Source organism: Uloborus diversus, chromosome 2, assembly GCF_026930045.1.
Source record: "Uloborus diversus isolate 005 chromosome 2, Udiv.v.3.1, whole genome shotgun sequence".
Lineage (NCBI taxonomy): Eukaryota > Metazoa > Arthropoda > Arachnida > Araneae > Uloboridae > Uloborus > Uloborus diversus.
This window is the reverse complement of record NC_072732.1, coordinates 48,488,329-48,560,417: the sequence shown is the minus strand read 5'-3', so window position 1 is coordinate 48,560,417 and position 72,089 is coordinate 48,488,329. Positions and strand designations below refer to the sequence as shown.

Here is a 72,089-nt window from a genome sequence, read left to right as displayed (position 1 = left end):
TACTGATGGAAATTTATTCTGGTAAAAATCAAATAGTTAGAAAATAATATACATTGGAAATGTAAGAAAGGAACCTACTTTTTTTAAGCATATATTGTGTTCAAACTCTAAAGAAAAACGAGCTGATGTGTGCATCACATGACTTCCTTTTACTCCAATTTAAAGATAATAGTGCCTCGGAGTGCGCAAAGAAACACTTTAAATATTTTCACCCCAAGTTTGTTGCGAACCGAAGCAAATTAAATGTTTTATACAGATAACTTTAATGTGATACAATGGTTAACTATCTAAACATGGCCAAATTGAAACCAGATTTTAAAAGAAAAAAGAACGCCAAATTTGTCGCCAAGTTGGTGACAAAACTTGGCAATATATCGCCAAGCTTTCAGTCGTCAAGTATTTGCCAAATTATAGCACCGCTTGAGTTTAAATTGAAATTAACAATGATTTTACCCCAAAAAGGTGTAAAAAACCTCCTTTGGTACATTCGAATGCAACCAAAAGAGAAAGTGTACAACTAGACCCCACTTGGAGTCTATGTACCAAATTTCAGCTTTCTAGGACCTAGCGTTCTTGAGTTATGCGAGATACATATACACATACACACATACGCACATACATACGTACATACGGTTGTCACGAGAAAACGCATTGTAATTAACTCGGGGATCGTTAAAATGGACTCTTCAGGTGTCTATACGTTCTTAGGCGTGTATCCACGTGTGGTCGGGTTGAAAAAAAAATCAATATTCATTCGGGGGCAAGCAAAATGGAAATTAAGGCCGATTTTTGAGTGAAAATTTTTTCGCGAATACAATACTTCCTTTTTTGTAAAAGGAAGTAAAAATGTTTGAATTTCAATTTGAATCAAAGAAAAAAATATTGTAAGTTAGGAAACGTGTGACAGAGTGAAATAGTTAAGATAAATTACATTTTTCAAAGTGGACAAATTGGAAATTTACTACAGTATATAACGAGAAAACAATGTATTCTTTAATGGGAATTTTATTGAACCTTATTTTGCATTTTAATAGTAAATTGGGGTCTCAAATAAAATTGAAAAATTATCACACTTTGAAATGTTTTCTGATCGATTATTAACGATATTTTTTTTTTTTTTTTTTGAACAACGGAATTGATAAGTGAATAAAATAAACGAGCACATGACTTCCTTTTACTAAAGTTTTATGCCATTTCTTATTATTGGCAGTTTTAATATGATTCAGTAATTTACTCTCTAAATATCAACAATATTGGCCAAATGAAAACCAGATTTTAAAAAAAAAATCGCCAAATTTGTCGCCAAGTTGGCGACAAAACTCGGTGACCAAAAAGACTGGCGATATATCGCCAAGTGTTCGCCAAATTATAACACCACTTGAGTTTGCATCGAAATTAACAATGGTTTCCCCCCAAAAAGGAGCAAAAGACCCCCTTTGGAGAATCCGAATGCAACCAAAAAGGAAAGTGCACAACTAGACTCCACTAGGAGTCTACGTACCAAATTTCAACTTTCTAGGACATTCCGTTCTTGAGTTATGCGACATACATACACACATACGCGCATACATACGTAAATATAGACGTCACGAGAAAACTCGTTGTAATTAACTCGGTTATCATCGAAATGGATATTTCGGGTGTCTGTACGTTCCTAGGCACAAATCCACGTGTGGTCGGGTTGAAAAAAAAACTCAACACTCATTTGGGGGTGAGCAAAATGGAAATTAAGGCCGATTTCTGGCTGAAATTTTTTTCGCGAATACAATACTTCCTTTTTTTGTAAAAGGAAGTAAAAAAGGAATAAATAAACAAATGAGTGATTAAACAAATAAGTAAATAAATTATTGAAGGATAAACAAATATGTGGAAGAAAAAAATGAATGACTGTGTGTGAATGAATTTATTAAGTGGACAAATAAGTAATTGAATAAATCAATGAATATGTAAACGAATGAATAAAAATTAGTTCACTTTGCCCAGTATGCAGTTTCTACATATTTAAAATCAAAACATGCCTAATATTAAATAAACAAATTCTACGCTGAACATCCGTAGGTTTCGATTAATATTTGAATTGTCAATGACAAGAACTTTAATATTCCTAAGTAACAAAAATTGTTCCTTGTGTACCTCAAAATAACACGAAATTAGTATCAATTTTTTTAAAATGTATTATCATGTATTTCTACCTTTAGGCATAACTATTTTCTGACCGGAATCAACAACGTACATGATAACATAGTTAATATATTTTCAGATAGGGGGCGCCACAAACAGAAGTGCTTTTCCCTTTGCCACGCAGTCTCTCATATGATTAAACCTTTTTTGGAAGACTGAAAATATTTCAATTTGCATTTGAAGCAAAATCATTCTTTCTCCTTGCCCAGAAACCCTTTAAGTGCCAAGTTACGCGCAGGTGTTAAGTTCGGCTCGGTTGCGTCTCGGGTTCGAATCACCCGTGACCGTCATGGTTTGAGGTCCCGTTCGACTTCTGGTGTCGAGCCTTCCCCCTTCGTGCGCGTGCCCTGCCACATGTTACGACGCGTTGTTCCGCCTGCTTTGCGCGTACTATCACTTTTAGAGAAGAGGAGTCGCGCGTCTTTGTGAATTTTTGATGCGTGTCATAGAACACAATATGTTCTGCCGCCATTTTTCCTGATTTCTTTATTTATGCTTTGCTGCCTCTTGTTTATTGAGAGACGTCATTACCTGAGATCAATGACTAAATTTGGCAGGAAAACGAAATGATCGGGAAGCGATTGGTGATTCCAAACGCGTAGTCTTCGTATGGGTTCCGATTTTTGATTAGTATTCACTGATTTGGTCAATTGATAATTTTAGGATATACATATTATTAAAGAAACAATTTCTAACCAACAACACTGTCGGTGATCTGTGATAAAATCTTTGAAATTTTTTAGTGATGCCATACTTTAAAAAAAACATAAAAATACCGACAGAATGGTGTTGTATTAGGTTTTGGCCTCTTATGCCAAAGGCGCAGATTCGAACCTGAGTTTATTCAGTGGATTTTCGATATGCAGATAATCTTTAGTGAGTCGTTGTATGGTTATGCGGCATGAAAAAGATCCCTCAAGTACTCGTTTGGCTTTGATTACTCTAGGCAAAATTAAATTCAAAGCGCAGTTTCGCATCGGAAAAAGCCCAGGTGCCTCCATCCGGTGAGGAAACTGAGCGTCAAAACTCTCGTAGTAATGGCATCTGCCGATAGTGATGCCACATCTTTTTTATCATGCACATTATTACTATTTTCGGTTATTATTATTTTTTTGTTTACTACTACTATTATTATTATTTATTGTTTGCACTATTTAAATCTTTCACTGAAAAGAGGAAACTTGTTATAAAAGAAGTGTACTAAAACCAAATAAATGTATGCTCTACTTTTTGTGATGATGATGTTTTTACTATTATTATTATTATCATTATTATTATCATCATCATTATTACTATTATTATTATTATTATTATCATCATCATTATTACTATTATTATTATTATTACTATTACTATTATTATTATTATTATTACCATTGTTATTATAATATTAATAATAATAATAATTATTATTATTATTACCATTATTATTATTATTACCACTATTATTATTATTATTATTATTATTATTGTTACCACTATTATTATTATTATTATTATTATTATCAAATGGTATTTTACCTATTCTTACTACTTCGTTTTCTAACCGTTTTTATTTTTTGTGTTATCTAGTTTGAAAAATGTTATTTATATGCACTAATTAGCAGTAACCTGCAACTATTTTAATGCCACATTTTTGGGTTTATTGATTACTCAGCTAAAAAACCAAAAGTTGGTATGAAATAATTCCTATAAATTTGCTTTAAGGATTCAATGTTTTTGCTTAAAAGTATACAAATACAACGGGCACTTATTTCTTTGTATAAGTTAATTTGAAAATTATAAATATTCAACAGTTTTTTTTTTTTTTTTTGTAATTATTATAAACAATTTAAAAAATCATTAAAAAATGTCGTCTTTTAGAGCATCATCATCATCAAAACATCAATGATTTTTGGTCAATGTATCAATAATATCGATGTTCTGCTCCTATAGCAGATGCTTTCTTGAATTTCTCAACTTAACGTGCAATTAAAGTGACGTAAAATGATACAAATCCAATAATTACCTAAGCCTCAACCATTTCGCTTAAGTTTACGTAATTTATTTCCAAAACTATAATTTTAGGAATTTTCCAGCCATAGTCCAAAGAATTCTATTCAATAACTACATCTTCGTCTGCTCTTTCAAAATTTCTATCATCGGAACGGATCTCTTCCGAAACAAATACGACACTGGTGACAAGATATGACAACACCAAGTCAGAAAACAAACGAGGAATGGCAGGTCTCTCTGGGTGGTCTCCCACCCGATCAGTGCAGTGACCGAAATCACACGAGACTTGAGAAAATGATGGCTTACCAATAGGCGGGTTCGTTGTGGGTGTACCTAAAATCGCAAGGTTTCGGCCGATACTTTGAAGAGATGACCGCCGTTAATGGATGATCTCATCAAGGGTGCGTACAAAAAGTGAACCAATCTCGCTAACTTAGTGGTTTAGTGGGAAAGCAACTCGTGGTTAGATCTAGAGAGATAGCAAATATTTTTTTTTCTTGGCGTGAAAATACTCTTAGACATTTTCTTCAGAGTGGTGAAATATATGAAACAGTGATTAAGTCTATAAAAAACTGACCTTCTGAGTAGAAAATAGAAGATGGCGGGAAAGAAGAGATTATGTACTCAGTGGAACCTCAGAAATCCGGATTGATTGGACTGCAGCCTGTTCGGATGTCTTTTCCTTCATAAGCTCACTTCTTTTGCATTGAAAAAGACGTTCCTTGTAACGCCAAAACGCGTGTCTGCAGCAATGTGCAATTAAACAATGTAATTTCTTATTTTAATTTTTATTATTAGCTCAGCTGTGATCTGAAAGTCTTTGTTTTAAGTTAAAATTAAGGCAATTTTACCATGATAATGCATGAGTGCTTAATACGTTATCTGCACTATAAAATCAGGGATATATCGTTGAAAGTACAGTAGAATCTCGCTTGTCCGGCACTCGTTTAGCTGAATCAAATTTTTAACCTTAAAAAAAAATACGTTCACATAATAATTTTAAATTGTGACAGCAAGAACTTAACTAAAAGTACACTTAACATTCGTTTTTTTCTTCGATGGATAACTGATAAAACGTTTCCGTGCTTTGGATCAATTCTTCGGACAACAATGGACCAATTCTTTGTTAAGAAATGACGTGAAAAATTATTTTGGTATTCTTTAAAGTCTTGTGAACAATTTTATCTGGTGTTGTTACAAAACACGACTTTTTAATCGCAATGAACGTTAAGCAAGCAATTCGCTCGGAATATTACACACACTACCCGCATTTTAGATTATCCCAATTGCGTTTAGTCCTAGTTCGTCCGTAAAAACGAGGCTGTATTGCAATAAAATGTATAGAAAAAAAACTTTTTTGTAAATTCAAAATTTAAAAGCTCTACCAAAATTGTTTTCCAATTTCAATCAAATTGAAAATCAATTTTGGCAGAGCTCTTACAGAAGTTTTCCCAATGAAACATATGGAGTCTTTCGCAGAGCCGAATTTAGCTCCACGCCGCCCCTAGGCAGATCTGAAATCATCTGCCTCCCCCCCCCCCTCTCAAAAGAAAAAAAAAAAAAAGATGCAAAATTTCCGTGTTTAAAAAGAACGCAAAAAAAAAGTGTTCCTGAAATTTAAACTGTCAAGCTTATGACGAAATGATGCCATTTTATATTCAGGGGTGCCCTGATGGGAGGTCGCTGTGACCTCCCAAAAAATTCCTTATTTGGAAAATTTGGAGACAAAACTGCAACATTGAGATTCTTTTTTATTTTTTAAAATTTTTAAAACTGCTTTTTGATTATGCTTAACGTTCCTTCCGATTAGGTGTTATGAATGTATGATATTCGTGCATGCTCGTATTTTATCATTCGACAAATTGAGAACTGTTTTCATCTATGAATCAACGATTTAAATAATTTCCTCTGGGTTATTACGTTCACTCACTTTACGTTTCTTACCACTCCTCATTGCTTGAGGATATTTCACTTGTAAGTTATTACTGGATTACATTCCTAAAAGTCCGCAGATTCTGCTTTTGAAAGCGGCCCCATTTGAAAAATATGTACACTTTTTTAAAACTTTTTGAAGACTCCTTTTTGCTTATCGGTTTTTAACCAAGCATGTTTTCTTCATTTAAAATCGTTCACTCTTTTTCGCTCGTCAATCATTTTCATTTATCTCCCAGACTTAATGCTATTAACAGAAAAGTTTTTAAATATTAATAATGTAGAAGAGAAAATGCACGTCAATCACCCAAGAAACCATTATTGAATAAACTTTACTATGCCACTAAAAATCATAGTCAAACTCCAATCTTGTTGGTGCTTCTGGTCAAACACAATGACACTTGCTTTTCTTCAATCGACGTCGCTTTTCGTCTTCACACTTATTGTTTTACACACATCTGTTATCATGCTTAAAAAATATTTCATTTTCATAAACTGAGTGAAAGAAAACATTATTAAATTACAAAAAAAGGATATCACGATGGAAAATAAAGGAATGCTAGCTTCAAGAGAAATAATTTAAAAAAAAAAAAAAGAAAAAAAAAAAAAACGTGGTTAAAGCAACATTTGCCGCCCCTGAAATTTTTTCCGCCCTAGACTATCGGGAAATTGGGCCCTGTCTTTCTGGAGGGAGACATTTAAAGCAGTCAAAATTTCAAGTTGATAAAAAGATGTTCACCACAAAAATTTTTAGTCGCATCAAAAAATATTTAGGTATGCCGCACAAGGCCTACATTTTACAATTTTCAACAAAAAAATAATAATTTCTACATATTTTTTTTAGTTAGGGATTTAAAAAAAAATAATAATAAGTTGACTAATGTTAAAAATAAAGTTGTACATTATTGCTAAAAAAAAAAAAAAACTTTTGCTCCTATTCAAGCATAAGGATTTTTTTAATTAAAGTTACATTTTTCAGTATGAACAAATTAATTACATTGAGATTAATAAAAAATGCTTCTGATGCTGCTGCTGCTAGTTCTTATGTAAAATAACCTTTTGACTACAAACATAATTACCGCTTTCCCCCCATCACGTACCAGTTTTTGGTAATAGCGCCCCTACTCGTTTTTTTTCCCCCGGTTTTCGAGAATTTCATTGGTATTGTTTTTATTTGAAAGGGAACAAAGCATAAAACAAGCCGTTAATTCCTCTGAAGGGTTAGAGAGATTAGTTTAGAAACATAAACATTTGTAGCAAGGAGAAATAGGGGGCGGGGGTGGGAGATTTCCAAATATAATATTTTTAAAATCTTTAAAATCAATCTTTTTTTACACAATTTTTTTCGATTATTTTTCGATGTAAATCCAAAGTATCGGCGCTTACAAAAAGCCCCGTATCCGAAAATAAGTTCAATCTTCAACATAGAAACTTACATTCACTGATGTAATTTAGATTGAAAATGAAATTAAATGAGCTTATAATATAGCATTAATATGTATTTATGTTTCTGGATCTTGCGTTGGGTTTCCATATTCAATTCTTTTAATAATATGTTTCTAAGAAGTATAAGTAAAAAAAAAACCACACACACACACACAGGTTTGTTAGACAATAACATAAGATGTGGGTGAAAAGTGTATAATGTTTATATCAGAGTGATTCCATGTCAACTGACCTGTTTTCAAACTGTCCCCACTTGATCATCCCCGAAAGGGATGAAATTTTATAGAGGCGTAGAGAGATGTCTTTGAAACTGAAATCTAAGATCTCCAAAATATAGTGTTCCAAAATGGCGGATCAGCTTTGTGAGAAGAATTGCCATGTTGTGGTCAAGATTACAGAAAATTTTATTACACTGGAAGCATGAAATTTTGGGAGCTTAAAGTACATTTGGCTGTTGATTCGTTCTGGTATTTATGTGAGTTTGAGCTCATAAAATTTTGAGTAGCACGCATATAAACTCGTGAAAAAAAAAACGCTCTTTTTATACTGAAATCATCCTTTTTGAGACAGTTTAATTAAGTAATATGATTAAATCTCATGATCTTCTGACATGAGTCTAAAACTACACCACTTAGAGCATAATTACAGCTCTTGCTCAAAGTTGTTGACTCAGGCGTTATAGAGTAATTGACCTAAAACTGTGATTATCAAATTTGAGACCGCATAGTTTAAAAAGTTGATTAGTTGCCATGGGTTTCTAACCTCGACCTTAAATTGCACGACTCGGACTATAACTACAGCTGTGTTTAAAAGTTGTTGACCCGTCGCGATCAAAGTTATTGTCCTCTATAAACTTGGCCATTTTTAAAAATCATCGACTTTGAGACCGTATAACTATTAAAGCCAAGAGAAACGAAAGCTATTTTATAGTTTTCGTAGTACTATATTGTGGTGAGTAGTTAATCATATACTTATATCCGAGGGTTACTCACGGCTTTAGCAGATATCCGGGTCCAAACAAGGCAAAGTTTAAAAAATTGCATTTTCAATTTACCTTTGCCCTCAAAGCCATGATAATCACCAAAATATTTATACTAGAATGTACCTAGTATCAAGTATCCTTATTTAAAAGAACTGGCTTTGTTTACTCACTGCTTTTGAAGCAAAGCAATTATATATTTAGCTCTCTTTTTTCACGACCTTAAACTTTGACCCCGACTCAAGGACAAAGAAATCAGTTTTTTTTTAAAAGAAACTTCACTGTTTCTTATCATAGTACCACTAACACATCCTGAAATTTTAACGAAAATTGAAGCTATCAACTATCAAATGTGTCCAGCTTTAAAAAAAAATGACTCTTAAAAAGCGTAAAATTAATGAGGTACGGATTATACGCTGGCGCAGATTATCTGTACCCTTTTCTCTCAAAACCAACGCATTGAACCCAGGGGCGGATTGGCCCGCCGGATCATCAGCCCGCGGGCCGATGCGCCCTCAAATGCCCTCTGTGCACCTTCGGGTTTTTTTTTTTTTTTTTTTTCGCCCTCAAGTGTGTGCGACTTTGTTTTTTGTCCTTTTTTTTTTTTTTTCGCCCTCAAACCTTAGCACCTTTGATTTTTCGTGCCCTCGAACTTGTCCATCTTCTGTTTTTCTTTCCTTTTGTCTTTTTCTTTTCTTTTCTTTTTTTTTTTTGTTCTCTCCCGTCTCGAACTTTTATTTTTTTTTTAATTTTATTTTATATGTGCCTTTGAACTTGATTGCTTTCGTTTTTTTTTCCCTTATTTATTTGTTCCTTCATTTTATTGTGCCCTCGATCCTGGGCACTTTTTTTTTTTTTCGTTTTGCGCATTTGTGTGAACCTGAGAATCTTCGTTCTTCTTCTTTTTGGTTTTTCTTATGTGCGCTCTCGAGCCTGTGCGCTCGAGGGCGCAAAGCATCCCCCTAAAATATTTTAGAAAATAAATCTATTTTTCTATAGCTTATTGTTATTTGTAGTGTTTATTGATCACCTGTTATAAATATTTAAGTTAGGCATTGATGTTTTAATTTGAGAATGTTGTCCATTGATGGAAACTCGATGGTCCACCTATAGCAACCAATAGCCATGAATGGACCACATGCTAAAATATTTATTTTTAATTTTCATTCTTTATTGTGTATGTTTTATCATGAAAGTGAATATTATTTTTAAAAGAGAAATATACTGAGAAATTGTTAATATAATTAACGTGATATTTGAGTTGGATTTCCTTTCTAAAAAATCAAAAACTGTTATGTAGTTCATTGACGGCAACCTCCCCCTATATAAAAGGCTACTTCTGTTATGTAAGGATGACCGGGGTAAACTTCAAAACTACTGGACCGATTTTAACCATTTTTTCACCACAGATAGCTACATTATCAGGAAGCAACATAAGCTATAATTTATTTCTAAAAAACTTAGTCAAAAAAATTTATGATGGCAAACAGTAAATTTCATGTAATTTTCCTATTAAATGATTAAATATAAAACCCATTGTTACAAAAATTCGTTGCCTTACAACAGCAATATTAATAGTAATTATAATGAAAATTTTGACTCAAGGCTTCTCTGGAGCAAGCATGACATTTATTGCTTTCTTAGGATTTTTATCCTCATCTATATACATAAATGGCTAGTTCTAAGGCCCCTATATATACGAGCCGACGCATCAGCTTAAGATCAGCCTTTTTGGATCGGAGCGCGTGTTTGAGTGGTTGTCTTTTCTGGCGAGTTATCGCGTTGGTGATTGTTCACTGTAAGCAATTATTAGCGGCACGTGAATTGTTTTTAAAATAAAATATTATTTTCTGCAAATTTGGCGTAATCCGAAACTTTGCTGTGGTAACCCAGGCAGTGCATCAATGAAAAATCCGATACAAAATGGCTAAACTTAAGCTGATGCGTCGGCCTGTCTATATAGCGGCTCTATCTACTTCTGTATATAAGGATGTCCGGAGTAGTCTTCAAAACTACTGGACCGATTTCAACATTTTTTCACCATAGATAGCTACATTCTCGGGAAGAAACATAGGCTATAATTTATTCCTACAAAACTTAGTTTTAAAAAGTTATTATGGAAAACAGCAAATTCCATGTGATTTCACCATTAAATGGTTAAATATAAAACCCATTGCTACAAAAATTCGTTGCTTTACAACAGTAATATTATGAGTAATCATATTAAAAATTTTGAATCACGGCTTCTCCGGAGCAAACATAAGTTTAAAGTTATTTAAATATTTGGAAACTCTACTTTTTGCACTCTTTGGGAAACATAGTAGAGACTTTTGTGTGTATATGTGTGTGTGTACTATTTAATTAAATAAAAAAAAAAAAACGCACGTTTTTTTTAATGATCTTTGTTTTTGTTAGTTCATATTTTGGAAATTCTTCCAATTTCTATATGCTCAAATGTCGTGCTTTCGTTCCTAACTGAATACTATTTCGTTCTTTATATTTATTGCTATTTGACTTTTATTGGTAAGGAAGAAGCTCGATTTTTGATCACGTCAAAGTGGGGTGTTTGGAGTTCTTTCCGTTAAAACAGAAAACGAATGAAAGTTGCGATTGTTTCTCACAAATATTTCTGACCCAGACAACGACGGGTATTTTTGCTAGCATTCTAACTAACGCATTACGTAATACTTCCGCTGAGTGTTAGCACTAAATTCAAACACTATTTCAAAAAAAAATGTTTTTTTTTTCATTTTCTCTGTTTTTTATGGTTAAAGGGACGCATCTAAATAATGGACGAAATTCATAAAAGTTTCCGAGGGTTTCAATTGATTAACGTGCTAACATTTCTGCTGCATGCCAGAACCATTTTCAAATTTTCTTTGGAAACACTTTTTTTTTTTTTTGAAAAAAGTCTATTTTTAATGTTCTTTAACTCTTTAAGGTCAAAGAGGTATGGCTAGATATTAAAGAAAATTTGTGAAAATTTTTAAGCGTTTTAACAGATCCATATAGCAACTTTTCCGCGCTATCCAAAAACAGATTTTGAAAAAACGGTTTTCGGCCCACCCTAGTGAGCACCCCTGCAACTGGATATGAAAACTTGGGAAAACACATGAGTCAATAGGGAAGTTTTCGATTTTTCAATTTTATTTTTATATGATAGAGTAACATGTATGAACATCATAGGTGATAAAATTTTTGCGATACGATAAGTAGTTTTTTTTTAATTAATTTTTAAAGTTCAAGCTCTTGTGACGTCAAATGGCATAGGAAGTGACGTCATCCCCTCTTCCGATAGGGGAGAAGCGAAGGTCACGCATTCGACTTCGAAGAAGAAACGTAAAAGGCTTTCTCCTCGCGTTTCTGGAACATTAAACCTCTCATCCTCTCGAAAATATTCGAATATCTCATTGGTGTTACTTGAGGAAGATTATTTAGATTGTGCTTCAACGAATCCGGCCTCCATAGTGTGTTCAAAAGGATTATTGAATTTCTAAAAAATAAAAATATCAGCGCGATCAAAAAGTTCCTAGCGAAAACAAGGGATCTTCGGGGGAAGGCTGCCCATTCGCGCCCTGTGACGTAGGCTCGTGACGTTTCAGAAGCGCGCACTTTTGCGCATGGATTTTTAAAAATTCATTAAAAATCAACCACGGTGTTTTAAAATTCGGCGATGGTGAATTTTTTAGTTTTGAGGGTCAATTAACAATATCCAATAGCCAAAATATGAACTTTTAATAGGTTGCAACTTCCCTATTCTCACAGATAAACATAAAACACGTTACTTCATTTTTTATTTTACATCAAGTTGTGGATCTTATTCTTGAATTTTTGAAAGGAATGAGCTGAAAAATCTACATCCAGAGTGTAAATGTGATCCACTCTCCAAACACTGAAAAAAAAATAGGGATTTTAATTGGAAGTGCTTGGGAAATTTATCTGGGACTTCAAATTAGCACTTTTCCTGATATTCCCCCATAATGCATAAACATACATCAATAGATTGTCGTCATTAGATGACAGCACAACCTATTATATTTCTGCTGCTTTATTTATTTATTTATTTATTTATTTATTTATTTATTTTAATGCACATGATTTTATTTATTTATTTATTTATTTTGAAATTTGCCATTCGAACGTGAGACACTTGCCGACATGATTTTAAAGCAAGAAAAAGAGCTCCAGTGTCATCTATTAGATAAAAGTAAAATAATTTTTGGATGATAGTAGTTGCCCAATCACTTAATTTTAATGTAATACAAAAAACCGTGGGGTGCTGTCGATTTACATTTTTGAACGGACAACAAATGGAAGAAATTCAAGACAACTGATACGAAGCCCCCCACGCTTTTTTGTATTACATTAAAATTAAGTGATTGGTCAATTACTATCATCCAAAGATTATTTTTTACTTTTTAGTTAATTTTGCTACGAAAGCGTGTTTTTTTAGTTTTTTAAACTGTTATTTTACTTTCTTCTTTTTTAGTTTAACTTGTTTTACGAAAAAATATTCATTTCAACATTGTTCAAAATCTTTTATATTCATGAAATTTGCCCAAAAAAAGCAACTAAAGGTCTCGGGTGGCATTCGAAACTTGGTCTCTTGAACTCCAAAAAGAGCAACTGTACCCCTTAAAGTGTAATAGCCGAGCTCTAAAAACATTCAACTTCGCTGATAAATTGCCCGTAGAGTAACTTTCTAATCCAGCTAATCCATCTCAGTCATCGATGTATGTGTGCGGAAATCATATCTACATTGCTTTGAAAATTTGAGATGCATTTCAATAGAAGTTTTGTTCAACAATGGTCTAATCAGCAATGAATTTCCAATTGAAGGCTCACCTAAATTTTGGTATGAAATTAGTTAAAAACAATTATATTTCATGTTCTAATTACCTTGGAACATTGGAACAAATTTTGTCTGATGTAGAAAAATTAAAGGTTTTTGTAGATATTTTTAAATAATTTTTGCGAGCATTTTTTAATGTTTTTTTTTTTCCTTTTTCGCATTGTTGGATTTATGCCAAAATTGATTAAAATTGGAGGAAACTAACAATTAAAAGAGTTAATTAATTAATTTGATTATAGAATATTGCATTGTCATCGGGTCTGAGGTCGCGTGCCAAATTTCAAAAGAATCCGATCGCGGGAAGTGAGCGAAATTTGAGCTGCAAGATTCCGTCACAAGATACATACATACATACATACAGGTGAAACTAATAAAAGCGGGTTAAAAAAATTTAGGGATTTTAATTGGAAGTGCTTGGGAAATATATCTGCGACTTTAAATTAGCACTTTTCCTGATATTCCCCCATAATGCATAAAAATACATCAATAGATTGTCGTCATTAGATGACAGCACAACCTATTATATTTCTGCTGTTTTTTTTTCAATGTAGTTATTTATTTTTTTAATGCACAGGAGTTTTATTTATTTATTTTGAAATTTTCCATTCGAACGTGAGACGCTTGCTGACATGATTTTAAAGCAATAAAAAGAGCTCCAGCTGCAATGCCATCTCTTAGATAAAAGTAGAGCCACAAAATTTTGTCATGGATTGTATGTACGACGAAGTTTACTATGTGAAAAAAAAAGATTTTCGGTATTTTAATTGGAAGTGCTCGGAAAATTCATCTGGGACTTTTACTTTAGAATGTCGTCGTGAGATGGCAGCACTACCTATTATTTGGAGCTTGAAATCTTGAAATCGAATCTTTTCAAAGATTGGGGATTTCATTCTAATTATTTAATTGAAATTTTATTCATCTCTTAGAAGAAATTAGTTTCAAGGTTTCATTCAAAAAACTCCATTTTTTTCATTCAAATTAATTTTTGACAACCAGCACCTTACATGTTTTGCATCTTTTCAAAAAACTATTTATAGAAACTAACAATAAATCTCTTTTATCAGCTATTTTATAGCTTTAGTCAAAGCCAAAAAGAAAATAAAAGTAAAATAAATGTTTGAATAAATTCACGAAATAAGTTGCTAGTTGCCTTGTCCAAAACTTTTTCTGAAGAGGTGGGTGGGGGTGGGAGGCGTATATGTTACGAACATATTTTGCAGGTATATTAGATAAAGGGGTGTGCACAGAAATTTTGGGATCCGTCACAAATGAATTTTATGGGCCGCCCTCCATATTGTTTAACCCTATACTTCACCTTTTATTTAAAAAAACATTGGGCTCCCTTTAGACTCGTTGGGCCCGGACCAACGGTGTCCTAGTCGAGAAAGCATTTTCTTGTTACGAATCGCCAAAAAGGTTAGTCAGTTATCCAATACCACAACAAACCCTACATTTAAATCGGGCAAAGAAAATGACTTCCAATTGGAGCAAATGGCTGTCAACAATATTTAGTACTGAGAAAAAATGGAACTTGGATGGACCCGATGAATAAAAATTTTACTGGCATATGATTTAAGACAAGAATTTTTTTTTTTTTTTTTTTTTTGTAGACAGCTAATGTGAAGGATAAAGTAATGAATTTTATATGATTTGGAATTCAATAGACAAGCATTTTTGGCATGAACTCCGATGACTATCAGCAAATATTAGAGGGCCATTTTATTTTGATGCAGGATTAGCTGGGATTACCACTCTGCGTATTTCAGAGAGAAAGCACCTACTCATGTGCCTAACACAACAAATATGTAGTATCAATGTCATGAACTGCCTATCGCTTAGTCCAGACAAAAATTCAATGAAAAATGTGTGGGAACATCTAGCAAGAAAATTATATGAAAATGGAAACTAATATCTTTCGACCAAAGACCTTAAAGGAGCAATAGACCAAGCATGAAATCAAAATTAGACCCTCCCCCCCCCATAGGTAATGCAAAACTTGATACTTGTGATGGAAAAACATGTGTTTGAAGTAATTAAGGGAAATAGAATCACTAGGTTATATTAACTATGTAACAGTGTTTCTCAATCTTAAATATATAATGAAATCAAAAAGCAAAATGCGCTCGTACAGGAGAACAAGGGAGGCAAACGCCTCTCACTTCCAAAAGTAAAGGATTGGTGCTCCCCCCCCCCCCCCAACTTCTCAGGGTAAAAAATTAGCGATTGATAGAAAAGTGTTTTTTTACCGAGTGGATTGATTTTTTTCACAGAAATAAAGACTAAAACGCACAAATACATGGACTTTTCTTATGTTAGTTGATAGGAATGCAACTTTAAATTGGAAGTTTACTGTTTCCATCCAACCTGATTTTTGAGACCACGTTCCATACTATTAGAGGTATTTTAATCAGTAAAGTAACACTAACATCTAAAATATAGCCTATTTTTACAAAAAAAAAAAATCAGCTTCAGGGGTGCCGCCCCCTAACACTCATCACTTCTCACTCCCCAATTTTTGGCGCACCACTTGACTATGCTAAAAAGTGTCAAAATTATGGGATACCCTATTTTCTGTTTTTCTAAATAAATTGAACAAGTGTTCATTTCAATAAACAATTCTTACTTTGTACTTAGGGCAAAAACAGAAAAATGTTTCAAAGAATATATCCAATATCAAGGGATCGGGGGTAGCTAGGTTTTCTATAAAACTAGATTGTCCCAATCAAATAAAAGAATAGCAAAGATTTTTATCAAGTAAAACATACTACCAGGTTGGCAAAATTGGGCTGCTATATTTGCAATTTATTGCTTTTTTTTTCTTTTTTAAGTTTATCAGAAAATGAAAACAAAATTGAAGGAGAATATTATCTTAAAATTAATTATTTTGTAAATTTGATAAAAAAAAACTGACTTTACTGACTAAATTCTGCAAAAACTGACTTATACTGACTAATTTTTAAAATACTGACTTTAATTGACCAGTTTTATACTTTGCAATATGCAAATGTGCTTACCCTATTTTTTATCTATAACATGAAACAGTTGATTAATCCAGAAAAATAGTTAAAATCTCAAAAGAACATATTGCAGAAATTATAATACAATATATTCATCGCAAGAACCAAAATGGAGAATAGCAAATTTGCTGCGCCTTGTATGCTCAGTCCATCACTTTCAAAAGTAAAGGTGCCTTGCCCCTCAGTTTTCAAAATGATCGATTAAAAATGGTTTTTTTATTCAGTAGCGGCAATTTCTTCCCCCTCACTTTTAATGATTGATTTATTGATTATATTTTCCAATTTAAAAACTAAAACTAGAAATTATTTTAAAAAAAGCAGAAATGTCAAAATTTTCAGAACATAATTATTTGTTTTACTTTGTATATCTGTTTACGAAACATTATTTAGCAAAAGCGATAACTTTTTAGTTTATGTATTCACTGCTTAGATTTTAGTAAATCAATTGTTTTGCTTAAACACACCATAACTGATTAACAAAATTATTACCAAGTGTTTGGTAACGCCTCAAAACACTTTGGGACAAACAATCCACCACGTCTTAGTGTTTCTTTGGGAAAAGTTATTGTTTACAAAATTCATCAAATCTTAAGAAAAACTTGAAATAAGCTGGTAGACTTGCATCAATTTCCACTTATCTGCTTCAATATTCTCAAAACCAGCAGTAACAAAATGTTTTCTTCTTTTTTTTTTTTTTTTTTTTCATTTTTTGCTGCCACTGAAAGACCCATGGCTTTTAGTTGTCTCAATTCCAAGCAAATGGACTTGTATCATATTTCATTATAATGGAACTTGGATTGGAAGGGGAAAATCTACAATGTCTATCCATCCCAATTTTTGAGGTCATATTCGACATTTTTGGGAGGTCATGGAATCAGCAATACAAAAGTGATGACCAGCAACAGGCTCTGGGCCCAGCTAGACTGGTCCTAGTCAATTTACAATCCCCAGTGAAGATCAATGGCCCTCTTAAAACTATCTATTCCTTTGCTCATTACTACCTTTTCCTGTAAGCTGTTCCAAGGTTCCACTACCCTGCTAAAATAATAATTTTTCATAATATCCATGTTAGCGCCTGAGATTTAAATAGCTTAAAACAATGACCCCTTGTCCTATTTTCAGTGCTAAACTTCAGCTCCGTAACATCTTTCATTTTAATAAATTTAAACAACTGAATCATGTCCCCTCGGTCTCTTCTTTGCTCAAGACTGTACATTTTTAGCCTTCTAAGCCTGGAATCATAGTCTAAATGAGAAAGTCCGTTTATTGGCCTTGTAGCCCGCCTTTGAAACCTTTCCAATGCATTAACATCTTTCTTAAGATAAGGAGACCAAAACTGAACAGCATACTCCAAATGAGGTTTTACCAAACTTCTATATAAGGGCAGAAGAACTTCTTTAGATTTGTTTGAAATAGATCTATTGATAAACCCAAGCATTTTATTAACTTTGTTACTAGCTATGCTGCAGTGTTGGCTAAACTTTAAATCCCGACTTATTAAGACGCCCAGATTAGTAACTTTTTCTGCCTGACTAATGACTGAACCTTCAAATAATAACTTGTACTTATTTCCATGCCCTAAATGTAGCACTTGACATTTCCCAACATTAACAGCCATACCCTATTTGTCAGCCTACTCCGTAATATGATCTAGATCCTCTTGCAGCTGATTTGCTTGTTCTTCAGTTTCTACACACACTGCCCATAACTTTGACATCATCAGCAAAACAATTCATGTTCCCAGAAATATTTTTATGAATATCGTTCATAAAAACAATGAACAAAACAGACCCTAACACTGATCCTTGAGGAACCCCGCTTAAAACCTCACTCCAATTAGAATAATTTCCCCTTACAACTGCCCTTTGTTTCTTTCCGGTCAGCCAGTTTTTTACTCAAATGAAAGTTTTCCCTCCTATTCCTATATCAGCTAATTTGCTAAGTAGAACAACATGCGGTACCTTATCGAAAGTTTTTTGAAAATCAATGTACACAACATCCACAGGCTTCTTATTGTCCAAAGCCATGGTAACTTTGTCATAGAAATGTAATAAATTAGTTGCACAAGATTTACCTTTCCTGAAACCATACTGAAAACTAGTCAATTGATTATTAGTCTCTAAAAAATTTACTATCTTAATTTTTATCAATGTTTCAAAAATTTTGCAAACCACCGTAGACTCACAGATCTATAGTTTCCCGCACTCCTTTTAGACCCTTTCTTGAAGAGCAGTGTAATGTTAGATAGTTTCCAGTCCTCTGGCGCTGTCCCCGAGTTATAAGAAGCATTGAAAATATTTACAATTACATCTGCTAATTCCTCTGCACATTCAACTAAAATTTTTGGATAAATATTATCTGGTCCCAGAGCCTTAGTCTCTTTAATTTTTTTCAAACGAAGTAAAATGTCATCCCTTGAAAATACAAAGTCCTCAAGCTGCACTATAGCTTGTGTCTTGTTAGTGTCAACTGTTGAGATACAGTTATCGTTAAAAACCCTCAAAAAGGTTATTAAGAACATTAGCAATATCACTATCTTTCTGAATTAAAATTCCGTGCTCATCAACCAGTGGCCTAATATGATTATTTCGAACTTTCCCTGAATTAGCATATGCAAAAAACCTCTTGGGATTCCTGTTTATGTTATCTACCAGTCTTTGCTCGAACTCTCTTTTCTAAATCCGTACCAAATACTTAAATTTACGCCTTGCCTTACAATATGGGAGACTATCTGCACTGTGACCAGTTTCTCTAAACCTATGAAAAGCGGCTTGCTTGTAATTTAGAGTGTCTTTAGTTTCCCTGGAGAACCACATTGGCCAAATTTTAGTGTTGACACCCTTTCTCCTTAAAGGAAACATGATCCCCAACCATTTTCGCTAGATTTTCCTTAAGCTGTGCCCACTGAAGATTCACATCGCTACTGTCCAATCCGGAAGCAAAAACTGCTTTGAAAGTAATGTTAAAAACCTTTAAAAAAAATTAAAAAAAATTTACAGAAAAAAAAAGAGCTTCAGAGTCCCCCTCCCCCTTTCTTTTGACCCCACACTTTTTGGGTGCAACAGCTACTTTATGTGCACAGTTATGCATCCAATAATTTCTCTTGTTGCGCAGAGGATAATATTTTTCCAGGCTTTGCGCACTAAAATTTTTTTTTCATTATTCCTTTTTTGAATGGTTTATCACGATCAGATCACCACACAAAGAGATGTTGTTTAAGTTAAATAAAAGAAAACTTTTGTTTTTAGGATGATTTATTCAAATACATATTTACATAATTTAACCAAGCAAATCATTTGCTGATAATTTATCTCATTACTAACAAACCATTCATTTCTTTTATTGCAGAGAGAACATTTATGAAGGAACTGCTATTTACAAATCAATATTATGAGAGAAATATGTTTCAATGTTTAAAAGTACAATTGAGAGGGAAAACATTTAACTTGGAATACTTTGACCTCTATTCTATTTAAAAAAAACATCTAACTTAAATTAATTCAATATACAAATAAAAGTAAATTAAAATACTTTGTGGCTAAAACGTCACAACAATATCAATGACATAAAATGTAATGTGATGCAATTCTTGATTCTGTCCCTGATATTTACAAATATTTATGCTCATGCCATTTTAAATGTCATGTAACACACACAAACACAAAATAAATAAAAAATAAAATAATAACAATAACAATAAAAATCATAATACAAGTTTTATGAATGAGAAACATAATCCACTTTCACAATAAAAGTTCGTATTTCCATAGGGCTCAAAACTACTCGTAAATGATCCTCTTCGCCATCACTTGTAATAATGGTACCTCCTTCAGTTTCTAAAACTAAAAGAATCTTATTAATTGTTAGAAAATTTATCATTAGTGTGGATAGAAATGTTCAGAAACTAACATTTCTTAATATAAGCACAATAAACCAATTTTATTTCGAAATTGAAAAGAAAAAAAAATATTCATTAACAAAAACAGTACAATTATTAAGGGAAATGGAGCAATAAGGGTTAATTTTGCACAACTTCAAATTTTGTAATATATTTAGTTCAAACTAGATGGCGCAGTGCTGCACTCTCCCAGCATAGTTATGGAATAAGATTCCTGCTCTTTTATTTTTCAGAAAAAAAAGTTGTTAATATTGTACGCAGCTAATTCAATAATCCTGTTTAGCGGCAAGTTTTGAAGTTGCTGAAATTGGTCTTCCTACATTATTATGTTTTTACTTTTTTTTATTACTATCATTCAAACTGGTGCTAGAGACAGACTAGTATAAACTTCTGAACTAAATTTGAAGTTTGCAAATGTGAAAATTTCAGATTTGAACCTAATTTAAGGAACAAAAATTTTGATTAGGAATCCTGAACACATGCAAGGTTAGTTGTTAACACAAGACAGCTGAAACAAAATGCTATTCATTATTTTTGTACTTCTAATGAGGACAATTTCTTTCATTAGTATAAAGTCTGAGGTTTTCCCAGCCAGTATCAATATTCATATAGCATTGTAGTCTGTGGTTCCTCCAGGGTGTTTCTATCTGACATTTTGGTAGACAGGTGCGCTTTTACAGAACACAATACTTTGTTTTTTGAAGTTGTGCTCTGAAAAATCTTGAGATATGTCAGACAAAACATCAGTCAGGTGCATCCTGGATGAACCACAGCCTACAAGTCACAGAAGTAAACGCATTGAGCATTTTTAATTTTTTTATACACTATAAACATCTCCATATATATGTAGCTGCTAATATTTTCACTAAAAATTCCTTTTTACACTACAATTAGCATTATAAGGAGAAAATTTGAAGCAGATTTAAATTACCATTATTTGCTTCACTAACAGTAGCATCAGGTTGATCAGATTCATAGTCACGTTCTGTTTCGTCTGACTGAATTGGCCACTCCATTCTATCTACCTCATACAAATATTTATTTGCTGCAAGAGTAGTTTCTTGGTAATAAATTATTCTAAAAGGTCTAAACATATTCTGAAAGAAAAAAAGAAAGTTTGTTACATTAAAGGTTAAAGTTCTATTAAAGTAAACGTAGTAACAATATATAGGCAGTAGTTTCACATGAGTAGATCCTTGTCGTGAGCAAGCTGTTGATCAAAACTCTTTTAACTACTCATAACTTCAATGTTATATACAATATTTTTCATTTATTATACACATGATATTGTATTTATTTCAGCAACTGTAAACATCTAAAAACAAATGTGCAATGAGGTAAGAACCAAAAATATCAGTGATAAGGTAGAGTACCATTTTTGCTTATTTAGGCTATATTGCTTTAATACCCCCCCCCCCAAAAAAAAGCTATAGCATTTCATGCTACAATCTCTGTGTAGAGATTGCGCTTTGAAACAGTTCAGCATACTGCTCCTTGGGATTCATCCCAAGGCACAAAAGTTAAATGCTTTTAAAATAATTTGGATATACAGTTGGACATCCATGCATCCAAGTAGCAAATTCATGGAGAAAAATTGATGTATAGAAATTGCCCACGATACATAGAAGCAGTTTTAATTTTAATTCAAAAGCATTCTAACGAAATCAAATATTTTTATATGAAATTCTCTTTTCTAACTTATATGCGAACCATATTATATGAAAGTTAATAATTATAAAATGTGAACTAAAGAGAAAAATGTATTGAGAACTAGAAACTTAAGCTAAACATTTTTTAGGGGACAGGTTACAACCGAAATTTGGAAAGCACTTACAGAAACTTATAAATTCCTGAACGAAACAACCACATGTTTGTCCATTCCCAATCCTACTTAACTTGCAGGGTCAGTGGTGCACACAGAAATTTTTAATGAGGGAGGGGGGAGCACCTATACATCAAAAAGCAACACTGGCAAAGGTGAGATGAAGCACCAGACGGGATCTTTTGCACATATTCCGCAGGATTGCTTAACACAGTGTAAACCAGTTTAAGTTTCTTATTGTTTTCTTTTTTAAAATGTTGTTTCAATTGTAAATCTAAGTTTAACCTTCTAAGTTACAAGTTAGGATATATGAAATATGTTCAAGGATGTAATACTTTCTTCCATAGGGTGGTAACCTAAAATGTTTTTCGTATTGAAGAGCTCGTACTTTAAGGTTTAAGAAGAATAAAAATTATTCCCTTTTTGGCTTCTTTTGGCACTGAACATGACTAAGCACTTTTCCATTACTTCATTAAATCATGTAAGTCTTCTTATCACTTTTTAAATCTCAACAAGGTATAAATAGACACCCATCAGGAAAGTAAAATAGGAAGATATCTTAATTCTCGGGACATTAGCTATTTTAAAGAACTCATGCAACAGATAGGATTTTATGTAACACAAAAATGTTGATACAGAGGAAATATTCATGAATATCAAATAACAAAATATGTGATACAGGTATGTCAGTCGGAGTTTCCATTAACCACATAGACTCATTTGTTGTTCTTCATTACATCACTTCCATGTTATTTATGCTTATGTAGGTTTCTGGTAATCAGGCCCGGCTCCTGGGGTAGGCGACCGAGGCAGCAGCCTAGGGCGGATTTTAGGGGCAGTAAATTTCAAAATTGAAACATTTTTTTAAGCATGAATATCTATTTTGGCGCAATAAGATTCACTGCTTCAATGTTAAAAAAATAATTTAGAATGTGTACCAGTGCTTGGATACGCGATACATAGTTCAGAATTTAACTAGAAATTCAATTTCATTTTAGAGGTGGCAAGTTGCGTGATTTAAAAGTCTTTTGAAAATATCAATATCTGTTTCAGTGCCATAAGATTCACTACTTTAATGTTAAAAAAGATGATTTAAAGCACTTCGATATGCAAATCCCAGTTTGGAATTGAACAAGAAACTCACTTTAATTTTAATAACTTCACTATAATTTTTATTTTATGAATATATTATTATTTTATACATTATTATTATTATTATTATTATTCAATGGGGGAGGGGAGTGGCACTTGTCAATATCGCCTAGGGCGGCAGAACTACTAGAGCCGGCCCTGCTGGTAATACAAGTAGGAAAAGTAATGCATCTTGCTAAATGTACATAATATTTGCCATACTAGATAAAAAGAAAATTTCATTTAAGCACTACAAAATACAAATAAATAAAGTGACTACCAGCAACAGGCACTAGGATCAACTAGTTTTAGTCGAATTTAATCAAACCCTGATGAATATCAAGAACCCTCTTCAAAAAATTTCAGCCAGATGCTTTCAGTACACCATTCCAAATACCCACAATCCCGTTGAAGAAGTAATTTTTCCTAATAACAAGGTTAGCTTGGCGTTTGAAAAGCTTAAACATTGACACCTGGTTTTGTTGTCTTTGTTACAAAAATTAATACAAAAACAAAAAGCAAATACTATTCAATTGATTTATAAAACAGAAACAAAATACCGCAAGAGAAACTGTAACTGGTTCAGCCATACGGTTTCCATCTGATTTCTCATAGAAGTGTTCCAATCGTAAAAGTATCCTATGGTCATCTAATCTTTCGAGGGTCAATACATGAATGTTCTGAGGCAGTCGTCTTCTCAAACCACGAAACTAATGACAAAAAAGTTATAAATTTCATAAGCAAAGAAACATTTTTACACATTGTAGCATAAAATACCGAACATCAATCCTGAATTAAAACAAGTTGTTATAGTAATTTTGTACTGCTGAAGACCTGTACCTCAGAGCCAGAACATAGGACACATAATCACAACTTTAGAGGAGAGAGAAAAACATTTTGTGTGGTGTATGCAAAAGATTGGACGCTTGCACTTTTAAAATAAATGGTAAATGATTATTTATATATATATATATATATATATATATATATATATTAGAATTGCATTCAAGTGGCTCGATGTGGAATAGGATTGATTCTACATATAAAAAATGCATTAATAAACAAAAAATCTCAATTTTGGACCTACGCCAGTCTGGTTCTGAGGTTCAGAACTGTGCACTACCTTTTTTCAACTTCCCAAAAAAATTTTCAATAAGTTATTTGGCAGAGAGGGAAAAAATCCACTGCAAAATATTAGCTTAATCAAAAATGCTAAGGGACTGTTCAGAAAAAGGAAATTAAAAGAGGCATGTTGTTTTGAAGCAAGGAGTGCATTTTTAAGTATAGAGGATCAATCAGTACAGCATTTAAGCCCTGCACTCTTAAAGAAGGAAACAAAATCGAATACATAAAGATTATATCAAAAAATTATAAATATCAGCACAAGAAGCCAAATCAGGAGAAATTGGAACAAAGTGTTTTTAGTGGGAAAATCACTAAAACTAAATCTAGTAATGTATTACAAAGTAAATTTTCCTTTAATGCCTTTATAGAATTAGAATAAATGAAACTAAAATACACTGGCCTCAAAAAGTTAAAGTACAACCGGTTTTTTCAGTCTAATTTACAAATGAATAAATGTAGAAACAAAAAATTTGCAGGATGTGTGCATTAAATGGTATTTTACTGAAAGCGTTATAGAAATTTGTATAAGTGTATTGCAAAAAACGATTTATAACAACAAAAAAAAAGCAATCTTTGCGGAAAAATTCATTCTTGAAAAAAAAAAGGAACATTACAGTGTTAGGTAGTAAAATGCCATAGAAACAATACAAAAATGGGTTCTAATAAGGAAAGTGTTCCCCCTAACTTGAAATCATTGGTGGCATCGATTTTCCATGCTGTTTATTAAGTTGTCGGATACCGGAATAGGATGCGAAGACCAGACACAGGGTAAGGACTGTTCCAGCTCATGTAATGACATTGGAGGAGGATTATAAGTATTAACCTGTCTGCCAAGATTGTCCCAAAGATGTTCTATTGGATTCAGGTCTGGAGATCGAGCTGGCCATTCCATTCATTTCAAACCGGGATCCTTGAGATACTCCTCAACAATCCGAGCTCGGTGAGGTCATACATTATAATCCATCAGAATGAAGTCATTACCAATAGCACCAGCATGTGGGCGGACATATGGATTAAGGATCTCATCCCGATATCTCAGACCAGTCAGAGTTCTTCCATGGATCACATGCAGGTCAGTGTGATCACCGAGCGAGATCTCTGCCCAAACTATGATGATTCCACCATCTCTATAACTGTGCCTTTCAACAGTGTTGGATTGATGGTATCTAGTGCGCTGTACCCTCCAGATCAGTAGACACCCTGAATCACTCTACAATGTAAATCTGGACTCATTTGTGAACAGCACATAAGCTCATTGCTGCTAGGTCCAGGAAACATGTTCTTTTGCCCAGCATGAGCGGATCCTTCGCTGTGGTCCATTGAGGGGAACACACACAACTGGTTGTCTTGCATAGAGACCTGCATTGTGAAGACGATTTCGCACCATAATAGCAGAGATTCTTCTTCCCGATGCTACAAAGTGGTCTGCAACGAGCTACGGCACAGTAGTGATTCTTCTCCTTCAGGGTCGAAAGAACTAGAAAACGATCTTCTGCAGGTTAGAGGTGCGACATGGATGGCAAAACATCGATGTTAGAAATTAAAACATCGATGGTATTGATACAGCGACCAAAAAACATCGATGCTTCCAAACATCGATGTTTTAAAACATCGATCTTTTTATCAATGTATAACATACATTTTTGAATATACTACACTAATTTAAGCAATACAAAAGAATACGTATCGACGAATATATTGAAAATTCTGAACCTCAAATCATGAATATAATTTATTAAGGATAATTTCGCAACATCTTAGTATTATAGTAGGGCAAAAACTGATAATAAGACAAGCACCGATTAATACAACTAGTTATAGTAATAAGGAAATATTTTCAAACTAAATGAAACTAAAAGTAAATTTACATCAAAAAAGAATCTAAGAAAAATGTATCATAGCACTTACCGTCAGTTTAATGATGAGAAAAGGCTGTGCTAATTATTTTAAAAATACAAAATTAATTCTAACAATTATTTTTAAGAGCAAGAAATATGTGTTGTACTGATAATTAATAATTAAACACAAATTGTAAGTAATAGAGGGACGACTTGTTGGGGGAAGTCGATAAGTAACCCCGAATATTGGTGTTGACAGTTGGAGAAAAAGAAATTTGTTTACATTGTCCTCTAGAAGCGCATTTCTCTTTTTGCAGACTATCCCACCAGTCAGAGATACATCTCTTTCCGATGGAACAGAAATTGCCATCACTATCAAATACTTTAAAGCAACTTTTACCAGTTCTCTCTTACCAGTTATAATTCTCACCCTAGTAACGTGCAGGATATCCCTTTAGTTTAAGAACTGGAGCCTTGAAATAGACTGCAAGCTCTGGCACCAGACTACCAGTGTTAGGTTCTTCCAATAGCTTTGACCTTTTCCTCACTCTCTAGTTAATCTTTTGCTATCTTGTAGTTATCTTCCTAAAAATCATCCTCTACACAAAAAAATTGATCTTATAAAATGGGAGCAAAAAATGATTTTTTTTTTTTTTTTGGCAACTCCATAAGTAAACTTAATTACCTAGTGAGAATATTGGAGCAAATTTTATGATAATTTTCAATTAAAATGCAAAAGCATCAACATCGAAACCATAACATCGATAGTCCAAAAACATCGAAAGAAAAACAGTGATGTTAAAAACATCTATGTTTTAACAAAAACATTGATGTTTCCAAAACATTGATATCGAGGTTGCACCCCTACTGCAGGTGTTGTAGCTCGTGGTCGGCCTGGAAAAGGTCTTCTGGACACAGAATCTTCGGATTGGTATTGATTCCAAAGTTGCTGAACAACACTATGAGACACATCAAGGCGTCTAGCAGAATCAGCCTGCGACAATCGCATTTCAATCCAACTGCCCTCCATATTAACAAATCGGATAAACGGAGTCTTTGAGACATTATTGAAACTCTATTGACTATTGTCACCAAAGCTGCCAAGAATAGTTGAAAACCAACACAACTTACACACAAAAGGACAAATGCTCGATATTTGCATATTTTTTTCTCACCCGAAAAGCTATGTTTTTTTCTATAAAATAAAAGTGGTAGCAATCACTTTTTCATAAATGGTTTTAAAGATCGTCATAATCATTCATGCAAGCTTTGCATTTTATTGTTGCTGCTAATTTTTTTCATCGTGAGCTTCGAAAAACATGTTGTCCCTTAACTTTTTTAGGCCAGTGTATAATTCTTGAATGTTTCTTTAAACTATTGCAACACCATAACATTACAATTAATCCCATAATTGTTTAAATTAATATATGCAAAAAAAAAAGTTTTATACTTACTTCATTCAAAGAATGTCTGGACAAACTTGAAAAATTCATTCTTGCAAAAGAAATTACAGGATTATAAAAACGCAACTTTGCAAGACGCTTATTGAGAGCCGTCATTTTTTCAATGGATCCAACAGTTAAATAGTGTGAACCTCTTACTACCAAGCCTCGGCCGTCATAACCAGGTTCATTTAATGCTTCACTTACACCAAAACCATCATCAAAAAGAAGTCTTCTATGCACCTGACAGTATGATAAAAAGAGTCAAAAAATAATCTCTATTGAAGAGACATATTCATGTTTTGCCAGTTAAGTTGTCAAAATTTTCATTTAAGTTTCTCCAATATATTGCTATGAGAGATAAACATTAAGGTGCACAATTTTAAATGCATAAACTTCTTACCATAAGTTCAATAGAACCATCCACAACACTGCTGCCACCTTGGGCCCTATCAGGTAAAATAGATAGTTGCAAGTCTTTATATTCATCCTACAAAACATTTCTAAATTAAACACAATGTTCATATACATATTTATTGTATGTTGCTAGCTTTAAAAAGCATTGGTCCTTTTTTGTTACCCAGATCAAGATAAAAAAGGTTACATAATAAAAAATCAAAGAGAAAAACTCCAAAATGAACATACCCGAATATAAATCCAGGATGTTACTGGATAATAGTTACCAGCTATTCTTTCAGTAATATTCCAAGGAAAATTTTCTTGGTGATTTCGTCTAAAATATCAGAAAAAAGACTTTTTAGAAAAGTAAAAAAGTAAAGTTGAAAACAGGTCAAATTTACAAAAACATATCAAGCACATGTTTCAGGGTTGCAAGAAACCCTTTTTTCAATGCAAAAACATGTGAGTTGATTTGTATCTGCCGAACATTCTAGTCTTTTTTATTTTGCACCCGTGAACAAATTCTTAAACATAGAAAAACAATAAACAGAAAGGCAAAATTTAGAATATTACTAAATGCTACTTACATTCTTTTCATAGTTTCTCTACTGTTTGTATCTGTGTAAAATATTCCATTGTTTTCCATTCTTGTGTCAAAACGGGTAATGATTTCTCTTCCAATATGATCTCTAAAATTGAATAAATAATGAAATTAAACAAACAATTTTTATTACCTTTTTAACAGTGCTTCCACAGCCCTCAAAGCAGTGGTTCTCAAACTTTTGGGAGTTAAGGAGATGTTTTGGATCGCCCTTTTTTATACTACAGAGAAGCTATGAAATATTGCAAAAGTTTTATAATTACTAAGTCTATAATTATTTGTCAAGTAAATCATTATTAAACTACTTTCATGCTCAAAATTGGTTCATTCGGAGTAAAGACAAGATTCTGTGAATGGCATAGTTTTTAATACAAAAACAAAATTAAAAAATATAAAATTTAACTCAAATTGTTTCAAAACTTGACATTTGAGGTAGAATTTTCAAAAACAAGCATGTTGGGAGAGTATGTACAAGAAAAATCATTTTGATACAGTTTGGTGTAATTTGTGCAGTAGTGAAAGAACTAAAATTACAATCAAACATTCAATTTATATGCAAACATTAAAAAAATAATATCAACAATTTGTAAAACAATAAATGTGCAAATTAGAAAAAGTTTTGGCAATTTGAAAAAAAAAAAGTTTTTGCAAATTGAACTGCATTGGAAGATAATTTCAGTTAAACGAAAAAGATTGCATTAAATTCATTCAATTTTATAAGTTTTACTTTTAATCATGTTACGAAATTAAGTAGGTACTGTTACACAAACATTTTTGAGACACAAATTAATGGTTAAATAGAAAAATAATTAATACAATAAATACGCAAATGATAGATAAAAGCTTTTTCTTTTATTAATAAAAAAATCTTGAGAGTTCAATAATTTTTTCATTACAAATCTGTTAAAATGCAACTTTCTGAAAACTTACTGCACTGGAATTGGTCCAATAACCCAATCAAATTCTATGTGACTTTGTCCTTTGTAAAGCCGAATAATCTGACTTATCCATGGGGCATAATACTGATGAACTTCCTCTACAAGAGGGCCCTGGAAAAAAGTCATGCATTAAGAAATCTCAAAAAATTCATTCAAATTGAACACCGCTAACTATGAATGATGCAAACTTGGGAAAAAAACATTTAGTAAAAAACAAAACAATTTTTGAAAGCTTTTTATTAGTATTAGGGGTAAGGTACTTAGATGAGCTTCTTTTACCTTTACCATAAATTTTGAATTTAAACTTTAGATTTTTAACTATAGTAATGCTTACTCCTAAAAGTTTTTCACACTATTACAAAGCAACTTTGAACTGTACCTTTTAGTATATCTTAAATTCTAAATACATGAATGAAAAGATTGGGCTATGAATAATTAGTTTATTTCATTCTTCTTTTGCACGGAAATCTTGATGAATAAAATGAATATGAAACGTGAAGAAGTAAGATTTCTAGTAAGAACATTATTGATAAGAAAGATTAATCTTCACAGAAGAGCCATCCACAATAATGACAATTGACATGAGAAATTTTTTTGAGCGAATAAACAGAAACCATGGTCCTGAAGCTGGAAATGTAAGTGAAAAGTCAAAAGAATTGGAAGACACTATATGGTTCACTTTATGGTGGTAAAGGGGAAACAAATCTTATGAGGCTGAATTTACTTCAAGGAACAAACGTTTTGAGGAAATCACAAAATCATCATCCAATAGAATTAATTAAGCACAAAATTTTTTTTAGAGATTAAACTATGCAGTTATTTCAATTGTTTTTTTAAACAGTTATACTAAATATTCATTTAATTTTCCTGAACAATTTTTAAACCCTTTCAATTCCCAAGCTAATCTTGAAATTAGGAAAAATTTTACTTCAGCAGAGCAGTTGGCATTTAGAATAGTTTGGAATAGGGTGATTAGTCTTTAACAAGGCTCTTGATATACATAGAGGATTGATTAATGCACTAGGACCAGCCTAGCTGGGCCGAGAGTCTGTTGCTGATTGTCACTTATGTTATTTGATTAAATTCATATCATCTTTTTGTATTTTCACAACTCTGAGTTTTGTTGGATAGGTAAAAGGCTAAATACATTCCCAACTCTTTTGCTTAGATCTTGGAACTCATTCCATTTTCCTCTGCTTTTTTCCTCTGCATTCTTACATGCTCCAAATGATGCAATTTTCAATTATTATAAAAGAGAAGAATCGATTTGTTACAGGAAATATGTAATATTTTCTCTTGGCCATTGTATTTTCAATAGCAACCACATCATTGTCCAAACATGGTAAGCATGATATGCTTTTTGGTTCAAGCTAAAATAATGCTATTTATTTCATTATGTTTAGTGATGTTCTACATTCAATAAAAAGACTCTTGTTGAGTTAAAAATGAGTTTAGACTTATTTCAAAAATCAGTTTCAAACTGAGTTACCATATCACCTAGCATTATCTGGCATGTCGGATAATTCAAGATTTATTTTGCAACAGAATAAATGTAATTTTCCCAATTCAGTTCCAAGCAAAAAGCAAACCACTGCAAGGGAAAATAATAATAAATCCCGAAAGTAACCTTCTTTCAAAGAAAAGTATTGCATATAATATGTGCTTGTTATTTATTGTAGGTCATTATTAATGGATTTAATTATATGCCAATATAATTAATTCAGCAGCAATCATCATTACGGTGATTTGTTCATATTTTTTTAAATAAGTTATTTTAGGTTCGTTTTAGAGAGGTAAGTTTAATTTTTATTTACTGAATAGCTATGGTAAATTCTTTAGCGCTGGTTTAGGATGGCAACTTACTGTTTAAATGTTTGCTTACTTAGCTTGAATTTAATTTTTATAAAATTATTTATTACTGTATTACTCGGCATTATCCAGCATGCTGGAAAAAAGCGAGGTTCACCAGCATTCAGGGAAATTCAAATTTTCTGGCATGTTTTAGCAGTTTTTAGCACATTTTCTGGCAGTTTATTTTGCAACAAAACAAAAGTAAATTTCCCCATTCAATTCCAATCAAAAAGCAAACCACTGTAAGGAAAAAAATAAATAAATCCCAAAAGTAACCTTCTTTCAAAAAAAAAATGTATTGCTTATAATATGTGCAGGTTATTTATGGTAGGTCATTATGAATGGATTTAATTATATGCAAATAAAGTAATCAATTCAGAAGCAATCATCATCACTGCAATTTGTTTAATTTTTTCTTAATAAATTATTTTAAGTTCCTTTTAGAGAGGTAAATTTATTTTTTTAGTAATTGAATAGCAATGGTAAATTCTTTAGCGGGCAATAAATTACTGCTTAAATACTTGCTTACTTAGTTTTAATTTTTATAAAATTATTCGTTATTAATTAATATTTTTCTTATTAAAATAACAAATAACATTGTTAGTAAATATTTTTACGAAATTAAAATGTTTATTAATACTAATAAGATATGTATAGAACCTATATTCATTTTTAATCTGAACATATATCTTTTATAGTATTTTTTCCCTAACCTTCTGGCATGCTGGGAAGGACCAGGCAAGTGTTATTGAAAACCTAGTGACCCCCAAATTTTGTTGCATGCCAGATAATGCGAGGTAATACAGTAACCATACAGTAGTAGAACTTTTCCAATTATTGTTGCATATTTACTGCTGCTAAAAACCATCACATATCCATTAATTTTTTTAAATACAAATCTGGTTTAATATAGCAGCATAGATGAATAATATTAATATAACAAGGGCAAAAGAAATATTTGATAATGTCTAACATCTGACTGGAAGATTTAGTTCTATTAATTTTTGTTTCTAAGTGCTAACACATATCATTAGTCTTACAATTAGCTCCAGTTTATCAGTCTCAAAAAAGAAAAAAAAAATTATTTTTAGAAGAAAGAAATATCAGCATTGCTTCTTTTAATAATTCTTCAGTTAAATTACTTTCACAAACATCTGCAAAAAATAAATCAATTGTATCTTAAAAAAAAGTGTAATAAAACATACCTTAAACACTCTATATGTAATATTTTCAGCCAAAGGATATGCATAATCATGTTGTGGATTAAAGGCATATGCCCCAGAAGCTCTCTGAATTCTGTAGCCAGGCATTCCTTCATAATAATAAAATGACTGCTTAATTGAAATTCTGGTATCAGTTTCTAAAACAATTATTTCCTTTAACAGTCCAGAATAGCCGTCGATGATAATTTTAAGCTCCTGAGGGGGAAAAAAGACATTTCTTTTATGAACAAAACATGTTGATGCAAACCAAGTGTACTAAAACACATTGTTTATACTATTCTAATAATTGCTTAGTTTAAAAATGTTTTTTTAAACACTTCTATTAAAAAAGGAATTTTTTATTCCTTTGTATGATTTTCTAGCAAACTGTTTGTTTTTATTTAATTGTTGAACTTGAATTTTAACAACACTCCCTATTAATATAACCTAGTTTATATTAATAGAGTTACAAGTTTTCAGGAAATACTGCTTTGAACTTACAAGCAAAAATGCTACTAGACTTTTAGTTTTTCTGCATTTAAAGTTAAATTACAGAGGCCAGGAGATTAGAATTTGAAAACAAACTTGATTCTATCTAGGCATTTTCTCCTAACCATTGTTTTAATAAATGCCCTTTGTCAAGCATTTTGACCAAATCAAGAAAACGATTAGCAAATAAAGCACTAAGCATAGAACTTAGGTCATCATATTCTATATTTTTTATCTGAAACTTTTTCAATAAATGAAAAATATTCATACAGCCATACATTTTTATCAAACATTATCTAGCAACTTATTGAACATATTAACTATAGTACCTGGACGACTGAGCCTCGCTCGGCTTTAAAAGAATTATTTTTTGTCAAATTGTGTTTTTTTAAGGTTCAATACTTTTCCAAATATACTTGAAAGCTTCACGTTAACGAAATATTATGTACTCGACCTTCTTATAACACTAAAGTACCAAACAAAGAAGATTCTGAATATAATTAAATCAACATTTTGCTTTAAACTATCTGTTACGTTTGTTTCTACTATACTCTACTTGTCAGTAATTAAAATATTTTGACCTTAGTTTTGCTATGGTGAAATCGGTTTTTAACCGAATACTTCCTTTCATACTATGATGCATTTCACGATTTTATCCCAATCGAGATTTTCTTTTTGAATAAGTACTTTTAGTTTTTACGCCAGAAAATGCTACATACAGCATGATATCCATCAAAACTGATGATCCACAAACCATTCCAACAAATGATAACAACTGTCTTAACAAAACATAAACAATCTTAAGACATACGTTTCTTCGAAATAAAATTTAGATGCGTGATTTAAAAAACATGTTAAACTATTTGAAGTGTAAAAAGAAAATAAATAAATAAAATAGGACGATCAAGCAATAGTTTCACTTAAAAAAAGAAAAAAGTCTTACGTCGACTTACATAATGCTTTTGAATTTGTTTTCAGTCAAGAGTGTTTGAAATTAGCCAAAGTGGCCAATATCAGCCAAGCCTGGCAACCCTAAGCAAGTATAAAATTTTAAAGCAAGAAGAGACAAATTTTCATTGTTATGGTTGCAAATTGTCTGCCTGATGCGTCAACTCACAGTTTACTTCAAGGCTTAACTCAATTTGACTTTATATTAAAAAACTGCTTTTTGTAAAAAAAATCGTGTTTTTACAGAAAAAACACTGATGTAGATGAACTTAGAATGCAAAACTACAATTAAATCCAAAATTTCATCCAAATCGTTAGAGCCGTTTCCGAGATAAGAAATATATATATACCCACAAGAATTGCTCGTTTAAAGATATAAGATGATAGAACACCTGATAGCTATTACACATTATTTTCAGTAACAAATAACTTAATTTTTCAAGAGCTTACCCATCTCGTTTTCTATTTAGAGAAATTTACATGTATTCTTCACCATTTTGTATACTGATTGTTTACAGTTTAAACATTTCTTCAATAAAAAAAATTACAGTATACTCTCGATATATCAAACTTCAATGTCTCAAAAACCTTGATATGACAAAAAAATTATTTTTCCCCTTGATTTTGTGCATTTATCTAATGTTATTTTTCATTCTTATGTGGAAGAGTTTTTAATCAAAACCTTGTTTTGTCGAATATTTTTCAAAGTCAAATATGACTTTTCCAAAAAACCTGCAATTTATTGTCTTGAAGCAACTCAAGGAATGTTTCTAAAAATTTCTCACACCCTTCATTATTTCTATCAAGAAATCGGAATGATTCAGAGAAGCTTATTTACTTTCATTCTAGAGCAAGGGGTTGTCAGAAAATTTAAGTGCTGAGAAGTCCAAAAAAAAAAACCTAAAGCTTATCGCCCCTTCTCACGCCATTTTTTTTGACTCTATTTCCACCTCCGCAAAAAGGGGAGATGAACGGGAAACCCCTTTAGAGAAACGGGATGTGCAATCCTTTGTCTAACTTCTTTTGTTCCAGGGCTCTCTAAACTCGTTTAAAACCGTTTTGCAACTTTTTTTTGGTAATCCAAACCTTCGATAAGTTAAGTCGTTGTAAATCACTATATTTTGCTACATCACTAGAGTGTTCTTTTTTATTCGTATTTTTGTCTTATTTCTACAATTAAAATTTTTGTTCTTGTATTAATACTTTTTTTTCTTCAACTTTCATTACATGTTACACATTTATTTTTAACCATCGTGACTAATTTTTAGAATATAATTTTATTATTGTTATGACCTTGTTATCTCGAAAGTCGATATCTCCATTTTTTTTACTGTCCCTTCGACTTCGTGATATCAAGAGTATACTGATTTAAGTAGGTTAAGAAAGGGAAAACAATGTTTAAAAAACCTAGCTAAAATACATCAGATTATTCAACTAATTCAACAAAAAATTGTTTAGATTTACAACAAATAACAAATTCACAAAATGGTAAAAGTTAATGAAATCTCATACCTCATTTTGTATTGTAGCATCTTGTATGGTAATGGAAAGACGACCACTTTCTATGTCACCGACTGGTTGATAATCTAAACAAAAATCCAATTTTTACTTAATGACAAGTTTCTTTGAATCAGAATTCTAAAATGCATTATACTGTTTAATTCAATGAAACCAGGTACAGAAGAATCTTGGTTATTCGAGCTAATTGAGATTGCTAGGGCCTTGGATGTTGAAAAAATCTTGGTTAATAGACAGGGCCCGATCAAGACAAACTGGTGCCCAAGTCCTGAGTAAAAATTGGTGCCCCCCCTCCCATGAGAAGATCAGCACAATTTCAAAGTCAATGTTTTGTACTAGAAACCTAATACACTAGAAACCTACACATTACTACAGAAACCTGGAATTTGAATACCAAACACTTGATAGTCACCATATTAATCATAGTTAAAATTGCCTTACCTTAAGGTGAAAATGAATTTAAAAACAATTTAAAACTGTAAAAATAGCAAAAAAAAAAAAAAACCTAATTCTGACATTAAGCTTTGAAAAGGCTTTTTCTGGCTTTAACAGAGGCAAATATGTCGATCACATACATCATCGAAATCTAATTTTGATGTCACAGAATTTTCAATAGTCAATAAGAAAAACGCCTGTAAATTATCCGGAGAAACGCAGCTTCTATACAGATTTTTGATTCTTTTTAAAGCTGAAAAGGAACATTCACTGGAACAGAAAAAAAAAGGAAGGAAGGAAGTTAATTAGGCTAATAACTAGGGCCCCTAAATTTGTGGTGCCCAGGTCCACGGACCCACCGGACCGTGCGATAATCAGGCCCTGTGAATAGAAACTTCGTATAAAAAACATTCACAAGGCATCCGCTTCGTCAGGATCGCTACTTTTTAAATTGTATTAATTAAAAATACAATAGAATATTTTTAAAAGATAAAAATGAACATGTAAAAAGTAATGTTTCGCAGCTAAAAAACTAAAATAGAAAATAATTTGTACTAAGTTTTAAAAAGTTAATGGATTTTTTTTTTTACTGAAGCGCAATCTAGAGCAGTGAACTGTATTGGAAAATAATTCTAAACAACTGTAATAAGTTAGAGTGAACCAATTTTCAAAACTAAACTGACAAAAAGGCTTTACAGCAGGAAAGCTTTATGGTTTATGTTACATAATTTATGAAATTATATGAAGATATTTTTGCATGCATTCTGACATTTCTTCTTTTTTAACCCCCGACACACAAAGGAAGGGTCTGTTTGGAACTTCTATGTTTCATAGAATTGGAATTATAACGTTTTTTAAAAGTATAATTTAATAATGGCTAAGCCTTTTATTCCCGCAATTGATAAAAAGATTCATTGTTGGCTGACAAGGAAATAAAACACAATGATTTAAAATTTTATCCGTTGTCAGTTTCTATATAATTACAAATGAAATACTTGACATTGATTTTTAATAATATAAGGCTTTTAAAAGGATTTTTAATTTTCCCTCTTGATTCTAAAGTTACAACTCAGTTGGGGGGGGGGGTAAACTTTTTAATTTTATCGTTGCTTGTCCAAATTAAAATTAAAAGTTGAAATCAGCTATTAAAGGTTTGGAAACTTATTTCCTTTAAAAAGTTTTACCTTGAATCATTTGAACTCCATATATAGAAAATCCCAACGGAGGAATAGTAATAGGAAATATCAGTTCATTTACTGCTAAGCTGGATCTTTCTGGCAAGCTTATTACAGAAGGCGGAATAGGCAAAACCTAAAATGTTACGAGAGAAAATTGTCAATATAAAATATTAAAAAGTTATTTTACATATTACTTTCCCCTTTTTCTTATTTTGTTGCTATAATCTCTTTCACTCAAAATTATGTAAAAAAAAAGAACATTAAATATATATTTAAAAAAAAAAATATTGCAAAATTTAGGGTATTTTTTTTTTTAAGTTTCCAATGTTTCCATTACAAATTGCACTATAAACATATGTAAATTAAATTGAAATGTGCTTATGAAATAGAATATGTATTGTACATATTAGCATAAAAGTTGAAAAATTTAGTAAAGTAGCTTAATCAAGGAGCAAAGTTGAAGAATCAACTTACACATGAGGCAAAATGTCAAAAAAAAAAAAAAAAAAAAAAAACACACACAAGAAAATCTGGACAAATATTCAATTTTAGTTCAAGCCTTTCTACAACATATTTTTTGAATTTTTAAAACATAACTGTGGCTTTATAAAAAATGTCTGACAACATTAATAGTGAAATATGATCTTCAGCTTCTACTTCTCCAGATCCTGCTACAATTCAGATTTTCAATCTTTATTAAAGAAACAGAATGAAACAATAATAACTCCTACATATTATGCTACTTTTAACTAGCTTTTCAATGAAAGAAATATCAAACGAAAAAAAGCAAAATTGCTGAACTTGGTTGCAGTTTATAATATAAAGGTTCAACTTTGCAGAAGTTTAAAAAGCAAACTAAGAGCCCAATGACAAAATCAAGATTAATGAAACAGATGTGCATGTTTAGAAACTGTAAAAGAAGAGCTCTTAAAACTTTAACAACTCCTCATTTCTAAATGTTATTGATAATATTCTATGGAAAGCAGGGCAACTATGGCAATGGCTCATCAGAGATTGATCAGCAGATGAAAAACTCCATTTATACATTTCATTGAAAAGGTGATCAACTGTTATGCAGGCACTACAGACATTATTATCATTCTCTTAATACTGCACATAAAATCTTTAATAATGTTTTTCCCAGAAAATGTTCACCATGCATGAACTAAAAACAATGGCATTAACTAGTTTGAATTTTTAGAAGTGCTTTCAGTTAATTATACATGTACAGTCGAATCATGCTACAATGCGATTCGACTTATGCGAAATGGCTATAACACAAGTTTTTCACGAGCAACGAATTTTAGAGTTTTCGCGAATTCCTCGCCAACAACACGAAAATTTGTGGCAACAATAACTTCGGTAGAGAGCAGATCAATTCTTTAATCTTCTGACGAGTTGATTGATATGCATCAGGGCTGATAGTGGACTCAAGTAAAATTTTCGGAAACTATGAGGAAGCTCAGACCTCCATAAAAACTCTTCAAATATCAGGGTGGCGACAGGAACTGTGAAAAAAAGTTCCCTGACTTTTCCCTGATTTCCCTGATTAAGTTCACCAAATTTCCCCGATTTACGTTACCAATGATAATGGTTTTCTTTCTTTGCTCTACTTGAAATCCATTGTATGTTTGTATAAAATGCAGTATTTTAAACGTTTTAAGTTGTGTAACTAAAGATATATTTTAAAAAGATGCTACTTTTTTAATAAATTGGTTTAAAAAAACATATCAAGTCAATTTTTTTGGGAGAAAAACCTACAAAACAGTATATTACATTTTTCTACAATGGAAATGTTATAGAAATTTAAAAAAAAAAAAATACTTTGCTTCCAGAAACCACTTAGCATAAGAATTTTAAGAAACTATTAAAATCTCTTAAAACCATATGTGTATTTATGATATTACGAAAAAGTAATTGAAATTATTTTGAACTGAGTTCTCAAACAGTATAATAATTGTTGCAAGAATAACAAGTAATAGTGAAAGAATAGAAGTACTGTAGTTATTCTTACATAACTAATTGACATATTTATGCAAAACAGATGAAACCATTTGACATCCATTCATAGGGAGCTTTTCTCTAATCAAAAACAAAGGTTTTAATGAATGAATACAGCATTTTAATAATAAAAAAAAATACTTACTTAAGTACACAAGTTAACTCTATTTCAAATGATTTCAGTATGTAACGAAAAAAATCTTAGATTGCTTTTGTAACAAACAACTTTGAAATGCAAGAAAAAAAAGAAAAAAAAAAGCAATTAGTTAATTTCAAAATATATAAAAGAAGTATACAACTTGGTTATAAAATTAAAGAATCACTAAAGTCTGAAGAAAAGAAAACCTTTATAATCTGTGGTGACAACAAATAGTATAACGGCAAGTTCTTTTTATTGAAAGTTCAATTTTAACAATTTAATTATAAACGCGAAGAAGTAATAACTTTTAAGCTTTTATGGTATTAATTCAAAAACCGAAGATTTCTTCTTGAAATCGTGATTGCAATACGCTAATTACTTCGAGACAATGAAATAAAGGCAAAGGAGCTAAGGCATTAATGAAGACTTCCTTTTTGCCTGTATGGTTGTTTATTTTACAAAGCATTGAAAGCGTAAAAAGAAATTTCAAGCTAGGTAAAATAAACAACCTAAAAGACACAGAAGCAATCTTGAGAAGTTCATCCTGTTGTTAATAAGTAAGATTCAATACTTAGACGTAGAGGTAAAAAGATGCACAAATATACGGCAGTGTATAATGGCACGTCATTAATTTTACTTTCTTTTTGAACAGATAATTGGCAGAAAATGCGTAGGGAATTAGAGTACTTAATTTTGTAAAGCAAAAAAAAAAAAAATTTCTTCATAAAATCAATTTTTCCTGATTTTTTGTTATTTTTTCAAAATTCCCTGATATTTCCCTGACTTTTCCCTGATTAATAAAGTTCCCTGATCTCCCTGATTTCCCTGATCTGTCGCCACCCTGAATATGCTTACAAAATGATAGAAAAAGTCATTTTAAAAGTTTTTTTTAAATAATTGATTAGTTTCACAATGTGTTGTCAGCTCATAATTTTCGGAAACAGCAACCTTAAATTTTGGGAACAAAAACATTCCCTGATGTACATGCGGCATGCGCTGTCATGGGAAGACTGATAACGACCTGAGGTCGCGCATCATAAATTATCATCTTCATTTTTGAGTTATGGGTACAGATACAATTACTGTATCTACTGAACAGTACTATTATGGTGCTGAATTTTATTATTACTACAAACTGTAAGTACTGTACTGTTTTATGCTATGTCTCTCTCTCCCGTTGATCATTGATTTTGTGCATCGTAACAGTATTTTATGTTGAATTATACTGCTTTTCTAAAATAAAAATTCAGTTCTTTATGTAAGAAATGGTAACATATAGTTGAAAACTCATTAAAAACGGTTTTAGGGGTCTTTATGAATGCACTTCATTATGAAAATAATGAAGTATGCTTATAAAACAGTTTATATACCAACCCATTTCCACAACGCGAAATTTTGACTTACGCGAGGGGTCTTGGAAAGAATCCCTCACGTAAGTTGAGACTCGATTTCAATTTGCACAGAACAATAAATACTCTTTTCCTTTCACCTCACTCCAAGTTTTTGCTAAAAAGTACAATAAAAATCATAATATTTTGACAGAAAAGAACAATATATTAGCCTACTTGGGCAGGCAAAGATCTTCTTCGTCTCATCATTTGCCTTATTAAGTATCCTTCTCCTGTGACAGGCAATCTCACAAATGTTTTCACAGGTTGAACCAAGGAGTTGAACACAATTACCAAAAACTACATAAACAGATTTTCTGTTAAACAATTGATTTTTTAAAAATTTCAATAAATTAACAGTTAAATATTTCTTGCATAACAACTTTTGAGAGGATATAAATTTGAACAAAAAATGTCAATGTAAACCAAAAATATTTTAACGTTTTACAAAAAAAAAAAAAAACAACAGGAAGCAGTGGCTTAGCAAGATTTTTTTCATTGACGAGTTTTCATTAATGAACTAATACACAAAAAGCACTACACTATAAACAAGGGTTCCCGGTATGTGATTTAACTGATTAAATTGGGTCCTTATTCTAGAATAAATAGCAGATATTTTAGGCAAAGACCAAAATGTAAGTGCTGTTCTCCCATTTAAAACTCAAAAATCAACAGTTTGTAAAAATGAAAGAGTATACATTTACCTGCAATCTTTTGGATGGTAATTAAGGGGACATTAATTATATTTAATAAAGATATGCATTGAATTTTAAAGTTAAAATATTTTTTTCAGACATTAAAAAAAAAAAAAAATACTCCAACAAGTCTTGTAGTATTGTCAAGAGCAGGGCCGGATTTGGAAGTGTGGAGGCCCTGGGGCAACGAAGGAGTGGAGGCCCCTAATCAGAGTTCGAAAAGATCATCATATTTTCGAAAATATCTGATACAGTGAAACCTGTGTAAGTTGACCACTTGTGGTGCAGTCCTTTGGTGGTCAACTTAGACAGGTGGTCAACTTATGGAGGGGGTAATGATTTTTATTTTTTTTTGCCATTTCTTGCACCATGTATTCATTTTTTGATTGATTGACACTTACTCTTTCTGTTTAACTCACTTTCATTGTTTAGTATTACTTTGAAACAATAATTTAAAATGTTGTTCAAATATTTTTAGAGATTATTTTCCCAGAATGACGTATAATGTGTCAAGCAAATTTAAAATTTCAGTAAATTGATCAAAAAAAAATCTTATTGTTTATGAAAAGTTACTCATTTGATATTAATAGTTCCTAAAAATTCATAGCTTCTCAAAAATTTCAAATTTTTCTCATATACATTTATAACCCCATGATGATCTACTTTTCAACAAAATAACTCCTTATTGAATTTGGCGCACTTACTAGACACTAGTTTTAGAAATTCCATATGTGTCAGCTAATTTTCTCTAGCTTTCTCCCTTTTCAATTAGTTTTAATATTTCATACTTTTCATTAATCTCAAGTTCAACTAACTTTCTTTTTGAAGCCATTTTATGTAAAACTATAACACAAAGAGCAACAAGCTGGACTCTCATAGTTCAAAAAAGCAGTTGAGAATGAAAATGTCGTATCTCTTAATCCCTTGCACCAGAAATACTGCAATGCAAGTAACTTTATTCTTTAGCACAATTCCATTGTTGTCACAAAATTTTACAACTGGAAAAAAATACTTTGTACTTTTCTATTGACACATGTTTTCATAAAAAAAAAAACAAGTTTGGGGAATAAAAGAGTTCCCATGTGGTTAAACTCAAAAGGAGGTTTAGTTATGCTACTGTTTCATTTAGTTAGTAAAACGCTGGTCTGGTATCAAAAATGTTCTTGGAAAGCTATAAAAAAATAAAAAAATAAAATAATTTGCTAAGTAAAATTTTAAAAAAACCAAGTGGTCGACTTACAAAGGGTTTTTTACAATGCGCCAAACCAAATTTAGTGTTTATTAGTGGTCAAGATAGACAGGTGGTCAAGATAGAGAGGTGGTCAAGTTACAGAGGTTTTCCTTTATTATATAACATAGGACTAATTCCGTTCCTGACAAAAGTGGTCAACATAGACAGGTGGTCAACTTACGAAGGTGGTCAACTTTACAGGTTTTACTGTACTTTTGATATATATCCGAATATTTTGATATATTTGTATATATCCGATATTTTCGATCAGCACTTTCATACTATATACATCCCCTGACCCGTGAAAAGTAGGATATTTTGTAAAATTTTATTGTGGGGGCCCCTTTGTTGTGGAGGCCCTGGGACAGTAGTCCCGCCTTCCATCCCCTAAACCCGGCCTTGGTCAAGAGAGATGCTTATGATTCCCTTGAAATTATTTCTAGTTATCAGCTCTAATTATATATATATATATATATATATATTGACACTCACTGTATCTGGTGTAGTAATCAAAAAAAAACTAGGGACTAATACAAAATGTTACATAAAACTAAATACACTATTTTTTTTCAAAGCATCGATTTTACTTTTTTTTTTCTACACTAGGTTTTCATACTACATGATTATATAAATGCTTTTATCTCTAACGCATTTTCATGAAGTGATAAATATGTTGGGGAGTTGAGAAATATCAGTAGGAGACAGAACATAGTGAGAATGTATCACCAACATTTTATTTTGAGTAAAGTTATTTAGTTATATGTAAGAACAGGGTGCTTGGTGTGAGGCCACTGTGACTTATGTCTTTTTTTTTTTTTTTTGTAATAATGCCTAATGTCTCTTCTTATTAGATCTAGGTAAGTGCGAATGATTGTATTTTATCATTCAGTAAAATTGGGAGTCTTCTTCGTTTAACGGAGAATTCCCCCCTCCCAAAACTTTAAGTTCAGGCCCTCCTGCGGGTGACTAAAATATATTCCTGTGAATCCTTGAGTATTTTGAGTGAAAACTATTATTGAATACTCAAAATAAATATTTTTATTAACAATATATTCATGGGCAATATATAAACAAACATCAAACATAGAAAATATTTAAAAAATTGGAAAAAAAACAAAACAAAAAGGGCTGATTGTTTTTAAAAAGATAAGTCAGAACTATTTGTTTTTTTAAGAATAGCTTAATTAGTTCGATACATTTTACAAATCAAGTAAAAAGACCCCCCCCCCAAAAAAAAAAATGTTTCAAAGTAGAATGCAATAATTATTAAAAGAAAAAAAAATTAAATAAATTATTATTTTACCTGGCTTTCAATCTCAGTGAACACACATTGGCTGATGTTTAGATCATCACAAAATTGAAGACGAGGCAATATAGTAGAATTTGACAACAATAGACGAATAGATTTTCCTACTGCTTCCTAAAAATGATAGTTACTACTACATGTTAAAACTATTGTAATATTTCAAAACTCAACACTAAAAAATACTCATTGGAGAAGCTCCATTAATTTAATTTTTCATGTTACAAAAAACAAAATTTTGCTTCCCAACGATGTTACTTTTTGTAAAGTTCCAGAGTTTAAAAGCTATTAGTCCAAAAAAAATTGATTGCATTAAAATTTAAAAACTCAGAGGAAATGCATAAATTTAAATGATAATAATCAAGATATAATAATAGATACTTTATAATAATAGATACTTTATAATAATAGATACTAAATATGTAAGCAGATGTTACAAAATAAAAGAACGAAAAAGAGTTTATTTATTTATTTATTTTAATAATAGCTAAACAAGTTACAAATGTTAGTTACATTTGAACTAAGATTCCATACATAGTGCTGAAGGATCTGGTAAAAATTGCATAATGTGTTCTTCATTTTGAAGCACAAACAAAAGATTGAAAGATAAAGTCCTGCATGCTAACACGTAGCTGTGACATATGTAAGCCAATTTTTCAGCACACAAAAATTGCTCAAAAAAAAAACATTTGCAGCCTAAAATAATACTTTGTTGCAAGCGAAAAGTTGCTAAAAAAATCAAGTGAAGAATGTATTTTAATGAAATTTTATGCTTAAAAACAGGCAATCAATTTAAATACGAACATGCAAGTAAACAATGAGTTATGATTGTAAAAAATCTATAGTAATTCTTTGAATCAACAATTTAATAGGTCTTTTATCGATTCAATACCTTCTTGTTCTACTAAAAATAACTTTTGAGCAGCCATACCAGCTAAAGAATTCTATTTGCTCTGAGCTATGACAAATGGCAAATTTTAGTTAAAAAGAGGGGGGAAGCAGGATTTTTAGGGACCTAACAAGGAGGAAAAAACATTTCGGGCTTGAGAAATCACACAAAAAGTCTAGCAGTTTTAATACACAGCAATGAATAATGTAGTGTGGTAAACTACAGTGGAGCATTGAATATTCTAAGTCAATTGACCAAACTGTCCAGTAATCTGAACATATTCCTCTTGTTTTAACACGCTTTTTATTAGCTTCATTTGTATGTTTGTTAGTAACTCTCCTTTGGACTAAGAGCTTATTACTGTTAGTACATTCCACCACTTTATGACCGTTCGTAACCGAGTGGTCTAAGGTGCAGGTCTTCGCTGACGTCCACCTCTGGGAATCAATGGGCGTGCATTCTAATCCCCTCTACACCGAAATTAAATTTATAATCTTGCAACTCAATTTTCGCCCACTTTTTGTGATCGGATTCTTTTAAAATTTGGAATACAACCTCAGATCTGATAACCATGCAATATTCTATAATCAAATTAATTTATTAACGATAAGTTATTAGTTTATACTAATTAACACGCTTTTATTAACTAAACTTTTATGTTTGTGGGTATGTTTGTAGGTCCAAATTTCCTTTGGACAAATAGAAAGTGGCTTATTAGAATTACTTACAATGTACAAATCAGAGCTGCGGAGTGTAACAATGTTTGCAAATGAATTTACCAGAAAGCATTCAAAATGCCTGATGCAAATAATGCAATAGAATATTAAGATACATTCCATTATAAAAATCAAACACACGCACAAAGATTTCATTTAAGAGTTACAAGTGTTAGCAATATTTAGTATCTAAATCTTATTTGACAAAAAAAAAACAGTAATTAGGACTTTATATATTTTTCAGAAATAATAAAATAATAGTTTAAAAAACTAAAAAAACATGCTTTTGTAGCAAAATGAACTAAAAATTAAAAAATAAAATAATAGTTTAAAAAACTAAAAAAACACGCTTTAGTAGCAAAATGAAATAAAAAGTTCAAAATAATCTTTGGATGACAAGTATATAAAGTAACTGACCAAACACTTAATTTTACTGTAATAGAAAAAAAGCATGGGGGGCTTCCTATCAGTTGTCTTAAATTTCTTCAAAAATGTAAATAGGCAGCCCCCCCCCCCCTCCCACGCTTTTTTTTCTATTACAGTAAAGTTAAGTGTTTGGTCAATTATTTTATATACTTGTCATCCAAAGATTATTTTTAACTTTTTAGTTCATTTTGCTACTAAAGCGTGTTTTTTTTAGTTTTTTAAACTATTATTTACGACTAAGAATGAAAAATCAAAAATATTCCCCCAATGCAAATGAAAATAAGGAAGGAGGAAATCAAGATTGAGACAACAGAATTCTAATAGCCTACACATACTCATACTATAGCACTAGGAAAACTTAAGTATAATGGAAAAGAGAACAAAAAATATTTTACTAATCTATCTCTTCATTCACTACTAATTGTGAATGGAACATCAGTTCTCTGCATTGAATATGTGTATTTCAACAATTTTTGTAAAATCTAAAGCATTCCTGAAATTACTTGTCCAATTAATCAAACTTTTGACAGTCCAAATTAGCTCCAGTCTGGACAGGGTTGAATATTCAACTCTCAACTGTATGAGAGATAGAGAACGTTATAAACTATATATTTTAATGCAAAAGAAAAACTCAAAACATATGTTTCAGTTGTAAATAGAAAAAGGATGTTAGATACTTGGAAATTTCGCATAAAAAGGACCAACATTGAATTATTATATTAAAAACAATGTTTAGTTAAACAAATAAGATGCAACTTAAAATATTTTACCTTGCATTGTGAATAACCTTCAGAAAGCATTTTAGAGTAATCATCTGAAACATGCTGTTTTTCAGTACCTCTAGGAAAAACGGGAGAATAAATATGGAAATCACAGCTTAAAAAAGAATAAACACACTACACAACAGCACAAACACACACTTTTGCATATCCACACCCATGCCCACACACACAAAGTTAAAGGGAAGTATTGGCAAATTTTTCAATTTCAATTTTGTTAGTATGGAGTCCAAAACGCATTTCTTCAAATATCTCAAAAACTTATTATCGTAGATACTGCCCTTTACTTTCTCATGGCAGCATGTATACTGCTGTGGACAGGTAAACAGGAGTAACTGCAGAAACAGGTTTTTGAGATAGTTGAAGAAACGTGTTTTGGATTCCATACTAGCAATTGGGAAATGTTGAAATTAAAAGCTTTTTTTTTTGCACTTTTTTCCCAACGGGAACCGAATAAGCAAGCTTGTACAATAAAGCTAACATACAATAAATGAAAAAATGCAAAAAGTTGACAGATTTGCAGTTATTACCCTTTCCTTGCCCACATTAGTGTACATACAGTGTGGTCATGGTACAATATAACCTATTAAGGCACTTGCACCAAAGAAACCATTAGAACTAGAGACATACCGAGTAGCATTTTGGCCGAGTACTGAGTACTCGGCCTTTCACTACTCGGCCGAGTTAACGAGTATCAATTATGTTTTAAGAAAAACCACCAATACACATGTGATGAATTTTGAACTTATTGGAATAGTAGCATAGACCTCCTTGTCCATGTAATGGTTTTTAAAACTAAATTCCTGGTGAAATTTAATTATGCATTATTTAAACTTCATTTATATATAATATATGTATATATATATATATATATATATATATATATATATATATATATATATATATATGTATATATATATATGTGTATATATATGTATATGTATATATATATGCAGTGTTCCTGCACTGCTTTTAATGTTGTTTTATTTGCTTTTATTTTTAAGAGCAAAGGTATTTTTATATTTCTTATAACTAATTTTTGTTTGTAGCAAAAATCCATTTTTAATATAAAAATTCTATATTTTCTATACTTACTTTTTTTGCACAATTTTTAATAAATAAGTTTTATTAACTTTAATGACATTAAAATAAGGATTTATTCCATTGAAGCATTTCAAACTTCATTATTCCCAAAATTTAAATTTGACTTGTAAACTTGAATTGTAAATGATTGCAGAATATTATATATGCTTAAGCTTTTTATAAATTTTTATATCTGTCTTGGACAATATTCAATTTTTTGCAACTACTTGGTATTGGCCGAGTATCTGATCAAAATTTGGCCGAGTGCCGAGTACTCGGCAAATTGGCCGAGTACCGAGTAGTTACCGAGTACTCGGTACGCCTCTAATTAGAACCAACCAACAACTGAGTGCTTTGAAAGCGGGCGTACCCCTTCTTTATTTTCAACACTATATCAGTTACGGTTGATTGTTTGTTATACATAGTTACCTTGAAGTCTTAAGAGTGATAAAGATTGGAAGAACACCATCAAATGTACTTAACACAGCTGAATTCTGCGTCATGTTCTCTCGGATGTTTTCATGCAAAACATCTCCAAATCCCCCAAACTTCACAAAACATCTGTGAGACTGTGATGCAGAATTCAGCTGGGTTACGGCATGGATGGTGTTCGGCCTATGTTTATGACTCTTAAGACTTCAAAACAACCATGCATAACTAACAATCAACCACAACTAATACAGTGAAGTCTCAATAACTCTGAGTCCAAAAGGGTCAGCTAAATCCTTTGAGTTATTGTTAGTTCAACTTATGGAACTCAAGAGTTTGGGACCCAATGAAAACTTCGAGACGAAGGAATATCCCGGTTATAAAGCTTTGAGTTATTGTGAGTTGAATTTATAATGTTGAAAATAAAAAGGGAGGAAGGGGGAGGGTATGCCCACTTTCCGACTACTCTGTATGACTGTATACTACTTTGTATGACAGACTATAAAATAGCAAAGCTTTTTTTGAGACCAAAAACTTTTTTTGAAACAGCTGTTGTTTTGTTACATAAAGTTAAATATAAATAATACACAGTAAAAAATGAAGCAGAATTTGCAATTCTTACTTATAACTACAAATTCACTATAGATGGCATAGCTATAAACAAGTGGCACTATATATATATACCACACAATTAAAACTGAAATTTAAGCAGTAAGATACTGCCATTAAACTAGGGCTAAGGCAATACATGCAATGTACCAACACTTGGGTGGTTCAAAAATACATGTAAAAAAAAAGTTCCTCCTACATACCAGGACACCCCTCAATATTTTTACACTTGTAAACAGTAATATACTGGAAGAATTTTAGCTTCCTATTTAACCTGAAAGAGGGTGCTCAACCTCGCCCCCCCCCCCAAAAAAAAAAACTTCACTAGTATATGGAGGGGGGGTTAAAAAATACATTGAACTGAAAAAACAATGCTACATATTACAATATACACTAATAATATGCATATAAATTGCAATAAAATAATTTAAAAAAAAAAAAGAAGCCGGGTAAATTTGTGGCATTTTCTATGCTACGACTAATATTAAATTAAGGGGTCGTTGAGCACCATCTTAAAATTTGAAAAAGAAGCTAAAACTCTTACAGCATAATACTATAAGTAAGTCTTAAAAAAAATAGAGGGTGTCCTGGACTCTAGCTGAAAAACAGGTTTTTTTTGAACCACCCTAACCAACATCCCAGTCTTCCCACCCAGAGACAGCAGTTTTGTCCTTGCTCGGGCTCATCAGTCTAGAATAGGGAATAATCATGCTGCAGGTAGGTGTCATCTCATTGGAACTGAGTATATTGCAAGTAGTTCTGCCTTAGCACTGGCTTAGGGATGGTAACTAACAGCTTAATACCAAAGCTTTGCCATCAATTCACGAGTTGAACTGCACCATATCTGCGGATTCTTGATTGCGAGATAAATTTAATTTATCTAAAAGTTTGTTGGTACTCTCAGCTTCAATGAGATGACACTTGCCACCAGTTCGGTTATTCTCTATTCCAGACTTCGAGTCAGAAAAGGGACAAAACTGCAGTGTTTGAATGGGAAAACTGGGCTGTCGATATAGTGCATGTAAAATTGAATATGTTTTTTGGATTTCCCCAGAAGGAAGAAAAATTCAAGATAGAGAAGTTTAGGACAAAAGAATAAAAAAAGATAATTGAAAAAAAGAGAAATAATGCATTCTTTAGATTAAAATTCTCTAGTATTAATGTCATTGAAGATTTTTACTGTACTATTTACTGTAAAATGAAAAAAAATATCAAAAATGCTTTGAGGTAAAATGTAAGTAAAACTTAAAAAAAAAAAAAACATGCAAATAAAGAAAATTGAAGTGTGAAACAATTAGAAACAGTCCGGTGTGGACCCCACACTACTATTACCTATGGCTATTAGATAATCAAAGTTTTAAAGAATGAAAAAAAATTTAAAAAGAATGTGTACTCATGAACAAATGTAAGAAGCAAGACTTCTTAAATGAATATCGTTTTAGACATGTTCCTACACATATAAAAAGTATGTTAAACATGGAGCATTGTCCATCGCAGCAATGCAACAAATAGTATTAACTAATCATTTAATACATGTATTCACAAAAAGAAAAAAAAAACCTTACGTAATTCCATCATGATGCTGTACAACTCCAAGAGCTTTGTCTGTAATATAAAAACTCCAATTAACTTTTAAAGTAATAGAAAATAAAATGACGATATTCACTGGAAACATTCAAAATTACTATCTATCTTAAACAATGCATAAATATAAAAATTTACTGTAAAAAATTCAGATGTGAAATCTCCTGAAGTATCATTATACAGTGCCCGCCACTAATAAAATCACTGGAGTATAAAATCAGTCGCTTTATAAAATCAAATCTGGAAGAACAAAATCATTACTATATAAAAATATATTAGAATTATAATTTAATAAAACCATTCGCGCGCGCGCCGTTTTATAAAATTAAACTTTTGGAGAGCACATCTTAAAAACCGAAATGAAGGGGAAAAGATCACCTTTTCTTCTTTTTTGTCTGAATAGAAGCAGGATTTTATTGTTACTTTCAAGATTTGAAAACAGTGTAGCACTAATAAGATAAATTCCACATAAATATTTTTTAAAAACACGAAGGTCCAGGTGAGGGTCGTACATTTTTTTTTCTTGGGGAGTTGAATGAAAAGAAAAAGAATGAAGTACCCACAGGTGTTTCAGAGCCACCCAATATTTAGTTGGCGCAGGCTGTTTCCACTTACAGATCTATTTTGACTTACAGTCCTGCTCACCAACCACCGAGTTTCAATTAGATTGTTCTCATTCAGCTATGTACAGAGGTTGACTGTTCATTTTTACATTCATTTTGAGTTAAAATTATTAGTTAGCCAGCATGCTAAACGTAATGACTTGAGTATGAAAGATAAATTTGAAATTTTGCATAAGTCTGATAAGCTTCCTAAATGTGTTGTTATTGCATGCCCCCATGACTAGCAGTGCTAGACCAGGTCCATGAGTTTGTTTACCCTCAAGAAATCCAACACCGTCACTGGGTCTTAAGTCAAATCCCTCCTGGAGAGCCCCAGGCAAGACAGTATATGATCAGGCGAAGCCTGCTCAATGGAACACTTGAAACAATTCTGAAAGGTCTTCGACCCCTCCGAAAATTTTAAAGTTTTAAGATGTCCACTACGAAAACGGGCAAGAGTTGTTTGTTCCTGTCTGTCAAACCCAGGGGTCAGGGAGTCACCAGGTCGTGAACATCTGTACCAATGGTGTTCTGGCTGGACAATCCAAGTGATATTATCCCTGTGTCTAATCTTTGAGTGGATCTCCTGAAAGGTGAGTGATGCCCTTGGCTCTGAGACCTCAGCAGCACCAACTTTCGCCAAGGTATCCGCGATCTCATTACCCTCTATTTCCACATGGGAAGGGATTCACTGCATGTGAATTTGATGAAAGATAGAAAGTTGTTTTAGTTTGTTGAGTATTGAAACTCCTACACTATCATTCCTAAATGCAGATGGCGTGATAGCAAATTAGGGATTTCTCAATCTTTACTTTTAAATTCTGTTATTCAAACAACAGTAAGTCAATATTTTAAGACCCTTGTGTAATTAAAAATTTGTAGCTCACATAAGTTAAAACATCAACTGTTTTTTGCAACACTAAAAATTAAATATAAACAATAGTAATTTATTTCTTTTTTAGAGTATTTAAACGTTAAAACCATTTTTTTTAACTGCATGTATGTTGGTTTATAAAATCATCTGCTTTATAAAATCAAATATCTTTAGAACGAATGTGATTTTAATAAGCGGGGGGCACTGTATTTCTTTAGTATGTTACCAAAATTGATTGAAATAAAAACAAAACTACACCTTTTTTAACATGTTTTTTTTTTTTTTCAGTCAGACATAAAAAGTTGCCTAATGTAATTTACAGTTGTAAACTATACAGAGTAGGTATAAAATAACCAGATTGGAAAAAAAAAATAATAATAAATCAATAAAAGCAACAAATCATCATGTTTTTAATAAGGCATTTTGTGAACCTTTAAAAAATTAATTTTTACCCATTGGAAAAAAATTATGAATTGTCTTTGAAAAATTGTAGAGATAGAGGGAAAAAATACTTACATAATGTGGAAATATTAGCATTTTCTACATCAGCCAAAGTTACTAATTGTTTGCAGGCCTAAAAAAGATGTAAGAAATACATTGTTATTTTATATAAACAACTAAGAGGAAGAAATGTATAATAGTTTGAATAATTTATAAGATGCATTTGAAATCATTAAAGTGCACACTGCTTGACTGCAATTTTTAAAGCTTTCAATTTTCCCTTGTCCCTTTCCATATTTTTAGTAAAGAATAGATTTTTAGATGCATATTTATGGTTGTTTAGGAAATGAAAATGGGGAAAATGATCTCAAAATATGAGCAAGTTTAAGTGAAGTGTTTTCTTTACTTCTTTCAAAATACTTGAAACAACTGTATTACTCAAGTGTATAATGGATATTTGGGAATAACGGAAATTTGTTCAAGGACGTTTTGGTTTCCTAGGATTCAATAGACTGAAAAAGAGTGGAAAAAAGTTTTTTTTTTTTTCACTTTGAAACAATCATTTGTCAGCATGTTGACACGTCATCTTATGAGGATAAATTTTTTATAAACACAAAATTGTACAAAGTAATAAAATGCTTTTAGTTTATCTACTAATGTTCAGCAAAAGTGGTGCATATCCTCTACTTAACAAACTTGTAAGTAACAAAGCTCCCATTAATAGAGTCTTGTAGACTTCAGACATAAGCATGTGCACCACTGATACACTATTTTTAAACAAATAATACAACATTTTGAAACAAATAATAATGCTAAAAAGGAAAATTTAGAAAAAGGAAACATTCGATAAAAACTTACCTGAAAGAAAGCATTTGATTTTCGAATTTGAAGTTTTAGTGCTGGGCGACTAGTGAAGTAGCCCGTCCAGTACTCATGCTGCTTTGAAGCATATGGCATGAAATCAGTTTTCATGGTGGTCCAAGTAACATTACTGTTATGAAGACTATTTAAGTAGCATGATGGTGTAGAATAGAACATATTAACTTTCATGCCAACAGATTGCTATGAGGGAAAAAAACAAGTAAAAAGGGAGAAAAAAGAAAAAGAATGAAAATGACAAACTAAAATGATCGAAAAGGACGAGTTAATAAATGTATGATACAGCTGTGATTGAAATTATTAGCATGCTAAATTTTATACATGGAAATAGACACAATCTAGACACAAGTTGAGCTTGCTTTATGGCTCCTTCACATTTTGTGCCCTAGAAAAAGCCTCAGCACAAAATTATTTCTCGTAAAAGCAACATCTCCAAAATTTTCATATCTAAAAATAAATTCTCTCACAAAATTTCATTCCTAAAATCATACGCTTCGTAACTTTTAAGATGTTATCAAATGTTAAATTGTTTAAATAAATAAAAATGATAAAATGAAAGAATTTAAATTATTAAAGAGTTAGATTTTACACTGTTAAATTAAAAAGTTGACTCTGGTTTCAAAACAGAAAACGATAAATCTTCATAGAATTTTAAAAAAGCAATAAATTGCATGAATGTGGTAAATTACTTTAACAAAAGTGGCAAACAAAAAGGGAATTTGTAAGACTAATCACTCTAATTCACTAAGTATGCATGATAGAGGTATAATCTTGCAAGAGTGTTTCCCACAATGAAGTCAGATGCTTTGCTGTCACTACAATTACAACAATGGGACATTTGATACACCACACCAACCTTCAAAGTCAAAAATAATGGCTTCTAGATACTAAAACTAAAGGAATAATCTAAAAAATCTTATAATTTTTTATCATTACCATAAAATCCCGAAAGTACCCCACTCCCTATTTTCAAAACAAAACTTGTTAATTTAAGGAGGGGGGGTTATAATCGAGATTTTTTTGAAAAATTAGCCAAAATAACTGTTCTTAGTGGTATTAATTTTAGAGTACAGAAAAGAAATAGTTAGTAAATGAGTGTTAATATTAATGAAGAGTGAGAAATTAATTAAATAAAACCTGTCATGATTTTCTCGTTGTAATAAATTGCATGTGGGCGCCATTTCGTACTTAAGACAGGATTTTGCACTTAAAGTTGGCAAAACCCCTATAATTTATCGCTTGAAAATTCATCATGTGCTGAATGTAATAAGGTTACAGTAAAAGAAGCAAAATCTTAATGTTCTTGTTTCAAAATAGAAGCAAAAATCACAATCACAACCACAAATTCGCAACGAAAATCGTAATTTCGAAAACTGCGCTTTACAAAAAAGATAAATCTCATACTCGAATTAGTAAAATATACACTTCTGATGATCCTAAACTCATTCCAGTACTTTATTTCTCCTTTAAAAAAGGTTATTCTTAAGTTTCGCGCTATTTTTTAAGCAATGCATTTCCAAAATGGCGTCGCATTTTCCAAATGGCATTGTGTTGAAGATTGTTTATTTTCACAAGTCAGAACAAAAATGCTCCTTCCAAAATGAATAAAAAGCAGTACAATTGCATAAATTTATTTTGTAATGCATATGAACAAAAAAAAAGGCGCCCTTGCATCAAAAGAAGTCTAGCGTGGAGACCGTTTTTTTTTTTTTTTTTTTGAAAGAATTTTTTGCTTGAAAAGAAAACCTGCACATGGAGGGGGAACTAAACCTCTGTAAAGGCTTTCTAAGTAAAGCAGAAAATGTTGTCTTATTTTTTGGAGGGAGTAGCAAATGAAGATGCTCCGACAATTTTTAGGTGAAGGGGGTGGGGGATGGGGGTAAATTCGGGATTATAAAAAGATTTCACTTTTCACAAAAAAGGGGGGGGGGCTATGATCGATAAAGGGGTTACTTTCAGGATTTTACAGTATCTGTATTTTAAACCAGAAAATTAATTATAAGAAAAACTCTTGCTGGTCCGCTGGACCAACACTTGAGAACCCCTGATATAGCCCACATATGCTTAGTAAAAAATACATTTTTCAATTAATTAAACAAAATATACAGTAAAACATAAATCAAAATTATTGAAACAATAACTTACTAGAGAATTTACATAGCTGATAAGATAGTCTAAATTTTTGAACCAAGAAAGAGAATCTCTATAATGAAAATCCATACCCATTGTCATTACAATGTGATTAGTAGCATAGCTCTTAGCCTATGAAAGAAAAAAAACAAAGCTGTAAATATTAACTATGTATTTTTCTCCACCAGAACTAGCAATTGTAATAAATGGGGGATAAAAACTAAGCACAAAAAAGAAAAATACACTACAGAAATTTATTACAGCATTTTTAAAAATGAATTTTGACTGAAATTTTATCATTTGTTTTCTCTAGGAAATGAATGAGAACATTTTTCGTACCTGTTCTGTAGCCAATGCTATGAAATTGTGTGCTTTGTAGTTTATATTGTCTTCCTAATAAAGAAAATGAAACATAAATTGTAAAACATGAAACAAAGCAGCTTTTTATTAGAGAAACTCGCTAAAATAGATAACGGATTCGATATTTCAACTGAAGACATTTTTAAAGCATATACTTGAAAAAAAATTTCTCTTTATAATAAAAAAAAGTAAGGTCAACTGAAAGGAAGTCTGTAGCGGGCCTGCATCCAGGAGACCCCATATAGCACCTTTAGCCTTGAAATTTTATACAAAATTTCTTCGAGCCCCGGTGGTTTGCACCTGGGGTTTTGTTTTTTAAAATTTGAATTAGTTTTTTTGTATTCAATTTTTTACGCTCAAATTTCACGTAAATTGCCTATTAAAGGGGTGAAAATTACTTGCACATATTAATATTATATATCGTTGGGAGGAATTTTCCTCGTTCTACACAATTTGTTTTGATGCTCTAACTTAATTATGGCGGGAGTTATCTGCGTTTTCAGCTCAAATGTTTTGGGCTTAGCTGAAATTTAAGGATTACTTTCTTAATTAAATACATCAGTAAAAAGTGGAGGAACTGTCTCATAGTTTTCTTTTTGACACCACTGGAAAGAACGGCTTTTTTTACTCCAGATTTAACTCGACCAATGGTCGAAAAACTAAGCTTCTACCTCCAAAGGGGAAAAAAATTTAAAGCCATTAAAAATCAAGTGCGAATAATCTCATCTCCATTAAAATTATTGATGTTTTATTTGGCGTTGCCATAGTTACAGTTTTTTAGATTCGCTTGTTTCTTCTTTCTTAGTCACAAACTTTAAGGGTTTCGATTTTAACGGAAAATCTTAGAATGAGCTCGACTCAAGCCCTGAGCTAAAGAAATATATCACTAGAGACCACGAATATGAAAGCGACTTTTCAAATGTAGGAAACTGCAGTTTTCCAATGCTCAGTAACCACTTAGCCCTTACGGCTCTGCAAGTTGGTACAAATTATTTTGTAACTCGGGGAAGGGGTGCTTTTAATTCCAAAGGGAACTCATAATGTGTTTTTAATCTGTTTCTTTTTAATTGACGATTTAAATCTTTGCGAATCAAATAAGATTGCGAAGTAATCTTCAAGGGTTGGTGAGCATCAGCGAGCCGGGGGAAGAGCTCCCTAGTATCTATAAAAATTTAAAGGTCACCATACAGTATTTGGCTACACACCTCAGAAAAACAACTGCTTTAAAAAATAAAGTTGTACATTTTTTTAAGTGATCATGATTTAATTCCTATATTTTTCCTTTTTTAACAACTAAGCTTAGTAATCCTTTTTTTAAAGCAATAGTTTTACAGAACTTTACATTGATATAAATTTTCCTTACTTCGTTGTTTTCCATCCAGTGTCTCATTTATAACACAAATAACTAACTTTTATCAATGAGACAGATAGTTTACAAAATATTTTTGAACTATACATTAAAAAAATTTATGTATTAGTTAACAAAATTCGTTGTGAAAAGTTTCATTAATTTAGGGATAAATTTAAAACTATTGGGGTACAAGAAAAAAAAAGTATAACGTCCACATAACATTGGAAATATTTGGAAAGTTTCTCAATATTTTTTTACAGGAAAAAAATAAATAATACTATTCTAAAATTCTGCTGTGAGGTACTGTGGATTTGCCCTCAAATAGTTTTAGTTGATTATCATTTTGAATGATATCACAAACAATAAAATTCACCTAACTATGTGACCACATTTTGTGTTTACTGCTAACTAGAATTATTTTCACACTGACTAGTAACTTAAAAGTGACACATTTTACATTAAATAAAAGCATAACAAACATTCCAAAAACATTTTTACTTACAATAAATTTGAAAAAAAAAGGAAAGATAATGTAATTAAAAACAAACAATTTCCTGAAAGGTAGTAATTTATTTATTTATTTTATTAGCTTTTTTTTTCAATACACTCACTAAAACTCAAAACATGGGGTTTGCTCAGAAATTAAAATTAAGTCTTTGGCTTAAAAATAAACCTTTGGAACTGGGCTAAGAATATTAAAACTTGGATATTTGGTTGGATATCAATTTGGAATCCCAAACATAGGTTCTGAATAAGCAACACAAAATTTAAACTTTTTGAATAAATTATCACCAGAAATTAAACTGAAAACCACAGTGCATATGTACCTAAATTTCTCAAAGTTTTTAAGCACTGAAGAATTCTAATCTGATTTTAAAAAGAGTTGAAGAGCTTTTCTGAAAAGCAAAGTCAATTAAATGGAATACCTATTTTGTGCTTTTTATGGAACAATACCAGCAGATTTTTATAAAAAGATTAACAAGTTAATTATCAAGCATGCACAAATCCATAAAAATATACATAAAGAAAATACTTAAAGAAGAGAACACTAAGAAGATACCTACTTACTGTAAGATCCTCATCTGAACAAAATGCATCAAAGCAAAATCCTTTGGGGGGCCAATATACATTAGGTAAAACTCCGGTAAAAATATTTGCGGCAGAACCTGAAAAGGATAAATCAAATTATAAGTAACATTCTTTATATGAAGTTTCAAAATATTATTTGGGTTTATGCTACAATACCTAAGCTTTCACTAGCTTTCCACACAAGTTCTAATAATTTAGAATTCTCTCTCCATGACTTATCCTGATAATGTATTCGCCCAAGAAAAACACCATCAAATTTCATCTGTAAGCATATAAATTGATAAATAAAAATACAAAACATGAAAAACATCTTTACATCTATATGTATTTTTACATCTATATGCATTTTTACATCTTACATCATTTAGTACTTCTGCTTAGAACTGCAAGAATTTTCAAAAAGAATTCCTCAAAGTCAAACATATTAATTGTTCGTTCACATTATTAAAAAAGTAATGGAGTTAAACTTCAAATAAGTCAAAGTTCGAGAGAAAGCGAAAAAAAAAATCAAATTATAGAAAATTTGACTCATTGGAAAGAAAAAAAAATATAAATAAATCTATATATATAAAAGGCTTATGCGTGGCGCAAAACGAGCCTTTATTTCTTTCTCTCCGTTGGCAACGATCCGCTTTGTTTACGATCATTGTTTACAAGTGCTGCAGACTCGCTTCTAGAGTCAGATGTCTAGCGTTAGAATTTTGATTTTTGAATGAGTGTTTTCGATCACTTGAATATAATTTACAAAAAAAAGAGCAGTGTGCTTGGGAGTCTTTAGATGAAAGATTTAAACGCTGATCGGTAAGAAATGCTGCCGATAGGATTAGGCGCGCAAACGCACGCCGTGAACCGCAAATTGCAAATCGAGTAAGTTCTGTAGGTGTTTTCAAACGTATTTCCAGTGTAATCATGCACTTGACTGGAGAAAACAGTTGAAATAACAGTGATAGTGATGAAACTGGAGAAAAATATTATTTATTTTAAAAAAATGCTAATAATAACACTGATACTTATCCTCGAATACCACTTATTTTATCCGATAGTTACGTGCCTTTTAAATTCAAACGTGAGCAATTTCCTGTTAGATTAGCCTTCCTAATGACTATAAATAAACCACAGGGTCAAACTTTTGATAATTTTTTTTTAGATTTGGCAAAACCACTTTTCAATCATAGACATGTCATATGTAAGGCATTGAAGAGTCATAGTATCTGAAAACCCAGAAATTTTCTAACGTGCAAGCAGAGAAGTATTATGATTTTCTTCTTTTTTAAAAAATCCTTTGCAAAGTTAATGTTGATGTCGAAAGGTTTTTCCCTAAACCATAGTGCTTACAAAAAATAAAGTTCCCTACTTACCAGGGCTGCATAGTCGGAGGAAAAATGTCTTACTGCGACTACAGGATTTTTAGAGACTCCAACTCCTTTACCCAAAATTAGTCTGACTCCGGCTGTGATATCCGCAATATTGGCAGAGCTGCGAATTTTGAGAGAAAATTACCGACTCCGTCTCTTGAAATTTTAAACCTTCGACTCCAACTCCTTTACCATAAAACCAGTCCAACTCCACAGCCCTGCTGTAGTTTACCACGAAAAGAAGGTGGATGACCTTAATGCAAAACCATCATTTGTAATAGGTTGTTTGTTATTATTTTGGAATAGATAGGATTAGCAAGACCAGGCCTCTTACTATTTGGTGCTTTCTGGATGATTCTACCTATTACAAATGATGCAAATGATGTTTCCCTTCAAGGTCATCCGCCTTCTTTTCGTGGTCAAGCTTAATTAACTGCAACCTGTAAATACTGAAGTTTTTTTCCAACCATTTTTTTTATATGCAGTGAAGCACCGCTTATACGTTTTTAAAGGTACTATGAAAAAAGCGTGCAAATGAAAAAAACGTATAATTGGTGAAGAAAATGTATTTAGACCCTCTAGGGACAATTTAAAAAACGTATAATTGATAAAAACGAATAGAAGAGAAACGTATAAACCGTGCTTCACTGTATTATGTTATTCCACATAGACTAAATGAATTTATTGGATAATTCTCATTGCAAAACATGTCACTTAGTTTTGCAATGCATTGAAGTAAGGAACTGAACAACAATGACAAAGTAAAGCAACAAATTGAATTGTAAAGAGCGAAACATTTCACATACTTTTGCAATGGCATTGATGTTAAGAACTGAACCACAGTGGCAAAGTAAAGCAACAAATTGAATCGTAAAACCCGATTTTACTGCTAATATGCTTTCACAAAATCATTTTGACCCTCTGCTTTATTTATAGTCATTAGGAAGGCTAATCTAATGGGAAATTGTTTACGTTTGAATTTAGGCACATTGCTATCAGATGAAATAAATGGTATCCGAGATATGACAAATATTAGTGTTGTATAATAATCAATAATTTTTTTTGCTACAATAATAGTTTTCTCCAGTTTTATAATTATCAGTCTTAGGGCAACCCTTTTTCTCCAGTAAAGTGCATGATTAATCCGTAAATGTATTCGGAAACACTTGCGGAATTCTCTCGATTTGAAGACGGTGTGCATTTGTGCACCTTAGCGTATTGGCAGCATTTTTGACCAATCTGCATTCAGATCTTTCATCTAAAGACTCCGTAGCAGACTGCTCTCTTCTTCGTCAATTATATTCAAGTGCTCTGAAGCCCAGAGGCTCAGTGGTAGCCCTTCCACGCTGCAGGTCCGGGTTCGATCTCCGGGTTGGGCATGATTGATTCAGCTGTTCATTCCTTCCGTGGGTTGATAAGATAAGTACCAAGTATGCTTGGGAACTAAACCCTGGGGGTTCCGCGTTAGGCTGACCTCTTAACCGGAACATCTGCCTAGCCCCCCCCCCCAGAGCCCTTGGCCAGAAGGAGTGAGATGGGTACAGTAGGCCTTGGCCCTCATAAGCTGTCGTGCCACTGGATTTGGTTTCTTGACTCTTAAAACACTCATTTTAACATTTTTTTTACTAAATCACTGCTTTCAGAGAATGTCAGAAGTTGCTTGCTCTTTGCAACTGTTAGACATTTTAAGACATATATACACACATATTTTGACACTGAACATAGTATAGTTAATGACCATGAAATGTTTTTAAGTGTGTTAACATTGTAGGGTTTTTTTCACTACAATTTCTTTTACATTCAATAAATGTAGGAAACAAAGATTATATTATGTTTGTAATTTTAGTACAAAAATGTTCCTTTGCATACTTCTCTCAAAAGATAATGGAATTGCAAACTTTTGCTTTATAATAATCCAATGCACGAGTTGCATGTCAAAGTAATTGTCCCCTTTTAAATATATGAAAATCATAAGTGTTATGATATTCATATTAAGAAAAGAAAAACTACTTTTTTTTGACAGATAAAGCTAGACCAATATTTGGTGACCGGTGAGCGAGCGTAGCGAGTTCGGATCGCGAAGCGATCCGAAGGAACTGCGTTAGCAGTTCCGGGGGTTGGCGAGCGTTAGCGAGCAGGGGGCGATAGCCCCCTAGTTACCACTAAATAGCATGCAATATACAGTCGAGCCCGCTTAATGGAATGTCGGATAATAGAATATCCCGCTTAAGGTAATAAAATTCCAATGTACTACACCGTTGATCTGTCTTATTTTTATCCCGGATAATGGAATATCCCGCTGATTAGAATAATTTTTCCTGGCAAATTGCCTACTCCATTAAGCAAGCTCGACTGTAGTTGCTATATAAATTCAAGAATTGGTTTAGGTTGGAAAACAAATTAAATTTTTATTCTGAGCACTGGCTCAAGTTCTTACTTCTCTTCAACACCAGAAACGTTTTCGCAATTTTCACTTATGTATGATAAAATATCTTCATCAACCGCAACAAAATCCATAAAATCTGTGTTTGATTGAATGCTCATTTTCTTTTGTCAAAAAAGTTTCGCTTAATTTGTAAATTAAAGTCAGAGATTTATTAGATTCACTTTGCCTAAACAACTTTTGATGCCTTTCTTTTCGTTCGTATCTTATTTTGCTCAAATGTGGTGGAAAAACAACTTTGGCAGAAAAGTAAAAGAAAATATTACAACACTAAATCCCAAATTTGCAGAGAACTGCAGACATGTTTTTCCGGGTTACAAGGAATCGCTTTTTCTAATGTAAAAGAGATGAGCTTATATGTGTTTTGATCCCTAAACTTACCTCTTTTGCATAAAAAAGAACTCCTTGTAACCCCGAAACACATATCTATAGTTCTCTGCAATTTAATGTCATAATATTTTCATTTGCAGTAAAAGAAAGTCAACAATAAAAAAAGTCCACACGAGGTAAGAAATTAGATTAGACTTAGCATAGTTTTCACAAACCTGTGCGAATAAGGAAGCTTGCTCTCTAGTGTGACCAAAGGTGTCAATCTGCCATCCAACGCTAGGTTTCCCACAAATTCCGAAAGTTTCATTGAGCCACCTCAAGCCCAAAGTCATTTGATCAATAATACCTAGATAATGTGTTGTTGCTTCATCATTCATACTCCAGCCACCACTAATGAATTCAAGTCTACCTACAAATAAATTAGTGATTCATCATCAAAAGTTAAACATGTTGACTGTCAATGCTGTTTTTAGTTTTTAGGACACAGATTTTTATCAAATTATTCAAAAAAATTCTTATTACATTATTTAAAATACAAATACAAAAGTGACGACCAGCAACAGGCTCTGGGCCCAGCTAGACTGGTCCTAGTCAATTTACAATCCCCAGTGAAGATCAATGGCCCTCTTAAAACTATCTACTCCCTTGCTCATTACCACCTCTTCCAGTAAACTGTTCCAAGGTTCCACTACCCTGCTAAAATAATAATTTTTCCTAACATCCATGTTAGCCTGAGATTTAAATAGCTTAAAACAAGACCCCTTGTCTTGTTTTCAGTGCTAAACTTCAGCCCCGTAACATCTTTCATAATACTCTAGTACATAAAAATTAATTTATATATTGTCGTCACAGAGCAACAGTAAGCTATCTAATCCCTGGAACAACAGTAAGATTTCCCACTGTTACTTTGAGGTGACATTATGAACAGGAAGATAAAATGTAAAATCAATAAAATATTGCATTAAGTATTCATACTATGTTATAAAAGCAACACAAAATTTAAAGACAAATAAACTTGTACCTATCAGTCAGCTTGCTTTAATATTTTCTTCAATTTAAATGCATTTATGATAGCGTACAACTATACCACCCAAATGTGTACTAGATAACAAGTAACTTACAGCATTGTGCACGTTCATGTACAATAATTTATCTCACAGTACACACTGAACGCGTTAAACTCAAAGTTATGTATGTAATGTTAATTTCTTTTCAACAACATTTTAAATCTTTTATCAGGGAAAAAAAATATTTTACATTTTTTTTTTTTTTGCTTTCTTGCAAAAATATATGAAAATTACATATATTTTATTTTAATGAAGAATAAAATTGGCAAATATTTTAAAGCTCTGAGTTTGTACAGTTAGAGTGAAAAAATTTTTGTGGCTTATAATTATAAGCCACAAAAGCTTATATATAACAAGTTTTACAGCTGCAATATATTTACATTTTCAGGTTTAATGAAAATCAAAATCTTAGCTACTAAATATATAATTTACAAGAAACAATAAAATTAAAAATTTTACAAACCCCCGACTGAGACGCAACTGTAAAATCAAGAGGGAAAGTTGAAATAATTTTAAAAGCTTTATATTATTAAAAATCAATGTCAAATATTTCATTTGCTATTAAATAGAAACTGGCAACAGATAAAAATTTTAATTCATTGCGTTTTATTTCCTTGTCAGCCAACATGTTAAAAAACCAACACGTGTGAAATACGTTATCAATTGCATGAGTAAAGGCTTAGCCGTTATTAAAATCTGCTTTAAAAAAACATCATAATTCAAATTCTATGAAAAATGGAAGTTCCAAACACATCCTATCAGACGCAGAAAAAATTCTTTTTATTTTGGCATTAAATTTTTTAAATTTTAACTATGTTTTCACTGCAAAATTCGAGAAAAACTTTTTAGAGATTTTCAATTAATATCTTAGTTAATTAATGCCATTCAAAGATGCAACCTAGCTAAAAACACTCTCACACTCTCGATCAACTTTCTTTTCAAACAATTTTTTTTTTCAAAATAGGTCCATCCGCTTAGGCGCTAAAATGCCACAGACAGACACACAGATACATCAAACTTATAACCCCCTTCCTTTGTGTATCGGGGGTTAAAAATATAAGAAAATTACAAACATTTTATTTTAATTAAGAATAAAATTGACAAATATTTTAAAGCTCTGAATTTATACAGTTAGAGTGAAAATCTTTTTGTGGCTTATAATTATATTATTTTGTGGCTTTTGTAAGCCAGGGGCTCCCAAAGTGGGTGTTGTGACACCCTGTAGTTACCGCAGGTTAATGCCAGGAGTTCTGCGAAGGGTCCATGACATCAGTATATGCATACGTAAAAAAGATAGACTAGGGTGACGAGAGGAAATTCCAATTCTTCAAAGGGTGCTGCAAAATGGGAAAGTTAGGGACCCCAGGCGATCTCTATTATATACACACATAATTAATACTAAGACACTTTGCAGCCGCCCCCCCCCCTCAAAAAGAAATAGCAATTTGAGCTCATGAAGTAAAAAGCAGGAAACTTCAAGCAGTAATTATGAAAATCAAATTTATTCAAAAAAAATTTAATAAATGCATAAAAAGTAAAACATAATGAAATAAAACTTACCATCATTAACAAGTCGTCTGACATATTCTCTTGTCAATTCTGTCTGCTGTTCCCACCATTTGGAAAAAAATGCAGTTTCAACATAGATGAATTTTCTGTTTTCATTTTGCATCAAGCCATTTACTGCAGATGTAATTATCTCATGAACCCCTGAAAACAAATAATTCAATGGATTAAAAGGAAAAAAATTAGTTTTAGGAATAGCAGAAAAATAACAAATTTTCAAGATCAGTTCAGGTGAACATAAGAACAACGATAAAATTAAAAATTTTACTCCCCCCCCCCCCCCGACTGAGTCGCAACTGTAGAATCAAGAGGGAAAATTGAAAATCCTTTTACAAGCCTTATACTATTAAAAATCAATTAGAAGTATTTTATTTGTTAACAAAAAGAAACTGGCAGCTGATAAAAATTTAAAATCATTGCTTTTAATTTCCTAGTAGGCCAACAAATGAAAGATGTTACGGGGCTAAAGTTTAGCACTGAAACCAGGAAAAGGGGTCATTGTTTTAAGCTATTTAAATCTCAGGCTAACATGGATATTAGGAACAATTATTATTTTAGCAGAGTAGTGGAACCTTGGAACAGCTTACCGGAAGAGGTGGTAATGAGCAAGGGAGTAGATAGTTTTAAGAGGCGATTGATCTTCACTGGGGATTGTAAATTGACTAGGACCAGCCTAGTTGGGCCCACAGCCTGTTGCTGGTCGTCACTTTTGTATTTGTAATGAATTCGGTTACCAATCCTCATATAAATGATAGCCAATGAGGAAGTATCCCGCGTGTTTCAGACACACAGATATATAGATACACAGACACGTCAAACTTATAACTCCCTTCCTTTGTGTGTCGGGGTCGAATAATATAAAATATGTAATTTCAAGTTTCTCACTGATTTCCAGACTTGGCTTGAGAATTACAGAGGCCTCAATTTTAAAATATTGTTGTAGACAAAGAAACACAATGGGCCTAAATAAAAATAACGAAAGTATTAAGTTCTAAAAACTGCATTAGCCTTTCAAAAGGCAGACAAATTGAATTTGGTTTATCCACATTGTGCTAGTTAACCCTTGTGGGTCCCTGGGGTCATATATGACCCCAATGCAATTTCTGTTTGATATATCTTGTTAATCAACCATTTGTTTTAAATACATTTTGTGACTTTTATTCTTTTAGTTTTTTATACAAAATAATTTTATTATTTTGTTTTTATTTTATTTTATTTTTCCCGATTTTGCATTTTTTACACACAAGACCCTTGGGGTCACAGGCGACCCCAGACATAATATTTTGTTTGCTTACCAACTCTTCTGCTCTTATCAAGCCCAGATTTTCAGCAATTGGTCAATTGACACACTATAATATCAAATATCACTTCCAACACATATTTTCACTACTATGCCCCCTAAGTGAAAAAGAATAGTTTGCTTTATTAGAAGATTCTGATTTTGATGAAGTCACTTCTGTGGTAAGTTCCGCGTGCTGATTTTTTTTCTATCGGACTCATCATTGAATAGTGAATCAATCTTGTCATCATTTGAATCAGACTCTGATTTAAGTGATGACAAGAACCAATTATTTACATCGAACAGTGGTTCGCCTAAATACATCCTTTCATAAATTAAAAAAAATTGTGTTGCGTGATCGTGATACTCCATACGCAGGACCTGGACGAACTTCGTCGACAAATATCATAAACTAAAACTGGGACCAACATCATATGCAACATCAAGAGCAACAGATAAAAATCCTCTTTTCTGTTGTACTTTCCACCTACCATTGAAAAATTTATTATACATATAACGAATACTGAAGGTGCTATAATAAGTGGCAAAAAATCGATTACAGTGAGTTGCATTGCTATTTGGGGCTTCTAATCCTAGCTAGTATTTTCAAATCACATGGCGCAGTTCTGACAAGTTTGTGGGTTGAAGAGTTTGAACGACCTATTTTTCGAACTGTAATGTCTGTAAAGAGGTTCAAAGTGATATCTAGAGCCCTTCGTTTTGACAACAAAGATACTAGAGCAGAAAGGCGACTAAGTGATAAAACGGCTGCTATTCGAGAATTGTAGGATAATTGAGTTGGAATTTTACCTAAGTTATACAATTCAGGAAATCATGTTACAATCGACGAACAACTTGTAGGTTTTAGAAGCTGCTGTCCATTCCGGCAGTATATGCCAAAAAATAAACCGTCTAAGTATGGCATAAAAATATGGATTGTTTGTGACTATAAAAGTGCATATGCATGGAATATGTTAGATTTACAAATGACACTACATTAGTAGCATATACACCGAAGAGAAATAAATGCGTCACTCTAATTAGTACCATTGACAATAAAGGCGATATAAGTAATAGATCTGATAAAAAACAAACAGTGGATTACAATTCGACAAAAGGGGCTGTTGATACTTTTGATCAAATAGCAGCAACTTACACTTGTAAAACAGGAACTGCTCGGTGGTCAGTAGTTCCTTTTTACAACATGATTTGGCGTGAAAATAACCCTTCATACCATGAAAACAAAAATAATAGAAGAGGGTATTTTCTGGAAAATAAGGTTATGAACTAATAAAACCTGCACTACATAATAGAAAATTTCTCCCAAGAACTGAAGCAGCCACAGCAATTGTAAAAAAATCACAAATAGATCCTACAGCAGATCCAAATATGAGTAGAAGCATTATTAATGCCAAAAAAAGGGCTTTGCAACTTTTGTCCAAGAGAACTGGATAGAAAATGTAGCGAAAATGTCATAAGTGTTCAAAATTCATTCGCAAAAATCATTTGTTTCAGGTCTGTAACAGTTGTAAATAAATTTACAGTTATTGTAAGTTTTGCTCTAAAATTATTTTTAATGCATGAACTAAATTTTACTTTAATTGCATTCTTTATATATATATATATATTTTTATCATTAAAAAGTGTGTGAACTTAAAAAATACATGTTACTGTTAATAATCATAATAAATTAATTAAAGGAAATATTGGGGTCATTTATGACCCCAAGGGTCTTGAATGTAACCGAAATGGGAGGGACCCACGAGGGTTAAAAAGCTCCACAGTATTTATTTAAAAACTGATGAAATATTTTTGAACTTTAAATTACTTACACATATTATAGTATTCATCAACTGTATGAATCCATCCAACATCATCATGGGTATGACATATAATATGAACATTCAACATATCAGATTTTCCCTTAGGACAAGCCTAAAAATAGAAATTAGGTAAAGAAAATGTGTAAAAAATAGAAAAAACTTGGTAATTCAATATGAGTAGCAAAATGGGTCAATATAACTAAAAGTACAAATAAAAGCAACAAATGGGTTAAAAACTCAGCGAACATCTGTTTGCTGAGCTTTTATATCCATTTTTTTTTCCTGTCTCAATTTACTACTCTACAATACTTTTCATAGGCCATGAAAGTCAGTAAAATAATTTTTAAAAAAAACAATTAGAATGTGCTTTATGATTATTGAGTCGGTCTCTAATCTTAGTGCCCAATTGCATAATAAATATACTTAAAATTATAATCTCAACCCCAAAAGAAAAAATTTCCAAAAAATTAAGCTTGGAGTTATGTTTTAAGTGGAGTTCTTCAAGGATCAGTTTTAGGGCCTCTTTTGTTGTTATTTTTATGAATGATACTCATAAAAATATTTCAGGACACATGAACTGTTTTGCCGATGATGTCAAAGTTACGGGGATTGTAAAAATAGAAGAACAAGTAAAACAGCTGTAAGAGGATTTAGATCATATTACAAAGTGGGCAACCAAGTGGTGTATAGTAGTAAATGTTGGGAAATTTCAAAGTCAGGGAAAAAAGCATACAAGTTATAATTTACAGGGTTCAGTCATTAGTCAGGCAGAAAATGTTATTGTTCTGGGTGCATTAATAAATCGGGACTTCCAAGTTTAGTCAGCAGTGCAAGTAACAAAGTCAAAAGAATGCTTGGATTTATCAATAGATCATAGAGCTATTTCAAACAAATCTAAAAAAGTTCTTCTGCTTTTGTAAAGAAGTTTGGTAAGACCTCATTTTGAGTATGCTATTCAATTTTGCTCTCCTTGTCTCAAGAAAGATATTTCTTCATTCAAAAGGGTTCAAAAAAGGGCTACTAGGCTAGGAGGGGACTTTCATCTAGATTGTGATACCAGACTTAAAAGGCTTAATATATATAACCTAGAACAAATGAGAGTTAGACAGGAAATGATTCAATTGTTTAAATTTATCAAAATTAATGGGTTAAATTTTTGCATGGAGAGCAGAACAAGGGATTATTGTTTTAAGCTATTCAAATCTCACATTAACCTGGAAATTAGGCAAAATTACAACTTTAGTAGGGTTGTGTGCACTGCACTAGGAACAGCTTATTGGAAGAGATTGTAATGAACAAGGAAATAGATAGCTTTTTAAAAAATCACTGATCTTCATTGAGGACGAATAAATTGACTAGGACCAGCCTAGCAGGGCCCAAAGTCGGTTGCTGGTCGTCATATTTGTAATTGTATCATTCATTGTAAACAAACTATTCATAAATAGCAGAACTTGTCGCATTGAGATTGAACCAAGCAGCAACTGGTTAAGTTAGATATTGACAAAAATGCGAAAAGAAGCTTAATCAATGCATCAACGCCCAAGAGTAAGCAAGCAAAAGTTTTTAATCAATTAGTTTCATTTTTACAAATTTTGTTACATTATAAACACTTCATCTTATTTTTTATCTTAATCACCTTTGAAAACATAAATCAAATAAAATTTATACTATTGGAACTTTCTTCACAGGAGATCATATCTGCAATGCAGAGACCTTTTCAAGAAAATTTAGCTTTTCCATTAATCCTACTAATTATACAGTGGGCCAAATTGATAAGACTTAGCAGGTTTGTACATGAAGTAAGAAATAATAATTTATGTAAGAGGATTTTATTAATCTAGAATAATTTTTTTAAAAAAATGATGTACATGACTTTCAAAATATATTGTCGTAGTTTCTTCAAAATAGTTTTTGGAAGTTTTATTACAGACTGTCCAGATGCATCTTATTCTTCACTACAAAATGCAATAAAGAAATAAAAATAAGATAAATTATACAGGACTCACTTTTTTACCTACATCACAGGGTTGGTAAAAAAAAAACGTTTTTTTTTTTCCAAAATAACCAAAAAAACATGTTGTTTTGGTTTAAACCAGGTTTTTTTGGTTTAAACCGGGTTTTTTTTTTGGTTTAAATACTATTTGCGAGAAAAACAATAATTTTCCGAAGGTAATTAAGGTTCCATGTAATTAACAGTTATTCAATAGTAACATTATACCTAATTTCTTGATTAATTAGAGATAAGAACAAAATCTTGTAACTAAATTAAATAATTAAAATAGCTTTCTGCGGGGAAATATTGATTGAAATGTTTGACTTGATTATTAGTATTGACTTGACATATTAGTACGCATGTATATATAGACCCTTTATGATACAAAATACTTCAAGAAGTGGTTGTGATACGGGTAAAGATAAAATACAACGAAGACCCAAGAAAAAAACTTTATAAAACCAACATAATATGAATAATTATCGAATAAAGGTAAAAGTTATATTTTTAAGCATAATCTTTTCATTAGAACAATTTTCATATTTTTTCTTTCTGATCTTACATAATGCTGATTTTTACACACACAATGTCGCAAATATTGAAGTAAAGCGAAATGTACAACAGTACATGATTGAACAGTCAAAAAATCGATTGCTGTTGTACTGACAAAGTTTTAAAAAAAAGTGCTGCTCTATATTCGACTCCGTTCTTATTTTGGCCTGCAGAATAAATCTTAATTTTTACGTGCAAACAATTAAGTTAGACTGTTGATTACCTTACAAGTCAAAGTTAAAATTCCAGGAAAGTGCAAATAAATGGGCAAAAATGTCACACCCCTGCAACAGGAGTGAGCAATATAATGGATTGCATCTACAATAAAAGATTCAATCCTTAGTAAATCTTAACTAATCATGCAAATTAAGCATAATGATGGAAGTTGACTGAAATTTGCTTATTGCACATATATGAAATAAAAAATATATTAATATTTTTTTTCGATTAAAGCTTGTAATACATTTTGAAGAAGCAACTTTGCAATTTTAGTATTTATCTCTGCAACTTAGCTAGGAACTTAGCATAAATGGAATTTTACATTTTTCAATATGTGTGGGGAAATCAATGTAAACCTGTAAAATGTTTTTTTTTGTTAAAAAAAGCCAAAAAAAAAATTCATTTTTAAAAAAAAACCACATGGTTTTTTTAAAAAAACCAATTGGATTAAACCAAACAACCTTGCTACATCAAAGTGCATTTCTACAGTAAATTATGCTTACCTCTTGTCAGAATCAGCATCTTCACCATCATCATAAGACAATATTACTCAATTTAAGTCAGACAATTACAGCTGCTATTTTTAAAAAGCAGCATAAGGGTGGAAGTACGATTTATCACAGGCAACACGATCGACAGAAGACACATTTATAAACTTTTCAATAATTTTTATTTGGACAAGGAGTCAACAGTCCCTGACCTCTAAAGGCAATAACTTGTATATGGAACTTGAAGGAGGAATTAGAGCCATGACCAATAAGATTTGCACCACTCACTGATAATGTACGCAGGTCGTTGAGCAGCCAGTATCAAAATTGCAACCCTATCCTAACCGATTGGGCTACCTCTAGAGTTGTTAAAAGATGTCAATATGCTGTTAAATTTGAGCAATTTTTCCATTTTCTAAAATCAATCAGTCAAAAACTGAGTCAAAAAAATTTAATTTTATGGTTTTCACTTTCTTGATAAGTACATATACAATTTTTTCTAAATTGATATCCTAAAGGAATATATATGTATGCAAAGAAAGGTTGGAATTGATATACATATAATATACTAGATACCCATAAAAGTTTTATTATGTACTAGCAAAAATACCCAGCGTAGCCTGGGTCAGTAATAGTTATGAGAAACAATCCCTACTTTCATTCGTTTTCTGCTTTTCCTGAAAGAACTCAATGCACACTGCTTCAAAGTGACTAAAAATCAAGTTTTTTCATTCACATAAAAGTAAAATGGCAATACGC

The 72,089-nt window shown here is 31.8% G+C and overlaps 1 protein-coding gene across 1 annotated transcript; it reads right to left on the bottom strand.

Moving 5' to 3' along the window:
• Positions 1–19,882: 19,882 nt before the first annotated feature.
• LOC129217022 (lysosomal alpha-mannosidase-like) lies at positions 19,883–68,170 on the bottom strand. Its single transcript, XM_054851254.1, has 23 exons — positions 68,088–68,170; positions 64,971–65,120; positions 62,559–62,752; positions 58,372–58,477; positions 58,195–58,292; positions 55,431–55,547; positions 53,265–53,468; positions 52,482–52,539; positions 50,471–50,510; positions 46,776–46,845; positions 43,975–44,091; positions 40,923–41,045; positions 37,224–37,350; positions 35,599–35,672; positions 32,653–32,865; positions 29,589–29,707; positions 28,645–28,746; positions 28,304–28,391; positions 28,062–28,148; positions 27,671–27,901; positions 23,814–23,963; positions 21,232–21,397; positions 19,883–20,244 (listed from the first exon to the last, which is right to left on the bottom strand). Exons 1-23 carry the CDS (start codon positions 68,164–68,166, stop codon positions 20,120–20,122), a joined length of 2,838 nt encoding a protein of 945 aa, XP_054707229.1. The 5' UTR covers positions 68,167–68,170; the 3' UTR covers positions 19,883–20,119.
• Between the last annotated feature and the right edge of the window lie 3,919 nt (positions 68,171–72,089).

Excerpts from the sequence above, each read along its gene's own strand:
- LOC129217022 (XM_054851254.1), bottom strand. The coding sequence starts at position 68,166 with ATGTTGAATGTTCATATTATATGTCATACCCATGATGATGTTGGATGG. Across the intron at positions 46,846-50,470 it reads CAGCATCATGATGGAATTAC|AGGTACTGAAAAACAGCATG; the intron begins GTAAGGTTTTTT and ends CGTTTTTCCTAG. Across the intron at positions 23,964-27,670 it reads CCAGACATTCTTTGAATGAA|TTTCGTGGTTTGAGAAGACG; the intron begins GTAAGTATAAAA and ends TTTTGTCATTAG.